Below are 72,089 nucleotides of genomic sequence, written 5' to 3'. Positions count from 1 at the left end.
TGGAAAAGACAAAAAGACTCCTTATCTAAGCCTAAACCTTCTCATTAGTAAAATGAGGACTATCATTTTTCCTTTGCTTATGAGACAAGTTATGAAGAAATAATACAAAATAAATTTCAAAAATAATATTTTATAGCAAACTATAAAGTGGCTGTTAATGACAAATGTTGTAATTGATTGCTTGATGTTAAACTTATGAAATTTAGAAACAGAAATTTCAGTCTCTAGAAACAAGATCATTAAATTCTGATCTAGACATATCTGTGTTCAAATATAAAGTGCATCACTTTTTAGCTGTGTCACCTTAGACAACTTACTTTACCTTTCTGAACTTTTATTTTCTTATCTGGTTGTGATATCCTAATGTTCAGGGAATTTTAAATACTAAGTTTGATAATAAAAGTGAAACACTTAGCATAGAACTCACTATATGGTTATTCACTTCTTCCTCTATTGTTCTAGTTTATTACAGTCTAATTTCAGTATTTCTCTATTATTATTATTTTTTGCAGTGAAATTTTGAGACAATTAATTTCCTTCTGTTGTCTCGTGGCCAGAGTTGTCTTCACTTAACAGCCTGTTACTTCCTGTTTCACTGGATGGCTCTCATGTTCCATGTTCATCATTTGGAATACATGAATATTCCCTGATGGTAATTCAGCTTGTACTTCTTCCAAATGGAAAACAGAAATCTGAACATGGTGAATATTATACTACCCTGGGAGGACAGAATAAGTACCACAGATCCTTGAATACTATTGTTTATTTCGACACCATTTTTATAATGTAGATGAGATGCCTTAGGAACTTTATTTGTTAACCTATGGTAAAATCGGTCTTGTGGTATGTCATTTCACTAAAGTCGCAGAACCTATCAATGACATTAAGTGAGGACTTGTTATATTCCTCGTCACATGATAAATCAGACAAATATATATTCCAGTCATCTCTTTGTTCATTAGTTTATCCACGGCTACCTCACACATTTAAAGCTTATCCTCTAGGCAGTGCAGAGGATTTTGTAGTACATTGCTGAGAATCACCTTAAGGACTGAGGCATGATTCTCCTAGTAGCTGGAATTTGGGGCTGCTAAGTGCTAATAGTTGACTGCTTTCCTGTAATTGTCCTCAAGACAAGGCCGTGCCTCAACCCAGGGCTTACCCTCTTCCTTGGGACAATTCACATTCCCTTTGGGGAGCTCATTTGCACTGATTTCAAGAATATCAAGGCCCATCTCCCTTCCTCAACTTGGGATATTTCCAAAAGGCCAGCAAAGCAGTGAGAGCGAATTGCCCTCAATAGAATTTTCTATGCTTTGTTTTTATTTCTATAAAATAACATTAGTAACTTCCTCTTGGCATTATTAGGGATATTACATGAATTACTACATCTAAAGTGCTGAAAATAGTTTCCTGGAACATAGAAAGTACTCAAGAAATGCTAGCTAACGATCAATTAAATCATATTATTTGATAAATAGCTGAAGAGGCCACTTTAGAAAGCTTAACATGTTTATGATCCCCTCAAGTGTCATTAAAGTGATCTGGGTTGCCATTATTTTTCCTGTTATTTAGTAAGAAAATAAATGGCAGAGTTGGAGAAGGGTGTTACTCATCAGAAACCTCTCTTCTTTACTGATAGAATGCCTTGTAACCATCAGTTTTTGGTTCATTTTAAATCAGTTTATGACTCTGTGTATTCTCCTGTCACGTTCTTCAAAATTATCTCAATTATTCTCAGTAGGAATATGTCACTTGTAGATGGCACTTGTAAAGGCAACTGGCAGTGGTCTCTTCAGTACCATCTAGGAGAAATAGCACATAGTGGCTTAGGGAGACATATGAGGAAGTGCATGGGTTGTCTGTGCTGTGAGCAAGACATTCAGATTGAACTCTGGCCTTCTGGGCAGGCCCCAGGAACCTCAGTGGGCATGAGACAAGATGTCATTAAGGAAAGCATCTGAGCCTCTCTAAGTGTTTACCTGCTTTTGTATCCCCACCTTTCTTTGGAAATAATGCCCAAACCTTTTTTCTTTCTTTGATGTGCTGGAGTTTTCAAATCCTCGACTAAATACATGTAATTTCTGTAGGATTCTCATGTGTTATATCTGTTTCCCTCAATCTTGCCTTATAAGAAAGATACAAAATCTCAGGCATGAGGAAGAAAATGCTTTCCAAATAATTAGGAAGACATGCTTAATTTGATGTGTGGCTAGATGGGAGACAAGTTACAATAACTGGGGACATCAGGCTTTAGGCGTTATACAAATGTAAATGGAATAAGAAATGCCTAGGAATGTGTGGCATGTATGTAGGGACAACTAGCCCTGGGTATACAGTTTTCTCCATCTTGAAAAGGCCATTGCTTATTCATTTGAGTGGTCATGGGTGATTACTAATCAATCAGACCCTTTTCATACTTATTAACTAAAGTGATCACCTATAAAAGGGATCATTTTAAAACCTTACAGAGATATTCCATTAATTAGGAAATAGGAAATTTTTCTTCTTTCCTGACCTTTATTAAGATATAATTGACATATAGCATTGTGCGAGTTTAAGGTGTATACGGTGTTGATTTAATACATTTATATATTGATTGCAAAATTGTTACTGCCATAGAAATCGGGAGATCTACGGAATGTCTGAAACTGAATACACCATATGAATAGACATGATCAATTAAGCATCTAAGATGTTATGGGTAATTATTTGGTCCTTTACTGTTGAAATACTCAAAACCTTGGTTCACTGTTTACTTAATGAATCAATGAATAGTCTTTAAATATAGGAGGTATCTTGATGAATAGGTATATTCTGTTATTGTTTAGTTTTATATCATCATCCTCGGTATACATTAACAGAATACACCGATGTTGTTTCAAATACTAAGTTAGATTAACTTTGAGGAAAATAATAGGACTCAGAGATTCTGAAATCATCATTAAGTACAACCAGTTTCTGTAGACTGTGATCTGTTTTGGAAAATTGCGCAGTGTGTTAGTAAATGGTTGACATCATTGTCTGTCAGACAAGTAGCAGGAACATCTAACTTAGATTTAACTTTGGTAGGATAAGCGAAACACATCCATTAATTGGTCTGTTAGGAATCGGGGGTTCCCAGGGTGCATGGCTCGGCCAACTTCCCTCCAAAGGCTGGGCACTAGAGCAAGAACGGAAGTGGAAATAAACAGTCTCGGTGAATGATGTTTAGATTTGGGGGATGACTCTTAGGCTCGATAATTTCTGCACCATAGCCTTACTTTTTCTAAGATTTGGGGTGATGGAAGAATCACAGGACCTTCTGGAGGCAGAGTGAAAGCACCCATAGTTTTCGGTGGCACATTCTGGATGCCATCTAGTTTGCAGGACGATATCAATTGCGCACTTGATCTTCCCTGTTCTTATGGACCCCAGGTTTTGAGTTGGGAACTGATTTGATTCATGCTTTGATTCTAGATATGGCCACCCCTGGCTGAGTCACCCTCCCTCTGCCTCTTGCAGAGCAATAGAGAGGCCCTCTGTGTCCCTATCACTTCCGCGATCAGTTACACTAGTTCCAGGAGTCCTCCTTTGGCTCCTCTGGGCTGTACTGGCTCCAAATGCAACATCCAACCCAAAAGAGAATCGAGGGAGACACAGATTTTGTAAACTCCACTTCTCTGAACTTCAGCTCACTCATCTACAAACAGTTATGTTTTTCCTCACATAGGAGAGGTGAATATTAAATAGAAACAGATAATAACATCTAAAACCCCTTGCTCTGTACTGTTATATAGGCAAAAGTCATTAAAGGTATTTATAAATATAAAAATGATATGACAAGGAGGATGAAGAGAAGGAGATACTATTGTTTACACCTAATATTGTACAAAGAGACAAAAGAGAATGGTCATTGGAAGATCTGAGTTCATCTTATCTCCTTCACTCAGTGTATGTGCCTTCAACCATTTGTTTCCTCTCCTGATAGGTCAAAGCTTCCTTTAACTGACTCCAGTAAATTAGCGCTGAAGGCCTGATATCTATTTTAGTTGAACAAAGGTCAAGATGGGGAAATTTTTCTCCCGTGCAATATTAAAACATCTTGATTGCTAAAAAGAACAAAACAAAACAAAACAGAACAATAATAAAAACTCCCTCATTAAGGAAGAACTTGTACATGGTTCAAAATGTTGGACTGTTCCATCTTAAGTGTCCTCCAGTTCATTTTCATGTTGCTGTCTGACCTGACACTTCTCTATCTGTCATAGCACTTTATTTAAACTTCTTGCTCCTCATAACGATGACATTCTAAAGACCAGAAGCCAAAACTGTACCCATAAATATTTCTGAGACACAGAACCAAGTGCCATAGCTTTGTCACTAACATGTTGTTAACATTTAGGTTACTCATTTCTTCTCTTGTGTCCTGATCTTCACATCTATGTTGGACTAGATTCAAGTAATTTTTAAGGTTACATTATGTTTCGAAATAGTAACTATTTTAGAAGCCTCTATTCCTGCATTAAAGAAAAAAAAAAAGAACTACTCAGCTATATGAATTTTGGTACCTTATATATCCTAATAAATGTTTGATGATAGCTATATTATGGACTCCAATTCAAATATACCATGAAAGCAGAATTTTCTACTCTGGGAACTAATAGGCTGTGATGTAAAATAATGGATTTAATATTGAATTCTGGCTAATTAGAATTGATAGCTGACTGAATAGGTATCAATTGTTGTTGTATCTTCTATTGGCTAAAATTTGCACTGAGACATTATATCTCTGTGAATAAATAAATCTGTTAGTTTCCTGCTAACTAGGACATGCTCAGTGCTGTGCTGGGCTTGATGAGAATAAACAGTTTATACAATAGATTGGGTACCTCTAGGAACATTCAATAAAGCTTACTGATTAAGAATAGGACATCTGGATCTCAGTTCTCCTTCTTACTTGTTCTATGACCTTGAGCCAGGTATTTAACTTCTGAATCTTAGTTTTTCCATTTGTGAAATAGGGAAGGATCCTAGTAGATTTAGTAAACTATTGCATTGCATGTTCTTTTAGTGTGGCACATTGAATCACACACAGTAAATCATAATGCATGCTAGTTATTACTGTTATTATTTTCATGATAATTTTCTGAATTGAATACAATATATTTGTTTAGAACTTGAGATGCCCTCACTCACACCACTGATTTTATTTGATTTTCAAGCAGCCTCTGAAGGGAGATTTTTCTTATCCCAATGAAAATGTCATGAATCCCCTGTCAACTGGCCAAAATAACTCTCCAGACAATCCACCAAAAGAGTTGTTTATTCAGAAAGGAAAAAGAAACAAGAGCACCACAGAACTGTGAAAAAGCACTCCTCTGGCCAGGCTCCAACCGACCACCCACTTGCAAAAAAAAAAAAAAAAAAAAAAAAGGAGAACCACCTACTCCCATGGCCTCTATGTAAATGGATCCCTCCCTTCACCCCGGAAGTTACCACAAAATTTCAACAGGAAGTCAGGACTTGAGAGTTAACAAGGGGCCCATCTCCTCCCATCGTCCTCCTAACTCTATGGCTCATCCTCTTAAGATGCCAGTTCACTTTTATCACGCCCCAAATTGAGAACCACCATAATCATTTACTTAGAAATTGGCCAGATAAACACTGAAATCCATGTCGAAGCCTCCTTTTGTCTATACCAAGTTATTTCTCAACGATTGATTGAGAGGATATGCTTCTGCATCACATACGTTTTTTGAGATCATCAAAAGTAGTTCTTTTTTTTTTTTTTTTTTCCTAGAGATGTCTTACAAAAGCCTTTGTGGCCTTCCTACACCAACCTGTTCTGTTTAGTCTTTTTTGTGAGCACTTGCAAAGAGTCAGCCGTCCATTTATGAGGCATCAAATGAAGGACAGAAGCATGAGGTTCTAGAAAGTGCAGAGGTCACTGTGCACTGAGATGCTGGAGACGCACACAGGGGAGATTAAAGGCTGAGTTGGGACATAAAAACCAGACTCGGGGAGTCATAACGGGAAGCTCTACGCGCCCAGATTTTGAAATCTCAGGGAGAATGAGGTTATGAAGGAAGGATTAGAACAGACTATGCAAGTCCTTGAATGCCATGCTAACAGAATTATAAATTATTATATTTTCTTGGTCAGTGTTTCTAAAAACGGATTCCCTTGCTGTCACTAGCAGTGTGTGTGTTCGAGTGTATGTTTGTGGGTGTGTATAAAAAATATAGAAAAGTAAGAAAGATTCTGTTGTCAAATAAGTTTGGAACAAAGCCTGTGTGAAACACAGTAAACAAAGCATGATTATTGAGAATTTAATATATTACCCTGGATTTTGAATTTCTCAGAAGAGGATATTTGTTGCAGGACATGTTTCCAAAATACATTTGACTCAGGACCCCAATGTAGGGATGCTAGTATTGCTCAGTATATCATTTGGGAAAATGCACATGGTGTACAAGGAATGATTATAGGATTTTGAATGAAATGCTCATGTGCATTCAGTGAGGATGGAGATAGTAGACAGAAATGGAAGATGATGTAAGCCAATTTTCTATACTCATTCTTTGCTTTATGGTCTGATTGGGACAGAAATTCCTATTAGACCTATGAGTTGTAATCACAAAATACGATGAATGTTTAATAAAATATACATATATATTACAGTAAAAAACACGTTGCCATTCTCCTTTTCAAAATACTCCCCCTCACTTCGAACACAGTTATCCCATTATTCTATTCTTCCCCTTTCTAAAGCAGTTCTGTAAGTTCTCTTTCATGGGTGTCTTTAGTTGCACTGTCATGGCTACCTCGATGTCCTGAATTGATTCAAAACGTTTACTTTTCATGGTCATTTTGACTTTGGGGAAGAGCCAGAAGTTGCATGGTGCCAGATCTGGTGAATAAGGTGGATGAGGATACATCTTGATCTTCTTATTTGACAGAAATCTCCATACCAGAAGTGATGTGTGACTTGGAGTGTTGTCATTATGGGGTATGAAGCCGTTTGCCCATTTTATGTTAATGTATTATTCATGATCCATGAATTACAGCAGACTTTAAAACACACCTTCTCTCAACCATAGATCACAACCATAGAGCACTGAGCAAGTTGAAACTTATCACACACCGGTACTATGGTTCGACATGCCACTTCCCATATTGAAGATCCCTGCCTTTCTGTTGGATGGCACTCGGCAGCAGTCTTCGCCATATTTGTTGATCATACCTCGTGTAACAAACTCAAAGACTTCAGAGTTCAAACTAGAAGTAAACATATGTAAAATATTACTCTTACAATTCTGCAAAGGCTTGGTCTGCTTTGGGGAACTTGTCACAGGTTTTTGTGCAAACTGGTTACTTCAGGACCAGTAGCTCTTGCCGATTTATTGAAAAAAGCCTATTATTGAGATCTGACATTGAAATGCTTGATCAGTAATGAATGCTTGTGCTACTGTGTGTGTGTGTGTGTGTGTGTTACACCAGTTGTATTTCAAAGAAATGTATGTACACATGATAATTATGTGTGTATGTGCACACGCACATGTATGCAAAGAAAGAGAGGTAAAGATAAAGATAGAAAATACCATCATTGGAGTCTCTACAAATCTTCTACTTCTTAAGTATATGTTTTAAATTCTTATTTAATTGTTAATTTTTAATTATGTATATAAATCATCCTTCACTCTCAGAATTATTGAAGGGTATTATACATACACACACACATACACATAGCACACAGTTTCTGCTGCTCATGGGAACATATGAACAAACATATTCTCCAGAAAGGGATTTTTTAAGGATGGCACCACAGTGTAATGGGGACAGTATATTCTTTTCACTCGACTCTTCCACTTACCATGCATTGCCTCAAGGAGATACATTCTGTTACATATAAAGGGTGGTTGTCAACTTTGGAAATCCTCTCCCCATTCCTTCCTGCACTACTGGAATTTTTGATGAGATAAAATGGGTCAAACTTTATTTCTTTCTCAAAATGCAATCTCTTTTCTGTTTTTAAAACGTCATAGTGAAATTGTGAATAGTAGTAGGAAAGACCTTGAGAAAAAAAAATGTCTGTTTTCATGCGATTCCAATTTTAGCTTTAAACTAAAAAGCAAATATGAGGAAATACAAGGCAGTAAAGAACTATAAGTCCTCAGGTTCATTTAAAAAACAAAAGCATAGCTCATATAGATTACAAACCTGCTTGAATGAGTGCTCAAAAATGCAAAATTAATCATGCCAATTCTTGTTTCAATTACTCAGAATAAAATTCCAAACTCCTAGTAATGGCACATGAAACTTTTCCTGAACTTTCCTATACCTGCTTGTACACTCTTCTCTTGCCTTTCCCAAAATGATCTTATGGGAGGGTGTAAAGCTAATTCTCATTATCCTCCACTTTCATCTGCTTCCTATTCACTGACCAGTCTTATCTCCCTGTATTTTCAGTCAGCCTAAACTATTTGTAATTATACTTTTTGATATACTGTCTAATGCCCTCTTGTTATTCCTGCTTGCACAACTCCTATTCATGTGCCAAGAGCCAGCATCACAGGGTGGAAATGGTTTCTATGGCCATGTCTCGAGTCCTTCCATGATTTACTCGGATGTAATGCAATGTTAGGAGCACATTTGGAGAGTAGACCTATTGTTTTAGAATATCTTGTATCTCATCTATGTCCACAAATACAGGCGCTGGGGGAATATTTATGGAACGAATGAATCATTATCTGTTTATAAATAAGGCGGCAAGTTTTTGCCAAATAGTATCTTGTAATGTATCTAAAATATTTTACATTTCTCCATTTATAAAAATATATTATTTTCCTGAGAAAATTAGGATATCTGATTTTTTTTCATGAGAAACATTTTCTATTATAAATGTGAGTTAGAAGAAGCAATTCTGTAGACTTTCATTTAACCCAGTAATGTTAAAATGTGCACCAGGGAAATAAATATTTCTGAAATCTAATGAATAAATATTTTTAGTACAGACTAGTTCGTTTCTAATTTCCTGATTTTTAACTCAAATGAAGTAGATTTTGATAATAGAGCTGTGAAATTAATTTTAATCGAGTATATGAACTAAAATAAAGACATGAATCAGAAAATGCATAAAGCTTAGGATATGAAACAGAAATCAGGGTGCATGCATACACTTTACACAGATTACATTCTCTCTTTTGTATCATCTTCAGCTAGTCTATATCTATCTCTGTAAATGTTGACAATAACGCTGTTTCTGACCAGATAAAATAATAGTCATTAAATAACTGTGTCACTCAAAAATGTGTTCTAACATGTATTTTTTTGTTGTAATTATGAATAGGTCCCAAACCATCAAATTAAGCAGTCAGTTAATCCCTAAGAATGCTAGATGGAAAATTAGATTTACAATTATAGCCCCAACAGTGAACAATAATTTTCAAAGTTACGTAAAAATTGCTTGAGGTTGAGAAATGCTGTCTTAGAAGGTAAAATTAGTTTGGGAATATAAATGAAATCTGTTATATATAATATATACATATACATATATAGAGATACATATATATGTATACACATATATATACACATATAATATATACATGTATCTACACACACACACACACACACACACATAGAGAGAGAGAGTTGTCTATAAGGCAGAGAGATTTTACATAAAAAGTGTATGTAGATTTATAATATTGCTGAAAAGGAGATAGGGTTTCCTTTGTAAACAAATAACAGGTATATAATTTATTTTTTAATAAATATGCTATTCATTTATTAGTAATAACAATCTTTATCCTTTCTGATTAAGGGGATAATTGAGAAAGCATATCATGTGCCAAACCCTATTTTTGATGATTTTAGGTATGTTAAACTCCTAGAATTCTTTTGGAAACCAGAAATATGTATCTAACATTAATTATTTCAGATAAGGGATTTGGAATTTGTCAAAATTCAAATAAGTGGGAATCTGAGTTGTCCTGGATTTACTGACCTATTTTGCCTGCCCACCCCAGTATTTTTTTCATGTAATCATGACTTATGCTTCATCTTCTATTCAAACAAACATGTTTTAATTAATATAAAGCTAAATGTTTTGGAGAACATTAATGGAGAGAGATTAATACTTCTGACTTATTATGATATTATTTCACATTATAATATTCCCATGGTTAATGAAATTAGATAATATATGTGCAATTACTCTTTGAACTCATAAAGTGCTATGTATACATGTAATACTTACCACATATGAATAGCCAGTATTTGTTGAGTAACTACTATCTTCCAGACACTATTTAAGACTCTAAGGTTAGAGCAACAAAAAAAATATACCAGATATTTCTTATCATGGATCTCCTATTTTAGATTGAAGAATCAGAAAATAACCTGGTGATCGAATAAGTGAGAGTGACAATTCATAGCTTGATGAGTGCTGTGAAAAAATTAGATTTTGTCATTATAAAAAAAGTGAGCTGCAGGGACAAGGCTGGTGGGAAACATGGTGTCTCTGGATTGAATGGTCACCAACAACTGAAATGGCCATAGGGTAGACTCAGGGAAGAGCAGTGCGTACAGAAACACATATGCATGCATGTAGGAATTAAATGGGAAGAATAAGCTTGAGAGGTTCAAGGCTCAGAAAGGAAGAGAATCCAGTGTGACTACGTTCTAGTAGACAAGAATGGGAACAGAGTAAGAAGTCAGTGAGTTGGAGGTGGGTTGGATCTTTTATAGTAAAAGCTGTGGAGAACAGTCAAGGTCATGCTTCTCAAAGTCTCTGTGGAGAAGGACAAATTATTTCTGTTTTGTGTTGTAATTTCCAGTTCAATGTTAGGCTGGTAATCTTGTAAAATCCAATACAAATTAAAATGAGACTAGTGTATTAATTAAAAGTATTATAAAATTTGCTAAATATGTACTCACATTTATCTTATTGTTGACGAGCAATAAAGTATTCACAAACCAGAGGTGGTTTAGTAACAGCAACTCATTTAGCTCTGATTGAGAGAGTTTGAAGTAGAATGATAAGATAACCTGATTTAAATAGAAGTGTGTGTGTATGTGTGTTTGTGTGTGTGTGTGTGTGTGTTTATAAAATCGCCACTGCACTTTATGACCTAGAGTTCACTGTTATTTCATTGGTAGGATTCATCACTTTTCCCCCAGTGGTCTCAGAAGGTGGTGGTTCACGCTAAAGTTTTCTCGAGTTTTGTACTTGAGTAATATTAAAATGAAGCAAAACATAATGGTAAGATCTGAGAAAACAGTGTCTCCACAATATTTGTGAGCTAAATTTTTATGTTTAATAATGGATCTAAACACAAGCTCCCATTTGTAAATTAGTTTGTTAAAATCTGCTCACAATCATAACTTTAACAGTGCAGTTTCTGAAACAAAGACAGAAAGAAGTAAAGAAGGAAAACAACCCAGAATTGGAAGAATGAGAATAAAACACATTCATTTTGTGTAAAATCAGAAATGAAATGACCAATGACATTGCAATATATATGTATAATACAATTTTATACAAAAGGAATGTATTTTGTTCTTAGTCTTCCAATTCTGGATTGTTTCTTTCTTTCTTTTTTTTCTTCCTTCCTTCTCTCCTTTTTTCCTTCCTTCCTTCCTTCCTTCCTTCCTTCCTTCCTTCCTTCCTTCCTTCCTTCCTTCCTTCCTTCCTTCCTTCCTTCCTTCCTTTCTTTTTTTTCATTTATTTTTCCTAGTGGTATATTTGGTTTTATATAAAAATTGGCCCAATCTCATTTTATTGCTCAAAGAAGAACATGCTATTAAGGATTCATCTCACTGCGAGAGGAGCTTGTATTGAATGCCATGACATGACATCAATTGTTTCCATCATGGTGGCTATAAGGGAAAATAAAAATAGTACACAATATTTACTGAGTTCTTTATGTACCCTAAAATTATTTTTCATATATCATTTTTCATGCCAAAATCAAACTTAGTAGATAAGCGTATGCCCTCTATTTATAACACACTTACTTTTTTCCACTTTTTAATATTTGTACACATAATACTTTAATTTGAAAATACTAAATACTAATTCATGTAGTCATCACCTCTTGGTGTTTATCATTCTTACTATATTTATAGGAGGTTCTTACCACTGTTTAATCTTGAAAGCCTATAAATGCCTACTTTTTAAAAACATGTTAAATATAATAATAATAATTATTATTATAATTATTATTATTATTATTATTATAATGAAAAACACAAAAATCCCCGAAGCCTGAAGAGTTTAAGTATGTCTAAGTTCTTCTACCTAGAAAGAGGCAGCGTGAAAATAGAGGGGTTTTTGTTCTTTTGTTTTGGTCTTACTAGTAATTTTTAATTCACATCTCTTATATTTATTTGATATTAGGTTAAAAAGTAAAAGTTAACTTCTCCACCTTTTTAGTTTACTTTCTATTGTCTGTATTTGCACATTTTTTAAAATTCTGCCCACATGTTGTAACTAATAGTATACCAAGCATAGTTAAGTCAGATTTTGCAAAACATCAAGTCATTTTCTATGTGATATTAAATACTGCTTAACTTTAATAGTGAAAGTGGAAAAAAGACACTTACAATTATAGATTCTATTTGAGATTCTCAGATCTGACAGACTCAATTTTGCTTTTTACATCCAATTCTAGAAGTATCGACATCTTAATGAAAGCTGATTTTTAAAATGAAATGCTTCAAAGGTATTAGGAAATATGCATCGGTTAACAAATGTGTGCCATGTTTTGCTTGCATTGGGCTTCCCCCTTGGAACAGTGGCATAGATTACAAGGAAATCCCGGCAAATTATGATGACACTGTCGATGTTGCTAATAGAATCGTTAAAATGAATAGCAAGGAAGACAAATGGCACATAGCATGTAGCAGTCACATCCCAGTGCTCTAAACGAAGGGCCTAAACCATTAAAATCTCTTATTTTAAAATAATGCTAAAGCATACTTTATAATAAAACTAAATAATAGAAGTGGATTTTTAAAACTATAAAATTATAAATGCATTGTTCTTATCAAATAGTGGCTGTGTATTTTCTAAATATTTTCTTTTATATTGGGTATGTTCAGCCGATCCCATGATGCATTTCAATCAAAGGTTCTTCTCCATTTCCCAGGAATTCCCAATGTCTGTCAAAGATTGTTTCTGCTTTCTGCTTTAGGAGAAGTCTAGTCTCTAACATATATTTTTAATTCTTTTGTTTTGTTTTTGTTCTTTCTTTTTGTTTGTCATTTAATTTTCTTTAAATTTAAGGAATGCAACACCCATTTTTATTTGGATGGTTTGGAAATTTTGTTATACTTTGGGAATATATTTCCTATTTTCAAGGAAATCCTCATTTAGCATCTGACAGGTAGATTTCATATATATATGAATTCTACCTATCATATCTACCAGTGGGGTAGATATATAGATATATCTATATATATCTATATATCTATATGTACACACACACACACATACACACATATATAAATATCACTATAAAGCAGATGCTGTGATTCTAAGCCTATTCTAAAACAAAATGTGTATCTAATAAAATAAAAGCAGATACTGAAACATATAGTATCAGAATGGTTAAGAATGAGGGTTTTGTTTAAATCCCACCTCAGCCACTCAATAGCATTAAGTAAAACTAAGACATGGGAAGCCATGAGATGTATGGCTGTAGAGATAACTAGAAATTCAATGAAAAAAGAGAAATAAGACAGACAGAAAAAGATTAGAACCATATGATTTCACTGTTACATGGTATATAAAACTGAAAACAACAAAGGAACCAGACAAACAAACGAAGAAACAAAAACTCATAGACACAGACAATAGTTTAGTGGTTACCAGAGGGTAAGTGGGGAGGGTGGTGGTAGATATGGGTCAAATATATGATGATGGGAGAATGAGAATAAAACACATTCATTTTGTGTAAAATAAGAAATGAAATAACCAATGATATTGCAATATACTCTGGGTGGTGAACACACAATGTGATGAATAGATGATGTATTACAGAATCGTACACCTGAAATCTATGTAACTTTAGTAACAATTGTCACCCCAATAAACTTTAATTAAAAAAAAGACATTTTGAAGACATAAGATTTCAGATTGTGACCTTATTGATGTGTGTGTGCATTATATATATATGTGTGTGTGTGTGTGTGTGTGTGTGTGTGTGTGTGTGTGTGTGTGTGTATATATATATATATATATATATATCCCCACACACATATCTGTGTGTATGTGTGTGTGTGTGTATGTGTGTATAGACTCTCTGAGAGTTGTGTGAGTGTGTGTATTGACCTGCCAGCAAATTAGCAGTTAGATGTACAGAAGCTCAGTAATGGATTTCTCATGACAGACTTTACATTCACTTGCAATCATCTCCACCTCTCCATTGTAGTAAATCTTCAATTGAGTCTGAAAACAGTTTTGGAGAAGCTGTCTTCCACAATAGTGTATTAAAATATCTCATGCATTTTTCACATTTAATCTTGAGAGAAACTGGCAAAATGGGAATCAAGTGAAGACTATAATTGCTCATGAACTTTTGATAATATTGTCTGTTCACATTCATGTATGAGCACAAGCCTGCCGGAATATGGAGACATGTTTTTTCTTCCATTTCAAAACTTGACTATTCAGTGTCTATTTCTAAGGTCTAAGATGAACAATGACAGCATTTTGGAGGGCATGCTTTTCTAATGTGATTGCAATTCCATGCCTTTGATAGCTCTTTGTTTCAATGACAATTTTGATGGAAAAATGCTTTCTTAGACTCAGATTGCATGAAGGGTGTGTTTGCTGGGAAGACAGAAAGATTACTCTGAATTAATGAATTCAGTTTGTATTTCTCTGTGCAAAGCAGATGGACGAAACATCTTCCCCCTAGAGGGTTTAGAAGATGGTCTGAGAATGGCATTAATGAATGGTGAGAAAGAAAATACAAAAGAAGAAGCTGGATGCATGGATTTTTACCAAAACCTCTGATAAGAGATGTTTTTTTGCTTCAAATAAGGGGATTCTATAAATTACAAAGAATAAGAACAGAAATTTGTGATCAATACGGAGAATACAGGAAATGTCAACTAAAAGGAAAACTAAGCTGGTTAAATGAAAAACTAAAAGGAATTATCTGAAATTTTATAAGTAAGCTTAACTGAATGGGCGATTTTAGAACATCTTTCAAAAAAAATGTATTTTGACTTATTCAGTCTCCCAAGTAAGGACCAGGGGCTCTCTTAAGACTTTCTGTATTTCCCATTCTTATACCTGTGCTGCTCAGAGAACCATGTGATAGAACCATCAAAGCCTTCATTATTCTACATTTATGTGAATCTGGATTAAACGTTCATTGTCATTTATTAATATGTAAATAAGCCATTCTTTTCTATATTGGAGTCTTAACTCTGTCACACTCTCTACTTGGCCTTTCTTTTTTCTCTGGTAACAGGATTTCTTTTGATTTCTGAACATATACATGTCAAAAACAGGCTCTGCTCACTATTTTATCTGTGCCATGAGGGACTTTTCCAAGGCTATCGACAATATTAATTAATCAAATGTGTGAGGCTGGAGACTGCTGTTGAATCTTCCTTTACTCAAAAAAGACAAAGCATGTAGTCAGAATTTTATAGCTTTTAAATAAATTTGGGAGATGAAGAACTTGAGAGCATAGGAACCCAAGTCATAGTGTCCTATTGTTTCATTAGTTTTAAAGAAGTATTTCAACTTATTCAATGGGTGTCTGAGTAGTATTTCCCATTCATATAACTGTGCTGAGCACAGTCTTGGTAAGTAATACATCTATCAAACACATTTACTGACATAGGGGATTTTAAAAACAGAACTAAAACTCAGCTCTAAGATTTCTTATAGTACAAGAATTATAAATGCAAAATAATACAAATGGAAATTTTTTTTAAAGTTTCCATGATTTTTATTGCAGTGAGTTGATTTTTTAATAAAAAGGAAAATTATTGCATGAGAGGATCCAGGTCTATTAGCATACATTTAAACGTTTTCCAATATTAGCACTGCATTCCACTGTGACCTACCCGCTGAGTCTGATCCCAGCCGGAACGCTGAGACTTCTACCTTTGCTCAGCTAAGCCCTCTGAACACACACACACACTCTCCCTTTGAGTCTGTCTCTCTGCTTTTCTCTTCTTCGCTCCCCACCTTCCCTCCCTCAACCTCTCTGCTTAAGTCCTAGACCCTGTGCTATAATTTACCCAAATGCAGCAGCCTTTCTCATTCCCTTCCCAATGATTATCCCAAGGACAGAAAATGCCCCTAAATTAATCCATCACACTGGCACAGAGTCTAATGAGTGGGAAATGCCAAAAAATGATCCATTATCGCTGCAATTGGAAAATCATAATATCACAGTTCAGCCTGAGCAGCCAGTAAAGGAAATCTCTGAAGCTTACATTGAAGGCCGGATGTGGAAAGCAATTTCTGGTCCTGGAGCTGTCTCGGTGGGGCACTAACTGATTTATATGTCCACACTGCTATGCCCATCCACATGTACAGACGTTACCCCAGAGTGTCTGTATGTGCTCATCCTGGGTTTGAAAAAACTAGATTCTTCTCCCTGAGTTGAGTTTTAAAAGGTGACTTGACTAAAATGCAATGCCGCAGTGCCCTCAAGTGGTCTGATATATTTAGAATAATTATTTCTTGGAAGGCAGGATTCTTGCTTTGAAAACCATAAGATGTTTTTATTTTTGATTCTAAAAGAAGGTAAAAGATAGGAACAACATCAGCCACGTAACAATAGAATCTTTCTTCACCTACTTGCATTCATCTTTTTTTCTTAAATTGGTCTCCTTTCTGCATTGTCACACCTCACTTTTCTCCCCATCCCTCCTTTCTTTCTAATAGTTCCATGTTTCTTCATGCTCACCTTGCAGAGGTGGCAGACCAGTGATTCCACCCAAGGTCTGTGTTGTTAGTGCTGTAGTCAAATCAGTCAGGGATACTTCTTTCTCCACTTCCACCGCCAGATGGGGGAAGTGATATGAGAGAAGTGCCAGGAAAACCATGAACCAACGCCTTAGGTGTATAGAAAGAAAGGTGAAGACAATCAAGGGCTTTATCTCAGCTTCCGATGTATGTATACTTTGTGTTTAAGTAAATTCAGGATTTCTCATATCAGTTCTGAGTTCTACTTTGAGCTGTATGGAGAAAAATGAAAGTAACTTTAATCATTACTTTATCTGATTACTAACTTTATAACTGTATTAATCATTTAAAAATTTTTATTGTATCATATTTTATATATTTCCCCCAATAATTGGGCCTCACCAATTTCATTATGAGGAATGTGGTGGCAATTTCATGCAGGTCATTTTTTGAGAAGTGAGAATTATATATGCCCATTTCTCTTTATTTGAAATTTAAACCATTGTGCAATTCCAGTTAAGTGTGGAAGAATCAGTTATTGGGAAATTATTATCAAAGGAAAGTCTAGTTACTGTTGAATGGTAACTAACAGTGAAATAAACTAAGTCAGGTTAGTAAATTTTATAGACGTATTCCTATAATATATATTTACGTATGATAAGATATAATTAATATGTGATTAATACAATAAGGTTCTCATGTAACCTTTTTTGTGAAACAAAATAAAAACAATAAAACTGCAGAATACATTGTGGTGACCACAAAAGTGAAGTTCATGAGAAACTATATTTGACCAAGTAGAACAAGAGGGTCCACGTGGAGATGAAAGATGCTTACAGTGTCCCCATACTCAGTCGTGAAGCTTCTGGTTTATGAGATTGATAATGAGGGAAAAAAATACCATGCAATAATTTAAATATCACTCTTAGACCTTATTTTCTTGGATTTTTTTTTTCCGCAATAAGGGACTATTTTTTATTCATAAGGGATAGAAGAGGATGCTATTATCCAACATGATTACCTTTGAGCTGGGCTGTGAAGATAACCGTATTATGTAGTAATTCAGAAGGAAAGCTTCAGCCATTGGACAACCTAGCTGCAGAACTCAAGCTCTGAGACATATTGCCCATGAAATCCTGTGTGACCGTGAATGTTTTTTACATCTCTCTCAGACTCTACCTACATAAATGAGAACACCTAGAGCACTTCCATCACAAGGTCATTGAAAGAATTTGAAGATCCAATATCTGTAATTCTATAAACATAAATAAAGACAAGTATGTCTAAGCCACAATACCCAGCATAGGTAAATAGCCAACCAGTTTAATTTCCATTTTTAATTTTTATATTGTTTTATTTTTGTTAATCACAGAACGTTTCAGACTAAAAAAAGTACTTGAACAACACATATGCATTGTGGGCCCAGATTAGTAGTTTCCATGATGCTCTCATCACAGGAAATTGGCAGAGGTTCAGTTCGGTTGAATCTGGGTCAGAGAAAATTGGAATAGTGGAAGAATCAGTATTTGTAAATGACCTTGATTTCCACACTTTATTAATGATTTCATTGTTTTATTGAGTCTCAGTACTGTCACCTTTAAAATGAGAAAAATAAACTGTTTAGGACACCCCTGCGGTCATTTCAGTTACTAAACTATTCAATATATTAATATGTTTAATACATACTAAAACATTTTAATATGTATTAATATTATAAAATAGCAGAAATCTGTCACATTTCAATGAAAGAATTAGCTCAAACTACTACGTGTGATATTATTCTAAGTAAGCAGAGGTAAGATCTTGAAAATCTCACATTTTCTTGATGAAAATAATAATTATAATTATAACAAGGTACAAAAAGGTATATATTATATTTGACAGATTTTCTTAATCTGATCAATAAACAGTCAGTCACCGATGGTTGCAGGGAACTTTCCTGGGTTTAAAATGGTTGTTTGGTCACATATTTTATTTAATCATATTCTCCAAGTATGACAATGTGTCACCAATAAACAGCCTCCACTTCTAATCCCTGCAGAGGACCAGAGCAGATCTGAGTGAAGCGTGTTCACATGTCCTGCCAGGCATTGTGGCAGTGGCTTCCCTTAGACCAATTCAAATGCCTCCCCCACCACTTCTGTCCATGTCCGTCCCTCTGACCCACATGTCACTCTTCATCTCTGTCTGATCTTGATGGGCCATTTAATGTCTTGAGTCTTCGCTCTTACTGCCCTGTCATCTATACTGACCTGCTCCTCTTTTTTTATATCAAGCAGCCTCTTGCAATTTGCAGCACTCATTCTAACCCTTTTACTGTTGCCTTCCCAAATCTCCCTCAGAACGGATGGCTCCTCCCCTTGCCTGCTTAAAGCACCGGGTGCTTTTTGCTAACTTTTGTTTTGTTTAGATTTACCATCCATCCCATTCACCTGTACTTCTATGCAGCCATTCTCATCTGGTGTGAGAGAAAACATTTTCTTGGCCGGAGGTCACAATCTCAGGGTTAGGGATTCCGTCTTTGGTTCCAGAGAGATGTGTAATGAGCTTTTTCTCTTTCACTCACCACTCCGGACAATTTAACTGCTTTAAAGTTCAGTTTACTCATCTGTAAGATTTGGGCCAAAGTCGATATACTGACTTTACAGGGCTTCAGAGAGGATTGATTAAAATGGGTTTAAAACCTGTATTCTGGCACCCAGTAAACACTCAATACATGCTAGTAGCTATCATGACTACTGTTATTACCATTATATCTTTCTATGCCACCTTCCAATTTTATACCTGTCATCCAGGCCTCACTCCTGAACTTGAAACGTATATATCCAGCTGTCTTTTAAACAATCCCATTCAGTATGTAACTGATATGGAAAATGAACCTCTCAAAGGTTAGACTCCTGGTAAGCGTCTCTAATAAACCTGCTTTCATTCCATCTTCTCCATTTCCATTTACCTCTACTATATTTTTTAAGTGCTCACGCAAATACTGTAGGGTTATCTTGGACGCCATTCTTCCTTTCACACTCCACATCCAATACGTCAGAAAATCATACCAGATCTTCTAATAAATATATCTAGAATTTATTGTGCCCTACACCCAGTGGTCTGAACCACTGTAATTCCTTACCTGGGCTCTGAATTGACATTTCTGGCTGGAATCCTTGCTTTGGCCCTTGAGTCCCTTAATACATTAGCTACATTAGCCAAATATATATTTCCTTTGTTTCATTTTGTTTTCAACAAACTTTACTGAACCATCATTGATGTATAATAAACTGCACACATGTAAAGTGCTAAATTAGGTGTTTTAACTCATACATTTGTGAAACCATCACAAAAATCAAGATTAATAAATATATCCACCACCAAGGAGAACTGATTCTGGGTGGTGAGCACACAATGTGATACACAGATGATGTGCTCTAGAAATGTACACTTGAAACCTATCTAATTATACTAACCATTCTTACCCCAATACATTTAATAAAAAAATAAATATATCCATCACCCTTGGAAGTTTTCTTTTGCCATTTAGTAATCTCCTCCATCACTTCCTCCTTCCCCAGCCAACCACTGAATTGATTTCTGTCCTCAGAGATTAGTTTGCAGTTTTTAGCATTTTATGCAAGTTGAATCATATAATGTATGATCTTTGCATTCAAGTCTTTGTATGAAAATACGCTAGCATTTCGCTGGGTAAATAATGGAATCAGTGGAGAGGCAAAATCATATGGTAATATATGTATAACTTTTTAAGAACTGCTAAACTATTTTCTAAATTGGTTGTATCATTTTTCATACCCACCAGTAGCATTTGAGAGGTCCAGTTGCTAATATCCTAGATAATACTGGTATGGTCAATTTTTTCACGTTTAGTCATTCTACTCTGTGTGGAGTTGTATTTCATTGTGATTTAAATTTGCATTCCCATAATGACTAATGGATTGAGGATATTTTTGCATGCTTATTTCACATCTGTATTCCTCCATGGAGAATTATTTTTTCAAATATTTACCTTTTTTTATTAGGTTGTTTTCTCCTTGTTAAGATTTGACAGTTCATATACATTTGGGGTTCAAGACCTTTATCAGGTATGGGCTTTCCATAGAAATTCTCCCTGTCTATGGTTTGTCTTTTTATTCTCCTAATAGTATCTTTGTATCCTAATAGTATTAATAGTATCCTAATAAATAGAAGTGATATTTATTTTTATCTTTGTTAACCAGATGCACAATTTATGAATTTATTTTAAGACTTATACTCTTGGCATTCCATGTTAAAACCAAAGTCATACAGATATTTTCCTATTATTTTGTATACTATTACCTTTCTAAAGTCACTTATTTTTTTCTACCCACATGTTTTCAATTTCATTACTTTGGAACGTAGACAATCATGTTGTGAGTTAGTGAATGCAGGCAGTTTTAATTCTTTCCAATTTCAATCTGTTTTATTTCTTTTTCTTGCCTTATTGTACTGGTTGCTCATTATGCAAGTATTCTCAGAGTTCCTAACATGTGTTGGGATCCATAACTGAGATGAAAAAGACACACTGAGTATGCCCAACAAATTCCCAAGTCTCGTGCTCAGCATCTTTGGAGTAGCTAGCACTGAAGATACATAATGTCTGCTTCAGAGTTGCATGAGTAAACTTTCCTACATGGTTAAACCACCCTCACCTCTTGCCTCCCCTTGGCTGATCTTTATAAAGGAAGAACCTATTTCTATGTTCTTTTCTTTCACCAAGACCTATGCCATTGGCTTAGAGGTGAAAATATTATTTGCATAGCACATTCAGATTGAAAAGTCAGTCAACTTGATCTGGTTTTGTGCTTTTGCTTTCCCCTACAAGATATCCTTTCTTTGATTCAAGCATAAAAAAGGAAGCAGTCTGTGTAACTTATTCTAAATACCTGTATTTCAATGCCACGGCCTTTCGTGTTTCTCACAATAATGAGGAACATGTATGATGAGAAAAGTAACTTAAAAATAAAAACAAATAAAAAAACCTAAATTTAGTTTAAAAAAATAAAACATATAGAGGAACAAAAAATAGACCAGCTATTATTCTAGGTCTGGGAATATAGAAGAAAAGGTATCTTTTGTAGAACCCTTACTATGGACCTTCAAGGCATGATTCTAAGTGCCTTTTATTTATTAAATCTTTTTGTCCTCTCAACAGCTCTATGAAGTGATATTTATTTTTATCCCCATTGCCCAGATGAGAAAAGGCAAGGCATAATATACCCACGGTTAATATAGGTCAAATAATATACCCACGGTTAATATAGGTCAAATAATATACCCACGGTTTCACAGGAATAGAAAGAAGAGCCTGGGGATTGGACCTCTACAGTCTGACTGCAGACTGTGCTACGCTGATAGGAATTTCAGAGTGCTCGCTCTGTAGTTGCCAGCGCTTGCAGCTCACGGAAAGGAGATGGATAAATCAGTACTTCACTTCCAATGGTTATGAATGGAATGAATGATGGCACTTGTGAACATAAGTGCGTGTTTGAGCTGCCATTCAACTGTGTCTATGCCTCCTCTCTGTTTTTAAATGACATCTTTACTTTGGAGTGAGTTTTAAAACATCATCTGTTTTATAATCACTACTTTAGCCTTAAAATACTTGCATGCCACTTTGCAGTTGGGCAGGAGATTCTGTGTTGGAGAGTTGGATAGGATAGAATATTGAGTGAATGAGCTGGACATTGGCATTCTGTTAGGAATAATTTTGTGTTCGTGGGTAGCTCTGGTCCTTTCCTACATGGTTAAACTACTGTATTTTTTTTCTAGCATGAGAAGTAAGATGAAGGTAGAATATAGGCACACACCTACTATGTTTCTGAATATGTTTTAAATAAAATTTTGCATTTATATTATTATTATTATCATCATCATCAAAAAACATTTATAAACAGGAGTCTTATTCTGTAGTATGAAGTATCAAGAAGGGATAAAGAAGGTCTAAGTTCAAGGTTCAGCTTTTCAAAAAAAAAATACTGAATAGGTCACTCCCCTCTTAATTAACTTGTCTTTAAATAGGGCAGCGTGGATTAGATACGGAAAATATAACAAGAATCTAGCAACCTACATAATAACTCGATTGTAGGTGAGATGAATATCCACTTTTTTGTTAGTTATTGACAGGGACAGGTGATAAAGGAAATAGAAACTACCTTACCTTTGTGTTCTGGGCAGATTTCAATTTCACATGGTGATACTGAATAATTTTTAATAATAATGTCTTTTACATAGGATCCTTTCTAGTTTCTGGAGTTACTATAAGTGCTTGTTCTGGGATATTAGTGCTTGTTTTTCAAATTTATATGCCTTATTTGTATTAATATTTATGTTTTATTCTTCTACGAGAATTTGGGAGGTACTGCATTGTAGGTGCAAAATCAGGTGCAGTGTTGAACCAGAAGCTTACTATTTTATGTCGATATTATCTGATTCTGTGATTTTCATCATTATACTGTTGTGACATTTATTCCACACCTATCTCTTACTTTTCATTTTTCCTTAATAGATGTCTTTTTGTTTATTAAACCTATTAGTTACTTCTTAGGACAGAAGCTTCAGCCTTAATTCTTCTATACTCGATTGCTTGTTTTGTTTTTTTTCATTTCATCACTGAGTACTGACCTTTGAATAAATAGAAACAATAATTATATCCACAGTGACTGTATGTATTCAGCACCTGTTGGGTTGGTAAAGCCTATGTGAATGTTACTGTATTGCATCATTTGATTCTTAAAGCAGTCCTCTTAAATAAGAAGTAATGTCCTCAAATGTTCACACACACACACAGGCGCGCACACACGCACACACATATTCTCTGAGAATATATGTATATCGTATATATAACATACATGATACATATATTCACAGAAATTAGTGATATACTTTATTTAAAAAGTCATAATCTGCTTTGTCTGCTTGGAGCTAACATTTATATCCCTTCTTTTACCAGTGTTGTGAAAGATATGACTAAGAGTTTGGAAAGACAAAAATGCCGTCTAATATTGCAATTTTGATGTCCTTTGTAAAGTGATAAGGCCTTGTATACTTCAAAACATTGACAGTTCTATATCTGTTTATTTTTAGAGTAACCTTTTACTCTGGGCAACACTTACTTATGCTATTGTGTTTACTATACAGCTGAGAGAACAGACTCAGAGATTTCAAAACCATTCCCTAGGTTGCTGAAAACGAGACCAGACTAACTAGGCCCCAACCCAGTCCAGTGTGCCACTTGGCTGTTATTGAATAGTTTCAAATTTGTGGAAAACAAGAAATTTAGTGTTCAACTTGCATTTTCAGATACCTCTGCTATGGAAGGCAGATGGATGGATATGATACTGACAAAAAATAAAGCCAGGATTTGCAAACTTACAGTTTAACATGAAATAGCTCTCACAATCTAATAGAAATAAGAACTCTTTTAGTAATTCCATATTATGGAAGAAAAATAAAATAATAAAATAAAATCAGAATGAGATTCATACTTTCAATGATTCATCAGCAACATAAGTTAGGCATACTAATATGTTTTGGTTAAGAGTGAAGATTTTATTTGCTAGTTTTTGACAGTGTTCCCCCAAAAGTTTACGTCTACTCACAACCAAGGAAATTTGAAAAACTCTGAAAATATAAAGTGAAAAAATTTGAAGCTCTGTTTTAAGGGCAAAATTATATACTTTATATTTTTTTAAAAATAGAATTTAATGAATTTACTTGAATTGTTTCTTATCAATACAACCCCTTTTAATAAGTATGCTAAAGATTTATACAGTATGAAGTGCAGAGTTTAATTTGTCACCTCAATGCTGAAAATAGCATTTTATACTTTTTGTTGACAATTTTATTAAATCAGTTAAAAGTAACAATTTTCTTCTTCCTATGTCATTTTATGCCAAGATTCCATACAGCAATTTTCTCTTGATGATTTTTTTGGATGTGTGCTTCCTCACTAACAGTAATCTAACCATTTCAAAAGCCTTCTTAAATTTCATATAAAATAAATGTTTTCAAGGACATAATACTATAAAAATATTAGACTTTGTGGCACTAAAAAAGTGTAATCAACATTGAGCACTGGGTAAAATTATTAAAAAAACTAAGTGTGAAGGATGTAGAGTATCCTAATTAAAGAAAGACAAATGTTGATTTATATGGAAACATGAATGTGAAATAAGAAATATCTAGCACAATTATACAGAGTACAAAGAGTTCAAGGAACCATAGGAAAAAAACAATTAACCTTTGCATTTTATTTGAGGTGTTTTGGGATCTTGTAATATATTTATATGTTTGCAATTAATAAATGATCCTGTGGCAATGTCTATTTCATAGGTATATGACTATCCTCCAATATTGTTTTATATGCATCAAAATTTTAATATTATTTTGGAGCTTAATTATTAGGTAATTTTATTAATAGCTGCTTATCCATTTTAATTGTAAAGGAAAAGCGAATGACTAAATCATTTGTTGAGGTGGTACCTTAACATTTTTTAAATTTCTTTCTTTCTTTCTTTCTTTCTTTCTTTCTTTCTTTCTTTCTTTCTTTCTTTCTTTCTTTCTTTCTTTCTTTCTTTCTTTCTTTTTTTATTTATTGGGGTGACAATTGTTAATGAAATTACATAATTTCAGGTGTACAATTCTGTATTACATCATCTATAAATCCCATTGTGTGTTCACCACCCAGAGTCAGTTCTCCTTCCATCACCATAGATTTGATCCCCCTGACCCTCATCTCCCACCCCCAACCCCCTTTCCCTCTGGTAACCACTAAACTATTGTCTGTGTCTATGAGTTTTTGTTTCTCATTTGTTTGTCTTGTTCTTTTGTTGTTTTTGGTTTATATACCACATGTCAGTGAAATCATGGGAATTGAAAAATTTACAAAAAGAAATGAAAAAAAAACACATTTTTAAAATTTCTTTTTGTAAATTTTTCAATTCCCATTGTCATACAATATTATATTAGTTTCAGGCTTACTATACAGTGATTAGACATTTATGTAACTTATGAAGTGATCACCCTAGTAAATTCAGTAGCCATCTGATATCTATATAGTTATTACAATATTGTTGACTGTAATCCCCATGCCATACTCTACATCCCCTTATTACATCCTCCAATTTGCACCTCTTAATTCCCTCACCTCTTCGTCCATCCCCTCAACCCCACCTCAATCCAACAACCATCAAAATGCTGTCTGTATCTATGAGCTTATTCCTGTTTTGCTTGTTTGTTTGTCCTGTTTTCTATATTCCACATATAAGTGAAATCATATGGCAATGCCGTTCGTTATCTGACTTATTCCACACAGCACAGTACCCTCTAGGTCCATCTATGTTGTTGCAGATGACAAAATTTCATTCTTTTTTATGGCTATATAGTAATCCATTTTTTATATGTACCGCCTCTTCTTTATGACTTCTTTAGACTATGCACAATTCATCCATTGATGAGCACTCAGGCTGCTTCCACATCGTGGCCATTGTAAACAACGCTGCAGTGAACATCTGGATCCACATGTCCCTTCAAAGTTGTGTTCTGGGTTTCTTCAGATAAATACCCAGAAGAGGGATTACTGGGTCCTTCTTTGTCTCTTGTTATAGCCTTTGTTTTTAAGTCTATTTCGTCTAGTATAAGAATTGTTATCCCAGTTTTTTTTATTGTTTTTGTTTTCATGAAATACATTTCTCCATCCCTTTACTTTCAATCTGTATGTGTCACTCAATCTGAAGTGAGTCTCTTGTAGGCAGCATATATAAGGGTTCTGTTTTTGTTATCCCTTCAACCAACCTCTGTCTTTTGATTGGAGAATTTAATCGATTTATATTTAAAGTAATTATTGATAGATTTGTAGTTATTGCCATTTTATTATTCATTCTTATTTATTTATTTACTTATTTATTTACTTATTTATTTATTTTATCTTAAAGAAGTCCCTATAAGATTCCTTGTATATTGGTTTGGAGGTGATGAACTCTTTAGCTTTTTCTTGTCTGGGAAGCTCTTTATCTGTCCTTTGATTCTAAATGATAGTTTGCCTGGGTAGAGTAATCTTGGTTGTAGGTCTGACTTTTCATACTTTGAATGTTTCATGCCAGTCCCTTCTGGCCTGCAAAGTTTCTGTTAAGAAATTAGCTAATAGTCTTATGGGAGCTCCCTTGTAGGTAACTAACTGCTTTTCTCTTGCTGTGTTTAAGATTCTCTCTTTGTCTTTAACCTTTGGAATTTTAATTATGTTGTGTATTGGTGTGAACCTCTTTGAATTCATCTTATTTTGTAGTCTGTGTGCTTCCTAGACATGTATGTCTATTTCCTCCACCAGGTTAGGGAAGTTTTCCATCACTATTTTTTGAAGTTTTCAATGCCTTGCTCTCTCTTTTCTCTTTCTTTTACTTCTATGATGTGAATGTTTGTATGCTTCATATTGTCCCAGAGGACCCTTAAACTATCTTCATTTTTTTTTTTTTTTCTGTTCATTCTTTGTTTGCTGTTCTGTTTGGGTGTTTTCTGCTATATTCCAAATTGTTGATTCAAACCTTTGCTTTATCTACTTTTATCTACTATACTGTTGATTTCCTCTAATGCATTTTTTTAAAAATTTCAGTTATTGTATTCTTCATTTCTGTCTGGTTCTTTTTTATGTCTTCTATCTTCATTTTTTATGTTTCTTATCCTTCTGTTCAAGTTCTCACCGATATCATTGAGCATCCTTATAACCAGTGTTTTGAACTTTGTGTCTGATAGATTGCTTGTGTGCATTTTGTTTAGTTATTTTTCTAGAGCCTTGTTCTGATCTTTCTTTTGGGAAATGTTTCTTTATCTCCCTATATGGCTGCCTCCCTCTGTTTGTTTCTATATATTAGGTAGAATTGCTATGCCTCCTGGTCTTAGTAGAATGGTCTTATGTAGTAGGTGTCCTAGGGGGTCCAGTGGTGCAATCTCCCAGGTACTCCAGGTGTGTTCCTTTTGTGGGTTGTATACACTCTCCTGTTATAGTTGAGCTTTGGTTGTTGTTTGCACATGAGTGGGAGGGATTGACCCTCAGGCTGATTGATTGGGAGGACTGGGCATGACTATAATGGAAGAGCTGTCAGAGGTTGACCCTACAGAGCAGGATTCACTTTAGCTGGGTTCTGGTGCCTGCTAAATCGGCCCTTTGAATGTGTCTTTTGTGGAGATGGTTAGGTAGTGCTCTTTGGTGGTCTGAAACTGGCCATTAGGTGTGTTTTGAGTCCTTTTGGGAGAGGCTCTGTTGCAGACTATGCATAGCTGCTGCCTGTTTCCTGTCCAGGGCCACTTAGTATGAGCTACAAAGTGATCTGCAGATGATTGCCACTTGTGATGGGATTGGAGGTGCCTGGGAGAGGTGAAGGTATGAACAGAGGCTTGCTGCCATTAATGGTGTACCACTGCTCAGCAAGTGGTACAGTGTACACTGAGGCCAGCTGCTGCTTGTTTGGGGTTTATGAAACTTTGAGATATTTTAAGAAGGTCTGCAGCATAAGTCATGACAGGTTGTTTGTATGGAAAAGTCATTGAAAATGATATGGGTGGGCCCACAAGTTGTGTGGGTCAGAGTCTCAGGGAATCATGAGAATAAAACTAATAGTGTTAGCTAGGTTGATGGTGGCCACCTGCATATGCAAGCCGGGAGGGCTCAAACAAAGGCACACTGATGCCTGATGCCAACACTTCTGTCTGGTAGAAAGCTACCCCTCCAGCTTTCATCCTGAAGGTAGACAACTCATTTCCTCTCTGTATGTCCCTGGAGACTTTCTAGCTTCTGGCCCAGCACTGGAGCTCAGAGTGAGTGACTTTGTTAATGTGTAAGTCCATGCACAGGCCCATTAAGAGGAACACTTGGGACTCCAGCAGCTCTCCATCTCACTCAGCCACAATCCTCACTGGTTTTCATAGCCAGAAGTTATGGGGACCTCTCTTCCCAGCACTAGGCTGGGAAATCTGATGTGGGGCTGGGACCTCTTGCTCCTTAAGGGGGACCTCCACAGTTGAGATATCCCTCCTGATTTTTGACCGTCACATGTGGGTGTGGGAACAGCCAATTCTAGATCTCCATCCCTCCTATCACTCTCATGTGGCTTCTTCTGTTTATCCTGAGTTATAGGAATTCTGTTCAGCCAGATTTCAGGCAATTCTCAAAGATGGTTGTTCCATAGTTTAGTTATAGTTTTGATGTGGTCATGAGAGGAGGTAAGCACAGTGTTTACCTAGCCCACCATCTTGACTAGAACTCTCTGGGATTTTCTTTTTTGTGTGTGTGTTTTTTTTTGTTGTTGTTTCTCTTTTTTTTTAATCTCACAAAGAATACGTTCTAAATGCACTGAGCAAAGTCTTTAGGTCATATGTATATGTGTGTTCATCAAAGCACATTAAACATCTAATATATGGTGAGCCCTAGTCCAAGTCCTGGGGAAAAATAAATTCATCAACCACAGCCTCTTCTGACTGTACCATCATCAGATAGCTTCAAAGCTATGTCACCAAATCAGAGCACAGAGGATGGTCTTTTTAGAAAGACTCTGATGTGTACTAAATGTTTGTTAAGGGAGATCATCCTTTAAAAATAAGGAAGATTATTCTTGGGGAAAAAAGAGATTATTCTTTAAAAATAAGAAAGGGAGCCAATGGGGAAGGGCATTTCTGGCAAAGAGAATGTCATGCATAAAAGTATGGTGGTATATTAGAGTTTATTGATGTGTTTAATAGTAATGATTAAGATGGCATGCTTAGAGTGTAGGGGTGTGTGACAAACTTCCTGATGACAACTAATTAATGTTAAGACCTATCAGTGTATAAATTGAGAAGGAACATGAAAAGACTGTCAAATATATTGAAAAGATGGTAAGGAATCACATAAGCATTTTATGCAACAAAGTTATATGGTCATGTTTGTAGTGGGTAGAACAGTTAAAGGAGCACAAATGTTGGTGAGTATGTAAGTCACCAAGGATACTTTTCTGTTGCAATTGTCAGAAAAAATCCAATTTATGCTAAGTTAAGGAGAAAAAGGATTTTATTCATTAAGGAAACTAAAACAGTCAACGGGCAGCTGGAGTCAGGATTAAATAACAGCAAGAGTTTCTCTCTCTACTGCTACATCGATTAAGTTACCAGCTTTCAATACATAACGAATTACCCCCAAAACGGAGTGGCTGAGAGAATAAACACATAGCTTGGAATTGTGTAGGTCAATACTTGGTCTGGCTAGGTGGGCATTTCTCATCTCAGCTGACCTCAACTTTTGATCATGGTTCCATTGTGACTCAACTAGGTGGTTTCACTTCTTGAAGTTTGCTGGCTGTCCGCTGAAGCTACAGCAATGATGGAGCCACATATCCAGCATCCAGCAAACTGATCTCAGCCTTGGTAACATGACCCTGCAGGGTACCAAGAGCAAGAGCAGAATAATAGAAAGCATCAGACTCATGATTAGGCTTGGAACTGGTCCACTGATATTTATGACAAATTCTATGTGAAAAAAAGTCACAAGTCTAGCCTAGATTGATGGGGTTGAGGAAATTGAGTCATGTTGATTGTGGGAGCTGTGAAGTAACACTATATAGAGGCATAGACATAGAGAGGGGCAAAAATTTGACCATTTATGTAAATAAAAGTACCACAGACTGTTTCTTCATATCTAAATGGTATGCCTGGCACTTTCTATGGCTTTCTCTGACAATGAGAAAATGGATATTGAAGTTCTGGCTGCAAATCTTTTCATCTCTGACTAGCATATTGTTTTGTTTTATTTTGTTTTGTAATGCCTTAGTCAGCTTGGACTGCCATGAAAAATAGCCTTGATTGTATTCCTTAAATAGACATTTATTTCTCACAGTTCTTGAGACTGGAAAGTCTGAGATAAGCATGTTGGGATGGTCAGGTTCTGATGAGAGTCTTCTTTCTGGTTTGCAGATGGATGTATTCGTTCTGTGTTCTCACAGTGAGAGAGAGAACAGGCTCTCATGTCTCTTTTTATAAGGGTACCACCCTCATAACCTAATTACTTCCCAAAGACTCCATCTCCAAATGCCATCATATTGGCAATAAGGACTTCAAAGTATGAATATGGGGGGAGGGGACAAAAACATTTAGCCTGCACTGGACTATTTCAGCACATAAATCTATGTGTGAATTAGACTTTGATTTCTCATGTCTGGGTCATGTACTTCTCATAAATGGGGGTGGGGGTAGCGTGGGAAGGAAGCATCTCTCGGACTCCACAGACTGAGAGTATGTGAGTATGTGAGTGGTTAGAAGAGTCACTAGAGTTTAGGTTCTTTGTAAATATAAAGGATGGAAATCAGGAAAACAAAAAGCTATGCACTAAGTGATCTAGTGGGGAAATTCTTAATTGCTGTGTTTTTGATGCCAGGTAATTTCTATTGCTATATTCAATTGTTGAGAACAATGGAAACATTCTTTATAATCTAACACCTGCAATTAGCAAATTTGTTCTAAGATTCTGTGCTGGGATTTTGCTAATGTTAACAATATTTTATTTGACCTATAGTGTTCTCTTTGCTTTATATTCATAAATGACAAATCTTTGAGCCTTAATCAGTTAATAACAAGTGGAAACACATTTGCAAGGATAAGGCTCTAGTGCTTCATAGAGAGCCTGTTCTTACTTGAAACCCAACAAATGTTTCATGTTTTCCTTTGTCTGCCTTTCTTTCCAGCCCATGCTAACTGCATGTTTCAAATGGTCTCTGACTTTTGAATGCCGTTTTATTCAAAAGGTATTTATTTAGCTTACTATCAAACTTTTGATTTTAGATTTATGCTGATTTGTACTTTGTGGGACATCTTCCCCTCTGCATCACCTAAGATTGGTGCATAGATATCTATTCCTTATTGATGACATTTCTAAGGGATAGAACCTATCAGACTTTTGCAGTATACCAGCATTTTTAGTCTCACATTTCGAATTTTTCAGGCCTCTCTTTCCTGAGATGGCAAAGAAGTTCAACCACCATTTCTCCATTCCTTTAATCAGACTAAATATCTAGTACTTACAACAGTGCATTCTGCATAGCAAATGCTCTACAAATGTCTAGATAATTGTCTTGAACAAAAGGTCATAAGCTATTAATAATGACTCTGCTCCATAAACTTAATAATAAACCTCTACTGCTGAAGAGAGCACACTCTCTTTTGTCTTAATGCATATAGTGACAGAATGTGATGATAAAATCCACTTCATTATAACATGAACTCAGCTATTAACATGATGTGACCTCAATATTTTTTCTCCATGTATTAAAAATGTTATAGTACTTTTTAAGGTAATATGTTTTAGCCCTGTGATACATATTTCTATCTAAAGTGTGTGTGTGTGTGTGTGTGTGTGTGTGTGTATTTTGATTTTTTTAAATTCACTGGAATACTACATTTGCTGTTAACTAAATATTATTGAGCTTTCATATGCTATGTTTGGGCAGTTCTCTTTTGAAAATGGAGCTCTTAACACATTTTTCTCTATAGCTTTCTAATTGATGTGCTGTTTTTACTTTGTAAAGAAATTATGTTTTGATATCTGTTCTTCACCAATGATCCATCAGTTCCATGAAGCAGGGACTGTTTTTGCTATGTGTTATTTTTTACTTATATATATATAATGCACAAACTAATTCACATCAAACATTCATTGATTTTTAAAATCAGATGTTGGGATCTATGTTAGATGATAGGAAGATAGCCAAAAGCAAGGTAGTCATGACCTTGGATCTTTATAAAATAACAGGACTACAATGTTACAGGTGCTCCCTAAATGAAGAATTGTATGACAAGGCCTATGTCCTTGAATGAGTTTAACATGTGAATGGACAATTATCATCCCACACACTATGATTTTGTAGAGCTATGTGCAAATGTTCTTATATCACATGAAAACATATACTTTATTGTGAGTCTGGGGAGCTCAAAGAGGAATGCAAACAATTCTATTTTGAAAATATGTGTAGATGTGGTCAAATAAGACAAGATAGAGAATAACACCACAATAAAATGGATATATATATATATATATATATATATATATATATATATATATATATATAAAGTCAGAGAGTTAAGTTGGAGAACTCATCCTAGAAAAAGTGCTACATACCTCACTGCTAAAGATCACGGCAGTCACCTTTGAAGTGCTCCCCTTGGGAAGCTATGCACCAATGCCAGCACCTAGTACACCCTTCAAAGCAATTTTGGAACTCTTTCTGGAATCTCCATCCGAGCTGTCGTCGTATTACCCTTGATGTCCTGAATATCATCAAAATGTCTTCCTTGCAATATTTCCTTTATCTTCAGGTAAAGAAAGAAGTCATTGGGGGCCGGATCAGGGAAGTAGGGAGGGTGTTACAATACAGTGATTTGTTCACTGGCTAAAATCTCCCTTATAGACAGTGTTGTTTGAGCTGGTGCATTGTCATGATGCAAGAGCCATGAATTTTTGGCGAAGAGTTTAGGTTGTCTAGTTATTTTCAGACAGCCTTTTCAGCACTTCCAAATAGTAAACTTGGTTAACTGTTTGTCCAGTTGGTACAAATTCATAATGAAAAATCACTCTGATATAAGAAAAGTTTAGCAACATCATTGCAATAAGTTGGCGAACTTAAGTGTCTGACCACACACCACACACACACACACACACACACACACACACACACACACAGGGTGCCAAAAAAATGTATACACTTTTTAAGAAAGGAGAAAACTGTGTTACACTATATTAAAATTACGCTGATAGTAATCACTTTGAGCACCTCTCATAATTACAGAAGTCAAACGTTACTTGTATTCATCTTTTGTTATTGGTATATGTTGAGTATTACAATTTTCCTTATAAACAGGGTGCCAAAAAATGTATATACATTCTAAGAAAGGAAAAACCTGTATTAAAATTTTAATACTCAATATGTACATCAGTAACAAAAGATGAATACAAGTCCTGCGTATACATTTTTTTGGCATCCTCTGTGTGTGTGTTTATAATTTATTTTATATTTATTTATTGCATATTTATTTATTTATTTATTTACTCTACAGTGTGTAGTGCGTGGGGGAGTGAATGTGCTTTTGAGAGCTTAGTGTAATGTTAGTTATGTTAGTAAGTTTGTCAGCAGCTTGATACTGCAGGGCCTCACAAAATAAGCAGAACTTTACCCTGAAGTTCATGTGAGACTTTTGAAGGAAACATTTATTTTTCATAGCAAACACAGATTAGATATTGTAATATATTGTACTATATACCCCCTTCGTTGAGTACTGGAGAGCTAACAGCACCTTCTTCTTTTAATGATGCCTTTTAAAATAGCACAGTATATATTCTGCATAAGAAGTTTCTATCAAGTAGAACAAAAGCAATAATAAACAATTCAAAATATTTGGTGTAAAGTGTCAATTACAAGTGGAGAATATATAATGGACAACAAATGCCCTTCTATCTATGCTTTCAGATATTACAAATATATTTAAGACTTTACAAGAATAAATATCTGCAGCAGGGTAAGTTAAGATGAAGTTAGAAGAAAATAGAGCAGCAAGTCATGAATTAGTGATTTGTATAGCTGGAAAAGATTGAAAGGAATAATTGTGGTTAGTAAATGATAAAATGTGTAATACTTATGTGATATTGAATCAATGCCCCTTGAATCATTAGCCCATACATTCCCAGCCTTCTCAATCCATTTAAATCAATGTTTTTACTGCTCCAGGGCATCAAGCTCAGACAAACGGTCCATTGCTGATGTCTGAATTTTAACTTTTATAGACAGATTTGTATACAGTAAATCAATTATTTTGAAAATAGGCTCTGTGGATAAAAACCAAGTTTTCAATACTAGTTTTCTACATTCTCAAAATTTTCTTAACAATCAAGAAACAAGAGCCATAGAGAAGAGATAAAGTTTATAAAACATAAGGGTTTTATTATCCAATGGAAGGAAGAAAGTCCGTTTAGTTCTGGATGTTGAAATAGCAGCAAAGGATAAAATTAAAGGATATTTTTGCATCCACCATCCATTTCTGTGGAAAAGTCTATGGACAAGCAATTTGGCCATGCTCTGTCAGATAGTATTTCTACTGGTTTTGCTGGATTTACTCATGCACTTGCCTTCAGCCTCATTTTTATATCTGTTAGTTGACTGGCAAGTGGCTGACTGTTGGCCAGGGGACAGGGGAACTAGGCCATATAACTCTTACCATATAGCATACTAGCCTGGACTCTTGCACATAGTGAGGGTTGCAGGGTTTCTCTGAGAATCAAGAGTGGAAATTACAATATCATTTGAGGCCTAAGGCCAATATATATATTTTTTTCTTTCTATTGACTAAAGCAATAGCAAGGCTAGACCAAATTGAAGTTTAAAGAAAACAAACTCCACCTCCTACTGGAAAAAAGCGAGAAAGTTTTATCACCATGTAATCACTTTCCTTTCCATGTTTTCTTTCAAATGACAATCCTGGTTGAGCTAGCAATTTGCTGTGATCCAGACTAAAACAGGTTTTTTTTTCCTACTCCCAATGCAATAAAAACATACAACCTAGCCTAATCTTTGAGTAGATTGATTTAAATACATACACCAAAGCCAAGCAAAAGGAAAGATGTGCTCATATATAAAGATTTTCACAAATACATTTATTTTTTATTTACTGACCTATACCATGTGTTTAAAAAAAGAAGATTGTGGGCATATGGAAATATGAGAAACCTAACAAGATGCACCTATGACTAGCATCATATTCAAAGGTGACAGACTGGATGTTTTTTTTTTTCTCAATTTGGTTATAAGGGAAGCAGTTCTCTTACATCTCCTGTTAGATATCACAGTGGAAATTTCAGCCCATGCAATAAGGCAAGAAAAAAGAAAAAGAACACGTACAGATTGGAGAAAGAGAAAACAAACAAACAACAACAACAAAAAAACCCAAATAATAAAGTATACTGGCCCAATTTGTAAATATCATATTGCATTGTACAAAAAAAAATTGGTCCCCCTTCAAATCTATGTAAAATTCTCCTACCTAAAATCAAATTCAACCAGTTTGTTGGGGGGTCCTCATGGTGTAATGCAGATTGAGAAAAAAAACTGTCTAATCGTTTTATAAATAAATGGCATATTTAAAGAAGTGGGGAAGATAGATGGTAACCTAAATAACTTTAAAAAAGAGTGTTTTATCAAAATATGTAAGGCTAAAGAAAAAAGAAAGAATAAAAATGACCATAAACATTCGGATAGTCTTACAAATGTGTTTATCACAGAGGTACTATTTAGCAATTCTGAAATGACTTTTGGTTTATCCTGATGTTAAAATAAATAAGTGAATATAATGTAGCTACTGAGTGCTAGATTTCTTTCTGTCAGAGAAAGACATTAAAATAAGGGGAATATTAGAATGCATCATGTGTTTATGAATTAGAATAACATGTATCAGTATGCACCTATATTTATTTTAATATATAGATAAAAAGATAAATGAAACAAATTTTTATATATGTGCATATAGACATACGTGTGTATATACATTTTTTTTCCTAACTCCAATCTTTTGGTGGGTCTAGAAGCAATGGCACCCCAGAAGCAATGAGCACTCCCAGTGTCCTGATCATGGCTTCTAAATACTGTTCTTTATTAAAAGAAACCAATACTCCTTTCAGAAAATAATTAATCTAGATTTGAGGCAAGGGCAATACAAAGCTGAGTTTAACCCTCTATCCTCTTCTATCACCGGGAAATAAAATGCTTAAAAAAAAAAAGTAAAAGAAAGAAAAAATGAAGGCACTTGTATGTTAATAAGACATAGGGACCAACCTGAAAGACTTCCCAGTAAGTAGATCTGGGAGAAAAATGAGCAATAAAATAATGAGTGTGTTTTATTATGAACAGAGAATTATCAAAAGCATGAACTATGGGCTGGCGTACATGTACAGAGTTGCATAAAGCAAATGCCTGTTTGGGAATAGCATACTTGTATTCTATTAGTCGACAAGTATTCTATTGCCAAACAGGCATTTGAGTGATATAAGTAAATGATCAAATAAATAACTGAATAAATATTGATTAAATAAATACATGGGTTGAGAAGGAATAAAAAAGAAAATAAACCAGAAAAGTCAGAATAATCTGTAATTTTTAGTATGTCTGCACCTTCTCTGTCATCTATGACTGAAAATCAACTGCGGGATATAGTGCAAGCTAAGAGCAATTATCTTCCCCCCCACACATTTGATTTGTGAAAAAAAGAAACTCAGAGGATAGTTGGAGGATAGTTTTAGCTCCGTTCCCCTGTTGTAACACAAAAGATTTTCCAAAGATACCTAACACTAACTAATTTTGCCTTTGGGAGAACTAGCTTTTCTGTTTCTTTTCCTCCCTCCCTCCCTCCCTCCCTCCCTCTGTGCCTCTTTCCCTTCCTCTCTCCCTCCCTCCTTCCCTCTCTCTCTTTATTTCTTTTTACTTTTTCTTTTTTCTTGATATAAGATGATTTTATTGATAGCACTGAAAATCAGCCAAATAATGGACTCCTTGATATTTCTCAGAAAGCCCGCTAGTTCATAAAATTCTGTAGGGCATATCTCTAGTTAAAAAGAAAAGAGAAAAGAGAAAAGAAAAGAAAAGAAAAGAAAAGAAAAGAAAAGAAAAGAAAAGAAAAGAAAAGAAAAGAAAAGAAAAGAAAAGAAAAGAAAAGAAAAGAAAAGAAAAGGAAAGAAAAGGAAAGAAAAGAGCATTTATCATTAAGTGTGTGTTCTCTGAGTAAGTCCTGGAAAGAGAGAACTGTTAAGACCAGTCACTATGGGGTTTTTATTTCCTCAAATGTGTCATCTGACTATATATGCAAGTTTATTTGAAATGTGCCACATGACCTGTGTCATTATGGTATCTGCAATTCTATGAAGGGCACTAAAATTTTATATTTATTTGAAAATCTGTGTGGCTGCCTTTGAGGATATAGCATTTGAAAGTGTTGAAAAATGTTATATATATATATATATATATATATATATATATATATATATATATATATATATATATATATATATATATCTTGAGTTACTGTTTTATACCATTCTTTTCTACTGGCGCACACAAAATACATTATGGTGTTGCATGATGCCGGACTAATTTTAATAATTGGACTAACACAAAACAACTGGTTTTAAATTATTTGTGTAACATAATAAAAACAAAATATAATGCAGTTATAGTGACACAACTGGTACCAAAGAGTTCATTGGAAATGACAAAAAGGATTTGGTATTAGAGTGGGATTTCTTTGAAAAAACAAGTTGACAGTTTTTTTTAAAGAAAGCATGATAATATAATTTTCTCTGATTTAATCAAAGGATCATATAGGGAAACATCTGTTTCTAATGTTATTTTGCCTGGTTTTTATTTGGTCTAACATCATTAGAGTGCTGAATACCTCGGGCAGCCTTTAAAAAATGGTATGTATGATAGATACAGTATATTTGAAAATCATTTATCCATGCAAAATAGCAGGTGATGGAAAATCTCTTTCAGAATTCAGATGAAAGGACAAACAATCTTCTCATCATGAATTTAATTGTTGATATCTGAGTGGCTCAATGTCACTTGATTTTTTAACTTTCATCACACCACTGTCTCAAAATGTGTAAATCTTAATAATAAAGAGTTGAATAAATAGCAATATAAATTGGCTGCACTATGCTTTTCTACTGGGAAACCCCTGGATACTTGGTGCAAATATCTCAGATATTAAAATAAACCATGGAAGACTGAAGTTGACAGAGTACGAAGGGTCATGGGGATATATAGGAACCACAAAAGCATATCTTTAGGAAGACTGCTTGTGCATGTTATGTGTATGCTGCTTTTATCTATACTGTCCAAGATATTGCAAGGACAATATATTATTTAGCCAGATTTTGAACCTTGCTGGATTTTGGGGTCCAGAAGTACCAGATTTAACAAAGATAAAACATTATCAAAAACATGAATAATAGGCTGGCTTACATGTACAGACTTGCATAAAGCAAATACCTGTTTGGGAATAGATGCTTATATGCATATATTTTTTTTCAAATGACTACATGGAGAGGTATAGAAAAGGTAACAATCATCTCATCTTCATTCGTAACACTAGGCAGACTATCTGAGATCCATGCAGAATTCTTTGATGTATCAATTCTTAAGAACACTGTTAAGTTTGGAATACTGCTTGGGTAGCATAGCAGGGACCTTTGACCTTCACTAATTGGCTAACACCTGTTGTTGCCTCTTTGGATCTTAAACAGCTACTATTACAGCACCTCAGTGATACAGAGTATTACTTAAGTCACATGTCACTTTGATTATATTCTTAAATTCTCAGACCTTACTCTACAGGCAGAACTGCCAAGAAACACCAGGAAGTGCTTGTAGAATACGTTTTAAGCTCTAACCTCATTCTTAGATCTGTAATTAGCTGGATTCCGACGAATGGGTATTTGCAGGTCATATTAATCCCAGAAAAAGAGAAAAAAGAGAATGCCAACGACAAAATGTCTAGAAGATAAAAAGTTTCAGCAAGTTATGTTGTAATTGTACTAGACAGAATGAAATGCATTAATTTATGTTCATTTTAATATACTTTATTTTAGAATAGATCTGTATTTGCAGAAAATGTGTGACGTTCCCATATACCACACAGCTAATTTCCCCTATTATTAGCATCTTACATTAGCATGGTACATTAGTCACAATTCAATTCAGATCGATGAATCATTATTTATTACACCCTGTCTTTATTCAGGTTTCCTAAATGTTTTTATTTGTTTTGTTTTTAACGAGTGCCATTTCTCTGTTCCAGAATTCCATCTAGGATACTACATTGCATTTAGTCACAATGTCTTATCAGGTTCTTTTTGGCTGTGATATTGTCTTAGACTTTCCTTGTTTTGATTGGTCAGGTATTGTTTAGAGTATCTCTCAACTGGTATTTGTCTGACATTTTCTTAGTGGTTAGACTGGGGTAAGGGGTTGTGGAAGGACAATAACCGAGGTAACCTACCATTTTCATTGCATCATGTCAAAAACACATACTATTATCATGATTAATTACTATTTATGTTGGTATTAACCACCTGCCTGATATGTATTTGTGAGACCCCTTTACAGTTATCTATATCTATTTATATCAATTTAAACTCATGGAAATTTACACTTTGGGTTACAAATTGATTCTATATTTATGTTGTTGCTTAAATCATTCCGGCTTTGGTGATTGGGAACTCTTTGAGTTGGCTCCTGTGCCCTTTGGACATGCTCATCATTATTGTTGTTCTTGTTGTTTTGGGGTTTGTGTATTTGTTTGTTTGTTTTTGAGCATCGCCTGACTTTCTGATATAAGACACCCAAGCTCAGATTATATATTTCCTGTTCTAGTCCTAGAATCATCCATTTCTCCAAAGGAGTATTGGTTCCACATATTGGCGAGTGGTATTAAAAATCAAAATCTGTGTGCTAGATATGCTCCTTGCTATTGAAATGTTATTTCTTCAAGGCTCTCTCTTCCGAGATTAAAGAAATAAGTTTGGTATACTAACACACATATGTACACATATTTATACATATTTCTATGTGTAACCATCTGTATCTATATTAACCTAAACATAATTCCATATGGATGTCTCTGATTTAATCCATTACCATATGGATTCAGACATTCTCCCTGGCTTCTCTATAACCTGTCACTCCAAAAATGAGAAACCCATCTTATGTAGTCTACTATTCACTTACTTAATTGTTCAATTCCATTATAAATGTATAATTATTTCATAATTTTAACCTGTACATTAATGATAAATAATTTTAACAAGACTACAGTGCTATGTACATTCCATTTTGCCTTTAATCTTATAGATTCTGAAACTTATTTAGGTCATTGTTTATTTGTAATAAAGTTAGGTACTTTTGTGACAGTTTGCCTTATGTTCTGAGATCTCCTAAATAAATATATATTTTTAAAATTTTGCATACATTAAGATTCACACTTTCTTCTGTAAATGTCTGTGGGTTTTGACATCTGCATAGTGTCATGTATGCAATATTACAGTAACATGTACCATATATTCACTGCTTTAAAAAAATCCCCTGTGCTTCATGTATTCACTCCTCTCCAAGTGAACCCTTGCAACCATTGATCTATTTACTCTGTCTATAATTTTACCTTTTCTAGAATGTCATGTAATGGGAATAATTCAGTATAACATAAGACTGGTTTCTTTCTACTAGCAATATAAATGTAAGATTCAATCATCTCTGCAAGGATTGATAGCTCAATTTTTTTTGGCTGCGTAGTATTCTATTGTACTTGTATACCAGTTTTTAGTTTTAATCTATTTGCTTATTGAAGGATTGGTTGTTTCCAGTTTGGGGCAATTATTAATAGAACTGATATAAATATTTGCATGCAATTTTTTATGTGGACATAATTTTTCAAATCACTTGGGTAAATAGATATATGATTGATGGGTTGTATGGTAAAACTGTTTACCTTTAAAAGAAACTATTGAATTATTTTCTAAAATTACTCTTCCATTTTGCATTTATAGTAGGAACAAGTGAGAGTTTATGTTGCATCTTCCCCAGCTATGGGTGTTGTCACTTTTTATGGTATAGATTTCAGCCATTCTAATAGGTTCATAGTGTTAACTCACTGTTTCAGTTTGCATTTTTTTCTACTAATAAATAATGTTAAATGTCTCTTTATATGTTATTTGCTATCTATAGATCTTCTTTGGTTAGGTGACCATTCAGATACTTGTCCATTTTTAAATTGAGTTTGTTTTCTTATTGTTGAATTTTAAGTGTTCTTTTTTTAAAAATTTTATTTTGCATGAGAGGCCTATTTTGCATGAGAGGCCTACATTTTTCTAATATTTTCTTCCAATATGTGATTTATCTTTCTATTCTCTTAATAATGTCTTTAAGAAATTTTTGATTTTAATAAAGTCCAACTTATGAATTTTCCCCCTGTATTTTGTTTTTGATCATGTTTTAAAAAGTTCATCACCAGACAGAAAAAGTCAAGAACCATATGATTTCACTGATATGTGGTATATAAAACTGAAAACAACAAAGGAACAAGACAAACAAATGAAGATACAAAAACTCATAGACCCTGACAATAGTTTAGTGGTTACCAGAGGGAGGGAGGCGGGGAGGATAGATGAGGGTAAAAGGGATCAAATCTATGGTGATGGAAGGAGAACTGACTCTGGGTGGTGAACACACAATGGGATTTATAGATGATGTGTTGCAAAATTGTACACCTGAAACCTATGTAACTTTACTAACAATTGTCACCCCAAAAAACATTAATTAAAACAAACAAACATCACCAAATACAAGGGCACATTAAATTTATTTTTTCTTCTAGAAATTTATATTCATGTATTTGTATCTTAAATTTAAGTCTGGGATGTATTTTGAATAAATTTTTGCACATATCATAAGTGCTATGTTTAAAACATCATTTATTGAAAAAATTGCTTTTCCTCCATCAAATTGTCTTAGTGCCTTTGTCAAAAATCAATCAGTTGATTATGTTTCTATCAGTCTGTTAGTCGCTTCTTATTCTTTTCTGTTAATGTCTGAATTTATTTTTTCACCAATACGCACTATCTTCATTACTGTGTCTTTATAATATCTTACAGTTCTATAATATGAATCTTCCAAGTTAGATTTTCTTCTTCAGTATTTTGTTGTGTATTGTAGGTTTTGCATTCATATAAATTTAAAATCAGTTAATCAATTTCTACAAAATAGCTTGTTGGCATTTTTATTGGGATTGTGTTGAATCTATAAATGAACCTGGGAAGGATTGACATCATAACAGTATTGAATCTTTTAATGCATGAGTGTGGGATGTCTCCCCACTTATCTCCATCTCCATAGTGCGAATTTTGGTAGATTGGTCTATTACATCTAAATTATATTTTTTTAACAGGAGTTGTTATTATTATTATTATTATTATTATCATTTTAAATCTTGTAATATCTAGGTTATCAATAGTCATAACCCTTTTAAAACTTTATTTGTTCTTTGGATTCATAGTGTTGCACCTTATACTATTCATTTGAGATCTTTATTGTTTTCTAATATAGAAGTTTAATGCTTTAACTTTCCCTCTACATACCACTGTTCTGTATCTTACATATTTTTAAAACTTGTATTTTCACTTTTACTTAAAATAGTTTTAAATTTACTATGGAACTTTTTATTTGACCAAGTGGTTGTTAAGAAACATGCTATGTAATTTCCAAACGTTTTAGGGATTTTCTACCTGTAGTGTCCTGAGAATATAATTGGAATGACTTCTGTTCTCTTGAAAAGTTCCCATATGTTTTCCTCTATACTCAGAGAGCGAGTTAAATCTACTTTTAGGGACATATAGATCTAGTTTATTTCAGAACATTGGTAGATACTGGGAAGAATACACTCACTGATCTTCTTCTCAGCTCAGAGGAAGACTGTATACTCTATTCTTCACCAAAATTAGTTTGGGGGCATGTAACTGGGTTCTGGCCAAAAGAATGATAGCATAAATGTTGTATAACACCTGCCAAGCATATCAGTAGGGTATCCCAGGACAATTCTCTCTCTCTCTCTCTCTCTCTCTCTCTCTCTCTCTCTCTCTCTCTCTCCCCGCCTCTTTCTCTCCCCTTCTCCCCCTCTCTCTCCACACACACACACACACACACACACACACACACATACACACGTGCGCGAGTGAACATATAGATGACATTCAGAATTGGTAATTCTAAAATTGAAATTCAATAATTATAATTAACAATTTCATCCCATTCAATAGTAATTTAAAACAAGTTTGTTTGAGCTTACTTTTCCTAAAAGTGTAGACGTAGGATCATCTTTATCAAATTCACTGTAAGAGATTTTTGTTTTGTTTATTTTGTTTTGTTCATTTTTTTTTGTTTGTTTGTTTATTAAAGAATACCATTTCTTAACTTGCTAAGTCAGAATCTGTGTGAATTTTACTCCCAATTTTTCATTTTAAATAAATAATCCATCTACTGGCTAAATTTAGACAGAGAATACTTAAATACTTAAATACTTAAAAACTTTTTAAAGTTTGCAGGGTATTTCATGTGAACAATTTTATGTATATCTAAACCTACTTGATTTATCAGGAGTTTTCAAAATGTGTCAGTTTATTTACATTTATTATGACCTTCCTTGTTCTAATATAAAGAGGGGGGGAAAGGAAATTTTCAAAATTTATTTAACAAAATGAGGTTTTTTTAAAAAAGGAAAATGAGCTAAATAGGTCCAGGGAAAATATTATGATGAAGCCAGTTAAAAGTTTAATACTTAAAACGTGTGGCAGATGGTGTGACCTTTCTGGCCCCCTAGAGTTGCAATATGATGGACTGTGAGCTTTGGTTCTGACCATCTTGCAGAATTTCAGATGCCATGTCCATGTCAGTTCAATGCCCTTGTTTTCACATTAGGGACATAGTCCCTTGTACATCCATCCAGTTTCAAAAACAGAGATTTTTATGTGAATTTCAAGAGACTCAACCTTTGCCTTAGGCTCTACCCCTTCAGTGAGAATAAACTGTGCTTCCTCTTTCCAACCAGGAATCAGTCTCTGCAATCATTCCCTGGAGGAGTGTGGTTAAAACAAAAACAAACAAACAAAAAAGCTTGTGCTTCTGTTGTCTCCTTTGTTAATAAATAGCAGCTTACGTTCTCTGGGGCCATGCCAAATTTATTAAGAACACATCATGCCACGAAAACTTGATTGCTTTTTTATAAATTCACTAAATTAGTGGATACAAGAATAGAGTAGATGGAAAATATCTTGATCATAATAAAAACAACTGGATAACAATTCACATAAAAACATAGAAAAAGATCTTGCTTAAAAATTTAATTCCAATTACCTTACCTCCAAATACTGCCACATGGTTGAAAACTGAATGAAGAATGACCATAAAGAAAAGATAATGAAAAATGCTAACAAAGATATCTATTATGGGCACTTAAATCATAATGGATATTATATGAGATGCTAAATAGCCCAGGTTCATTTTTCATGTTACCTACTCAATTGAGAAGCTTTGTGGAGAACAAAATGAATTGTTTTCCTTCTCTATTTGGAAGCATATCATATTTAGAAAATCAGCACTAGTTCATCCAGGTTAATTAGACTTTAGGTAATAATTCTCTATTCTAGAACTTCAGCCATACTTAAATTCTAAGAAAATCCTGACAAGTGCAAGGGATAGCTTTTTTTAAAAATTTATTAGTTAAAGGTGTACAAGACAAGATAATACTTAGACGTTCATCATTTATATCCCTCACACTGTGAACCCCCCCCCCCATCCACTATCCCTCCGACCTCACACCGAGCCATCACATTATATATATAAAATTATAGTTGCCATTCATTATTGTTTAGCTTCTGGTGTACAGAGCCATGACCAGGCATCCACAGTATCCATGAGGTGGTCTCCCAAATAGGACACATATCCATCGGATACCCAACAAAATCTTTACAACATTAATGATTACGTTCCCCAAATTAATTTTAAGGGATAGCTTTTTAATTCCTTATATATGGCTGCATGGTAGGGGCAGGTGAAAGTGTGTGATGTGCCTCTCTAATTGAAACCATTGTCATGGGTGTGGTATCTGATATTCTCATTTAAGACAGGACACTGCAACTGCACAATTAATTATATAACTCGCAGTATACTCAAATCACTTAGACCCAGCCTGCAAGATTAGGGTGCTATTGCTTTTGTTTATAGCTGAATTCTCTAATTCCCTGTCAAAAGGCAGCATGGCGCGTTAGTTAAGAACACAGCTTTGAATTTCTCAGTTTGCCTCTCAGAAATGGAATGAACTTGGAAATGTCCTAGCACCATTCTTAACTTCTGTTGCCTTAATGGTAACCTGATGATGTAACAGATAATTACCTACCTCAATGAGTCTAAGACATAGGAAGTATACAACATATAGGTATGCTCTGGAAAATGTGGAGAGATATTAAAAGTTAATGTATATATGTAGGTATTAAAGGGCCTGATGTAAGTAATATGTTTAGTTCTTCACCTAGCTCAAATTAAGTATTAAATTATTGATGATGGTGATCACGTTTGGGGTGATGTTACTGGAATTGAAATCAGTTTACCTGGCCAGGATCCTGTTAATCTCTTTTTTAATCTCCTGTATAATCTCTTGTAACAGAAGGTTGGGCTTTACCCCCTTTCTACCAATACTAAGGAGAACTCACTCCTATCTTCACGTGACCATGTTGTTCTTGCCTATCTTAGTTTGAATGTCAGACACCTTGTGTTCAGCCTAGTTGATTCCACACTACAGCCATTTCCTTTAGGATCCCACACATCTGCATTTTTAAATTCTCTCTATCATCCACAATTCTGACACTTTTCACTTCACCATCGAATTGTATGGGTGAACATTCATCAATCTTTGACAGGGAAATGGCTTTGCAAATAAAACAATAGACATAGATAAAAAAGCCAGCCACAGCTATGCCAATAATTGATAACAAACTAACCAACTTCCTAGTTTTCAGTGTGTGAATGTTATTTATACCATGGCTATTTGGAATAAACTGAATAAAATGTCAAGGCCTGAAGGTATTTATATTTTTTTGACAAGTCCTTCAGCTTATATAAGTAGCTATTTCTTCATCTATAAAATGGGATAGATAATCCCTGAGTTGTCTACAATGTAGAATTATGAAACTCAAATTATTATATGAGTTCTTTGAAATCCTTGAAGTGCTATAAATAATTGAGGAGGTGGTTACATGACCCACTATTTAGTAAGAAAAGAGAAACCCCCGCTCTCATTATTCACTTTATGGAACCAAAGTAAGGGTGCTTTTGGCTATGTATGGTAAGATTATTATTTGCATTGCAATTAGTTTCATTTTGGGATGCTAATGGACAGACAAGGAATAGGATAATTTTGAGGTAAATGTTGTAGTGGGCTGGATTTATTTTAGATACTAACAGTTTGGAACATTAACTTGCTATTTCAAGTCTTCCCTTTTGTTAGTTTACAGAGTTTACATGTTGTAAAAAAAATAATCAAATAAAATCACTATTGGGGATAGCTTTCCTAATAGTTGGGTTCAAATGTTGTCATAGTTGATTGAAATTAAATTTTCAAAGCTTGGAAAGAGCACAGGATTTGGGCAAGATAGACTTGGTATTGCTTCCTCACTCTGCTACCTATTAGCAATGGAGGCCTTCAATAATTCACGTAACTTCTCCCAGGCTTGTAATACCTTATATATCAATTGGGATTTTTAATATTTTTAAGAGATGACAGACTGTATGCTGATACATATTAGTAATCTTGCTCAGTGCTGAGCCTAAAGTCAGCATCTAATAACGGATGCCCTTTTATGCACTGAAACACATCTCCAGAAGCTGTTGGGAACAATATGAAATACTCCCACCAATATGAGAAACCATGGGATGATTGCACATGCTTGCATTTTACTGGGGGGCTTCAGTGAGATAATCAATCTGCTTTTTAAAATCAATGCTTACTATGAATATACTTTTAATTTTTTTTATTTTATTTTTGAAGAGGTAAACTTCCCCGCTTAGGAGAAATCTATTAGATGTGTATACGATCTACTTTCATCTAAAACAATTTGGTTTTGGAGAAAAATACTGAGTCTAAAGTAAAAAAGATCAATCACTTTATAACTGTGATATTTAAGAAATATTACCCTTTTTAAATTTCAGTTACTAATTTTGATAAGTAGGAATGATAATCTTACCCTATAATAATGTGGAAGTTGATTAACTAATGTATAAAAATTTCAAAAAGAATATGAGGACATGCTTGGTTCCTACTGCATGTTAATCTCTCTCTCTCTCTCTCTCTCTCTCTCTCTCTCTCTCTCTCTCTCTCTCTCTCTCTCTCTCTGTCTCTCTCTCTTTGCCATAGACTGGACTATCCCTTAGAAAGAACCCGAGTCAGGCTTGTATGAACATTGGGAAAACTCTGCTAGTGAAGGAGAGTGGATATCTGGAAAGTGTGAGGCAGGGAGGACAGAAGAGCCAATATAAAGGGATGTGATGGAGTTGTTTGTGCTGTTGGAAATTGGGGATCACATTACCCTTGAAATCCTTTAGGAGCAAAGAGAAGGAACAGTACAAGCTTCAAAACCATCCTCCTGTTGGAAGGAAGTTATACCTGTTTATTGAAAACCTGTTATCTCTCTTTGGTTCAGAATTGTCATATCGGTTTCCATGTTAGTGAGTACTCAAGTGCTGAGTGGGAGCTTGCGTGTGTCTAAAACTCCAGTACCAAAGAAACCGAGGAACAGAAAGCCCCTGTGCTGCTCACGTACAGTCAGGTTACAGTGTAGCTCACGTACAGTCAGGGCAGAGCAAATCTGCTGCCCTAGTCACTCCAAGAGTAATTTGTGGTCCAAGAGGGTGTCCAGCAGGAACATAATTGGACATCACTCAAGTAGTATTAAATCAACTGTGTTCATATATACCAGGGGTGCCAGAAAAAAATGTGTGCAAGTGGACACTTTGGTCAACGTTGCTCAAGCAGTAGTTTGCCATAATCAGAAGTGTCTGGACGCTGATGGTAATTACTTTGAGCATGTCTTGTAATTGCAGGAGTCAAATGTGACTTACATTCATCTTTTGTTATTGGTATATGTTGAGTATTACAATTTTAATACAGTTTTCCTTTCTTAAAATGTGTATACATTTTTGACACGCTCTGTGTGTACACAAACACACACACAGACACACACACACACACACACACACAGAGCCACTCACCCTCTGCTCTCCTATTTCCTCTTTAAAAATTTTAAAGATAGCTTAATGAAGTATAGTTTACATGTGGTAAAAGTCACCCTTTTCAGTAAAATTCTGTTACCACCAATGTTACCAATGTTCTCTTTGTCCTTCAATGGAGTGCTTCACTATTAAATCAGCCTGATTCATCCAGGATAAAATCCCTGCCATTTTTTGTCTTTTTTTTAAGTTATAATATAACAAATCTCAAAGGGCAGGAAATAAGAAAGTGTATTCTTTCTGGAAGAAAGAAGAAGGAAAATATATATTGAGTTGGCTAAATATTCGCAGCTACTAAGCTGCTGTGTATAATATGTATGAGTACACATATAATCTTAGGCCCCGCTTATGGAAGGCCCCCTGCAAATTAGCTAAAATGTTTAATGGAACTCTGAGAAATGAGAATGTCCATATCTACAAATCAGAGAGCCTAGGACTACAGAAAACCATATAATATGTGGGAGGGATAAAAAAATCACTGACAAAAAAAAAATAGCTTACATGCAACCCAGGTAGAATTTTTTTCTTGTCCTATTTATATGAAGAGCTTATATCTGAAAATGTTTTTTCAAACTTTGACGTTAGTACCATCTGCAGACCAATTTATTCAGACCAATTCATATTTGAAGGCAATTGGTGGTCCAGGTATCACAGTGAATACGTGTGGTTCTTCCCACAACCAGATTTTAGGGTGCTCATTTTCTGAAGGAAAATGGAAAAAAAAAGAAGAAAGAAAAAAAGAAAGAAAGAAAAAAAAGAAATGAAGATAAAAAAAGGCAAATGGTCATATATTTTATAAGGCTCCAAAAACATCTAGTAGCCACATTCACAAGAACTGTTGATTAGTTTTTATACCAATCAAGTGGAGAAAAAAACATAAATTTTCACTTGCATGACAATAACATGCAAGTGTCCCTTGTACACACTGGAAGGAACTGAAATGATTTGAATTACTATTACGGAAAAAAAAAAGTATAGTTTTTGACTTGCAAAATTCCGTGTTTGCAAAGATGGATTTTTTTTTTTCTTTTGAGGCTTAATCTTATATAATTCTTAAAACAGCCCTGAGATTCACTCAGAAAGTGAAACAGAAATGCTCAAAACCCAAGTACCCATTATCTCCCGATACAGAAAAACTGAGGATCAAAAGTTTTTAAGTGACTTGACCAAATTCAGGCAGTTACTATGGAGCCATCATAACACTCAGGCCTCATAATTGCAGTCTCAAACTCTTTCAGTTACTCTTGGAGTAAATATAAACATATAGCCATATTAAACAACTTTTAAACTTTTTAATATAATATTTCAATAAAGGGAGGGTTCAATTTACAGACGAACCACACAAGTTTGAAATGTACAATTCCACTTATATGCAGATTTTTGTCAATGGATACTGTAAATGTGTTTTCTCTTTCTAATGAATTTCTTAGTAACATTTCCTTGTCTCTAGCTTACTTTATGGTAAGAATATAGTATAAAGTACATATACAAAGTATGTGTTAATCGACTGTTTATGTTATTGGTAAGGCTTCTGGTCAACAATGGTGTGTTGGTAGTTAAGTTTTGGGGGACTCAGAGGTTACACGTGGATTTTCAACTGCATGGGAGGTTGGTGCCCCATAACCTCTGCATTGTTCAGGGGTCTGCTGTACTTTTTAAACAAGTCTATTCAGAAACAACTTACATTTACTGTGTTCTGTCACATATACCCATTTGATGGTACGTATGAGCCCTCTAGGCTCCTTTCTTCTTTTCCATATAACATTGTTGACACTTACAGTTTTGCTTTGAATGGAAAATGAAAAGACTCATATTTGCACTTGACGGCTATAGAGAAGAATCGTAATTTATAAAATCTTTCTCTTCATTTAGAAGAGAAATAAATGATCTCAGGTTACCACAAGCAAGAGTCATATTAAAAATGCCATTGGTAAAAATAAACAAATGAGTATGCACAGCAAAACTAGATACATTCCCAAGAGTTGACTACTTTTGAAACAGATGACCTACTAATTAGAGATTGAAAGAACAAGAAACGCCCATGCTCCATAGGGAAATAAGATGCATGATCTCTGGACGGAAAATAAGTTTCAATGTTAGAGAAATGATAACTGTTATTCTAATGACTTTTATAGTCACTTTATAAGAAATCTGGTTAAATTGAAACTGGAAATGAAAGTTCCCATTAATAGTCAATTTTTTTTTAGTAAACCACAGAGAAGCTTGAATAAAATGTGATCTCTGTTGCCAGCCAGAAAAGTCTGGTGGCCAGACAAAATAAGTATTTTCTTTTTAAAAGAATTTGAATGAAACTTAGCAAAAGTGAGTGGGGGTAGAGTCTTGGAGTGCTTAGAATGATCATGTTACTCAAAGTCTTATGAAATATCCATGTTTTCTTCATATTATCATAAGGCTTAGAACTAGCAACAAAGAGAAAAAAACAAAGTTGCTGATACCGTCCATATTTCCCTGAAAATAAGACCGGGTCTTATATTAATTTTTGCTCCCAAAGATGCAGTAGGGCTTATTTTCAGGGGATGTCTTATTTTTTTCATGTACAACAATCTACATTTATTCATGTACAGCAATCTATATTTATTCAAATACAGTCATGTCATCTTCTGGAACATCATCATAACTCTCCAAACCCTGAATTCCTGCTTGAATTTCTTGTGACTCCATTTCCTGTAGAACCACTGGCCCCAATCTCTCATGTCCAGCAATAGAGCTCTCCTTAAATGAGCACGTCTTGTCCATGTAGCCTGCTCGTAGTGCATTGGCAACGCAGCTGGCAGTGATTTTTATCCCATGAATTCTTCACCCAAGTCACGACCTCTTGCAGGCTAGGCATCACAAAGTTTCCATGCTGATGTCTCTCCATTCTGTTTTCAAAGTAGTCACTGATTTCCATGTGCAAGTGGTCCTTGAATGGCTTGTTTATTGCAATATCAAGAGTCTGGAAATAGGCAGTGATTCCTGCAGGAATCATTATTTGATCTACTTCTCTCTCTGCAAGGAAGTTCTTCATGTCTTTAGTACGGTGAGTGCTGGTTGAATCCCAGACTAGCAGACTTCTTTGGCCACCTTGCAAAACAAGTGGCAGCATTTAATCAACCCACTTCTTTATAACTGCTTGTGTGCACCAGGCTTTTTCAGTTTCAAGAACATAAATGCCTGAAACACATTCAACCTTATCTTTCTTGCCTTTAGTGATGATTAGAGATGGGGCTTTCTTTCCATGCAGACAAATTGCCAAAATATACATAACACGTGCACTTGTGTAACTAATGGGGAGGACTGTAGATCTACGAGGCACCCCTCTGATCAATTGTCGTTTGAGATCTTTGGCCCATAAACACTGCAGTTTCATCCATAGCAATCATGTTGGAGAGTTGGTATTTAGAAAAGTCGATACCATCAACAAAGGACTTGAATGCAAGTGCACGTTTAATAACTTCAGTATCTTCCAGCTTGGATAGTGTTGTCGATCTTAGAGACAGTTTATATCGCTGAAGGAAGCCGTCCAGGCAGTGTTGTGATGCTTAGAATTCTTCTGTGGATATTTCTAACTGTGGTGCTATTGCAAGGGCAAATGCTTAACTATCAGCCCTGCACACAACCAAAGACTTTGCTCTCCTCTCCTGTAAGCAATCCATTTACAGATGATGTCTTCCAGCTCAGGAAATAATGGTTGCCAACCTGATCCACACTTGTGCTTCTTAGTATTTCCCTCGTCTGCCTGTTGACTCAGATTATCGTACTCTCCTTGCCATTTTTATGCCATTTGGAGAACCAACTTCTCTGCAAAAAGCCATAAGATTCTTGCCCCAGGAGTCCTCCATGATTCCTTTTTTGTACTTGACGAAATAGCTCTTTCTTTTTCACTCATCTTGTCTGGGGGTCAAAATATCATTCCCTTAAAATCTACCATTAAATCAAGTGTTAATTGAAGACTTAGGAAACAGGAGTGCCAACAAAAATGGTGACAGTTAAGAATGATGGTCCATACAAAAGTGATGAAAAATTGCAGGCACCACAATTTAGAAAATATTTCTTTATTTCACATGAGTGCATTAATTACATCCATTACAACACACGATATACTGAATTATGAAGATTCATATTAGACACAACCACGTCCATTCGTTAGCAAGTGCACACGTTTTTCATGTGTTTTTTCTGTACTCCAACTGGTCATTCAACAATATGTCTTGAGTTCATCTGTTTACATAGGCGTTTACCTCTAGTCCAAAGGCACCCACTTGGGTATTTAGAAATATTTAATTATAATTTATATTATCATTTATTTTAAGTATTAATGTCAATAATATTTACTTATATTTAATTACATATTAATATTATTTTATAATTCAATATGTCCGTCGTTTGTTGCAACGGACATACTAAATGCATCCGTCTAGCTGATGATCTTAACTGGGGCTTATTTTTGGGGTAGGGCTTATATTATGTGCATCTGAAAAATCATGCTATGGCTTATTTTCCGGTTAGGTCTTATTTTCGGGGAAATACGGTAGAAGTTGACACAGACTGGAACAGGCGGAATCACTGTCCGTGATTGACTGGCATTGGGGTAGTTAAACATGTATGTGATGGGATTTAAATGTCAGAGAGGAATTGGAGGTTTGACTCCTGTCCTTCTAATGGGTGGACATTATGGTTGGATTAATATATTGAACCCTCTTTTCCAAAGGAAGGGAAAAACACAAAATTTATAAAAGCACATCGTTTTGTCCATATTCTATAAATGGTGTGCATAAAACATTTACTTTGCCTAAGTTAATACATCTATGATTTACCTCATAAGAAAAAACCATATATTTCTTCCTGGGATACTCACCAAGAAGTTTGACAGTTTTCATGGAAATGTCAGTCTACCTGTTCTAGTTGTTACCACCCGACAGATGGTAACTTGGAAGACACATATATATTTCCATAACTTGATATAAATAAATAATAAGGAATTTAAGTGATGGCAATGTAAAGGCTTGACAAGTCTTGGTATCTTTTTATTTGATTGTTCTAAATATACACTTTTGACATCTAGCGGAGTGTTCCTGCATAATTCAAGATGTCTTGATGAATTAATAAATGAATTAATAAATGTGTGTGTAATCCTTGGTGTATGCATATTCATTCGTTTGTTCTTCGTGATTACTGGGACCCCACCTTGTTCCAGACCCTGTGATGGGGTTCGGGAGGGCATGGGATGATTGAAAAATGTATATAAAAAGAAAGATAGCAAGATCTGCCCTGAAACAAATACTTGTCTAGAAGGCATGAGGTGAGAAGTGAGAAATAAGAGGATATGGAAATGAACAGTTAGAATACAAAGTGGAAATAGTAAGTTCCTTTAGAGGAGTTTATATAAAAGTTGTGAGAAGTCAAGAAATACATGCTAATTCCATCTTTGAAACAAATTTTGCTATAGTGAATATTCTGAGGACAATGTTGATTTTTTTTCTATTTTCTTGTGTTTTGCTCCCCTCCCCTTTAGTATTTATTTGGAAATGGGGTCATATGTATGTTTTGTTTCCCCTTAACTTCCCAGAAATAATACATGATTGCTTAGAACATAGAAATTTGATAGTAGACCAGTGTTTTTAAAACTGTGTTAAAGTGTGTTAACTATTCAACTCACATCTGTTTAACATCTGGCAACCATCAGTTGAATCAAATCCTATCTCCTGACTGAATTACATGGATTAAATACAGAGACAAGAAGGTCTGTTTTGTGTGTGTGTGTGTGTGTATTTTCTTTCTTTCTTTCTTTCTTTCTTTCTTTCTTTCTTTCTTTCTTTCTTTCTTTCTTTCTTTCTTTCTTTCTTTCTTTCTTTCTTTCTCTCTCTCTCTCTCTCTCTCTCTCTCTCTCTCTCTCTCTCTCTCTCTCTCTCTCTCCCCTCCCTCTCTCCCTCCCTCCCTCCCTCCCTCCCTCCCTCGCTCCCTCCCTCCCTCCCTTCCTTCCTTCTTTCCTTCCTTTCTTTTTTCTTGTTATCACTACATACCATCCCTAAAATAGCCTCTCTGTCAGGTCAAAATGGTCACAATAGAAGTTTCAGATGCTTTCCAGACACATATTACAGTTACAGAAGATATTCACAGAATCAAAGCTGGATATTTCTAGAGAGATCAAAGGAGAAGGCGAAGTGGAAAGCAGGTGTGCCAGCCTTCTTAGAGGATCTGAGGATGTGATTAACCAGTAAATGAGCCCTTGTGAAGCTAAGCTTCCTAAATAGATGAACAAAACAAAAGACACTGAGAAATGAGGTGGCTAAGGACCACTCCTGGGTGGAGTGTGCACATGGACATCTGCCCCAGCTCTTGAACTTTAGGAAGAGAGAGATTGAATAGAGACAGCAGTCAAAACAATTATGCAAATATAGGATACTCCCAAGAGGAGATACAAGATTAGACTGCTTTCACAAAGGCTCTTACAACAGTAGAGAGTTTCCTTTTCTCTCTCCTAATAGCACCAACTAGGATTGAAAAAGATGGATGGCAACAAATACAATTCATGTAAAATTAAAGACTATCATGGCTTAACCACTTGACATTTATATGGCAAATCCGAAGGCTTCTTCCATAGGGGACAAAGTTACAGTCACAAAATGTATCTTAGCTTCGTCAATTATTAGCATTGTGAGAACTAGTTACTTAAAAGTCTCTGAGTAGTCACTCGCCTCCCTTAAAAAATGCCAATAATAATCATGGTGTCATAGTAGTAGCAGTAATAGTAGTAAAAATAATTTAAAGCATACTTCCCTTGCAGAGCTATTATGAGGAGTAGAGATGAGCATGTCAACCACCTGAGTCATGCCAAGGATTTATTATATAACACCTACCATCATAACTCTAAGGTAATAGTTAGCCCCTACTTGTTATGCACACAATTTAAAGTGGAGTCATAACCTCCGCTCTCAAGGAATTGGTATCTTATAGTGGAGCTCAGGAAAGTTAACAGGTACATGCCACAGGTAACCCAGTTTTATGGCCACTTGAGATGACTATTAGAGGTAGCATTTTAACTGATGGAAGGAAGGGAAGGTGAAGCGGAGATAGAGGAAGAGATTAACCAGAAGACATAAATAGCATGGGATAGTCCCAAAAGATAAGATGGTATGGTAAACCATAGGATATAGCCCAGCATAGCAGAGCAAGGCCGCCTAAGTCTGGTTTCCAGAACTTGATAAATATTTGCCAGGTGCATATCCTTGGGAAAGTAATTCTTGTGCATTGTTTTCTCATCGGTAAAATGTAATCTTTAATTAAAGAGTTGTTGAGGTATTAAAAGCGATATTTCATAGTGTGCCTCGTAAAATGCTAGCTATTACTATTAGTAGGTCGACTTTAGCATCGTTGCTATCAGCATGTCATCATCATCATTCCGGAAAGGATAACATTTTAGCTTCCAAGGAAAGTACGTAATACAAAATCTCCATGCAGACCTGATATTTCGCATTTTGTTCATTATGGAAATGCATTCATAAATACCCTTGGCAGAAAAGATTATCAAATTGACTTCTGACTCTAAGGTCTTTCCAACCCTCAACATTGTGTAAATATATATAATAGAAATATGCAGCGTAAACATGCATTTTATATATACCAGGGGTGCCATAAAAATGTATACAAGTGGACACTTTGGTCACCATGGCTCAAGCAGTAGTTTGCCATCATCAGAAGTGTCTGGACGCTGATGGGAAGCACTTTGAGCACCTCTTGTAATGGCAGAAGTCAAACGTGACGTGTTCATCTTTTGTTATTGAGATATATTGAGTAATACCATTTTAATAGCTCTTTCCTTTCTGAAAATGTGTATACATTTTTGGGCCCCCTCTGTATAAATACATACAAATATATAATATGTTTAATCCACTCTGCAAGTGTTGTGATCATGTGAGAAATCTGATGATATTGCCCAGGAGTCCTGGCACCTCTCGTATGCACCGCAGTGACTTCTGCACCTACAGCTGTCAATCACAGTAGGTGTCTACTGTCAAAAGCAGACAGGCACTGAACCCAGACATCAGGTTAAGATGGGGAATTTTCTACTCACTCTCCAGAGATTAGCAAATATTACTGTCATACAGGATGGCACATACCAACTCACCAGAAGTCCTTCTCTTCCTTAAAAAAAAAAGAAAGGAAGAAAGAAAACAGAAATAAATGATCATTTTGAGACCAAGACAAGGGAGGGCATAAGCATTTCAATTTTATAAGTTGGCATATTTTTTGTTTTCTTTTTTTAGGTATTATTTTTTTTTTTATCTCGTTTGGATTTCTCGCCCATACAGAAATATGACAAAATGAAAATGTCATCCCTGGCAACTTGTTGCCCCTTGTTTTGGTTTTAAGTAAGATAAACATATTTGGAACTTGACTAATTTACCTTCCTTATCAATTTATGTTTCCAAATTGATATTCTGTAGCTACATTGTCTATGGCTAAATCACCGCTCTGTCATTTGCTACCTGAATAATAGTGGTCAAGGCACTTACCTTCTCTATGCCTTGATTTCTTTATCAGAGATAATAATGGTTCTTGCCTTAAAGTAAACAATACATATTAAGTAAGTTAGCCCATGTAAAATACGAGTATTTATATCATTACCTCGCACATGGTGAGCTAAGGTTGAGGGTTATTCTATTTCTCTAGAAAGATTTTTTTCAATTTTATAACCTTATTCGACAATCATCAGTTAGTTCTTATTTACGTTAACTGTTTGTAGATATTTGAAAGTGGTGACAGGTACATACTGTGTTTCCCCAAAAATAAGACCTAGCTGGACCATTAGCTCTAATGTATCTTTGGAGATTATAGTTAGGTTGGTGACTGGCAGTTATAAGCGGTGTGATATTCTGGAAGTGAATTAATCTTTCCAAGCCTCCGTTTAGGTATCAAAAAAAGGACAAGACATAAATCCATATGTTTTGAGGTAGGACTCTCTGTTTGGCCCTATAACCAACCAGGCTCTAGCATTATATTAATAGAAGTAAGCTGGACTAATACGTGTCTTTAAAGAGCTCATGACTGTTTGCTTGCATAATCTATTGCAGAGTTAAAACCACCCAGAATTCGGTGATTTAAAATAACCACTTATTTCCCATGGTTCAGTTGGTTAACGGGGTGATTCTTCTGTTTTCAACTGAGTCTTCTGGAATTAGACTTTCTCACACATCCTGTTTCTCTGCAGGAACTTCTGGGATGATTGAGGTAGCTGGGCCCCTCTTCACCTCATTTATCATCCTGCAACAAGTCAGTCGAGGGATTTTCCCATGGTACTAGGGGGATGCAAAGCAAGAGAAGTTCCAATGTGCAAACATTTTAGAAGTTTTTGCTTGCATTTCATTTTTAAATATTCCATTGGCCAGTGAGAGGTACATGCAAAGAACAGATTCAAGCGCTAAAGAAATATATTACAAGTCTTGATGACAGGAACAGCAATGTCACGAGGGTCATAAATATAGGGATGGAAATGAATATTTGACCATTTGAAAACAAAACAAAACAAAACACAACTTTCCTCATTGCACTAGTAGGTCAATTCCCTTCTCATTTTGGATCTCAGTTTGAAAATCCTTACTCCCAAAGGAAGTCATAGTCTCAAACAAAAACAGGGACTTTGATAGAGGATTCATAATGCACCAAGTTTTTACCAAATCCAATGAGCGCTTGCAGAATTAACTAATAGCTTCTTTCAATTCTCTAATAATCTTCATTTGCTTCCCCAAATTTCTACTGTGGCAGAAGGGGCAAGTTGCTCCTATTATGTACATGATAATGTCATAGTTGCTTATCTAGGAATAGTAAATTATTCATCACAACCTTCATTAAGATAAGGCAGTATTTTTCGAAATATATTTGGAAAAATGATCATTTAAGTTCTTGTGGTAGAATAGGTTTGTGGATTACTGGTTTAAAATTATGTAGGCTTCATTATTGCAGGAATTTTGAAAAGACTTTAATATGCTGATGAGCTCTGCATTCTTCCAATAAGGGAATATAATATGTACTGTTTTCTGAACTTGATTTCAATTTTGCAGATAAAGAAAATAAGCGCTTAATGACTACCACTTAGGAAGGGCTTCTTCTGATGTAGGCATTTGCACATTCAAAATCTCATCCAATATTTACATTTGAGACTGGTTTCATAGTCATTAGAAGGCTAATAAAATAAAAGATAAGAGAATCCAGCTACCTTGCCAGATTTCACGTATCTTGGAAGTAACAGGTTTGGGTACCAAATCCAATTTGACTCGGGACACCTAACTGCATCACATCGTACCAATTGTATGGATGCTTCTTCCAGCTCCTACCTGTAGTAGTTGCGGGGGTCTTAGTTTGCCCCCCCCCGTGTCCATAATTCTGTTCTGGCCCCAAAGGGGGCACTCATACTCTGTACAGGCACGTGATACTTTTCTGCCAGGATCACTCAGAAGCATGCCATTAAGCACACATTCTGCCCTCCAAATCCATTTCTCACATTGCTCTCCAAGAACACTCTGCACAGCTAGGCAGTGAAGCTTCATATTAATCATTCTTCCTAATTATTTATTTATTAGAATAAGGGAGCTGAACACCTGGCCACATTTACATTTTCAATTAGGGAAGCGGTCTCACTCTAGCAGAAATCTGATTTTATTTGCCTTGGCCTTGTAAAATCAAGTTGGCTCAGGAGTGGGGAAAGTTATATTACATAAACGATGACGAAGTGCTAGAAACAATCTCTTTCCCCACCTTCAGTATTGGTGTATATTGGGCAAACTGGTACACTTGAAACTTAATTCATGATGTAAATTGCTAGGGGGGAGTAAACACTATATTGATACATTAATCTCATTATTTCATTAGTTCGAGAAAGAATAGTTGAGCATTTAATATATCCATGCGCTGCATCTAGTACTGTTGCACCATGTGAAGGACATGAGTGCAAACAAACCTGTGATCGATTTCTATGTTGCAGTAACACTCAGAGCCTCTGTCCTTACAAGAAATTGGAGATGCCTATGTGAGAGGTGTTTTGAGGCTTAAAATGCATATAAATAAGCACAGCACCTAACCCTTAGGTGAGTCAGACCCAATATCGGTTGGCTGCTTACTCTTCCCATCCCACTTCGGCATGGTGATCATAAAGATGAAAAGACAGCCCATGGTCACAGGGTTTCCATCGAGTATGGAAGATAAACTAGAATTTTTGGGAAAAAAAAAATGAAGTATACACTGATCAGTGTCAAAACATATCATATATATGAGTAAAGGATAATTTTTAATATGGATGTAGAAGACCACATAGTCAAGTTTTCTAACTATGTAGTATTTAGAAAAAGGAAGAAGGAAACTAGGATCACAAGATGTTTGCATAATAAATAGCTTAGAAAGAGCCTTAGGTAGCGGAAATGTATCCTGTAGCCAAATTATTCCATTGACAACAAAGAGCCATGCTTCATGGATTTAATTTAGCCCATGTGTACCTTGTGGAAGGGCAACTGAGAATGCAGATAAGAAAGCCAATTTGAATACTATGTAATTGCAGCTTCTTGGTTGATGCCAAGTTTTCCGACTTTCTGGATTCACCCTCTAAAATACAAACTCCCCAAAAGAACAATTCTCTGTTTTTGGAAGAAAATTTCAGACCTCCTAGAATCAGCAGTCCAATTGCATCAAATGTTAAAACGAGACCATCTCTGTCCTGATCCAGGGACTTCAGGCTAGGGATAATGGCAATCCAAACAAGGGTAGTGAAAATAGAATTAAGAAAACACACAGAAGTCTCCCTCTCCTGTTGGGTGACAAACTCTTAGGGCCCTGTGCAAATAAAGGATTATATATCTGAATAATTTTCAAACATGTGGTAAACTGCTTCCAAAGGAATGAATAACATGGAGAAACATTTTTGAAACTGCTGGTAAATATATTGACTGGGGCTCAAGTTGAAATAAAAGAGCATACTGAGAAATCAGCAATGTTACATTGGACACGTTACTTTCCCTCTCCTTTCTATGAGGAATAATGTTAACTTATGAACACTATATATCATTAAACACATGGTATGAGCGTAGCACTAGGCATATAATACATTTTCAATATAATTATGCATTTATGACATAATATGTTATCTATAATTGGATTAAAGATATTTGTGAATTACTGTTCACCAGAAAAATTTCAATAAAGAACAGTTTTTCCTCTTTATAAAGAAAGAATCAGTGGGAAAGTGATTTGGGGAAAAAGATACTATATGCTTATTAATAAATGCTAGACTCCAAAATAGAGAAAGAGAGAGAGAGAGAGAGAGAGAGAGAGAGAGAGAGAGAGAGAGAGAGAGAGAAATAAATCTTACTTGAGGGAATGGAAAGTAAGCAAATTTATTTCTACGTATCACCAAGATTTGCATAAAGATGCACTTCCAAAGAGATACCAGGCAGCTGAATTGTTCACCTGGTGGGGATCCGATTGCCCTACCTGGGAAGTGCTAGCTACCTGCATGGAAAACAGATGTTACCACTTTTACTTAATGTGGTAGGAGGAAGTTAGGGAGGATAAAATGTCTGTGTTTTCTTTAATGTTGTGACTTTTACTGTTTAGTAACTTTTCAAATCTATATATACCTAGAGGAGACAAGAGCATTTATTCATGTTTGCTTTTTTTTTTGTTTGTTTTTTTCTTCTGTCTTTGCTATATCCACGTACTGCATGCCATACTTTACTCTGGATATTCATTTGTACCAAGATACGAATACCAGCAAAATGAAATGTTGGTCTCCTTCAAAATACTGACTGGGTCTCTAAGCCAAAAGGATTTCTGAGACTTAGACATGGTCTCCTTTTTTAGGTGACCCCATCCAAAGCCAACACACATAGAAATCTATTCCTATAGTATGTGATCTCTATATGTATATGTTCTGTGACTGCCTGCAACTTTGTCTACCATGAACACAGAGATTCTTGAAGTTTAACTTCTATTGTGTTATCATTGTGAAGAGGGCTTATCAGTACTGAAGTCACTCCCAGTGAAATCAGACTTTGCTCACCATATCTTATCTTTGACAAACTATCTTATCACAAAATAAAAGTAATAATAGTCATAGCTATCATTTATCAAACATTGTATTTGGGAAATAGGCTAAGTATTTTACCTATGTTATCTGCTTTAATACTGAGTACTATTGCCTCAGTTTAAAGATGAGGAAATTATGGAAATAGTGATTAGATAAGTCAGTGACATATCTAGGAAGAGACTGAATAGTATTTAAGAGACAAATGATGGGAAGTTGCTCTAGGAAAATGCATAGCCTGTTGCCCTCTGGAAGTATCCAGCACAGATCCTGAAACCAGATTACTCACGTTCTTTGCGTTCCAGAGTTTCTGGCTCTGAAAACATACCCTTTGGGTTGGCCCAGTGGCTCAGGCAGTTAGAGCTCCCTGGTTCTAACTACAAAGGCTGCCGGTTCGATTCCCACATGGGACAGTGGGCTCTCAACCACAAGGTTGCCGGTTCGACTCCTTCAAGGGATAGTGGACTGCACCCCCTTCAACTAGCAACATCAACTGGACCTGGAGCTGAGCTGTGCCCTCCACAACTAAGACTAAAGGACAACAACTTGACTTGGAAAAAAAAAAAGTCCTGGAAGTACACACTGTTCCCCAATAAAGTCCTGTTCTCCTTCCCCAATAAAATCATTAAAAAAAAAAAATACCCTCTCTATGTCTTACTTACCATATCTTTAAAAGAAAGTTGCTAATAACAGTTCCTACCTTACATAATCCTATAGGATTAAGTATTAAGTAAACAACACATGTAAAGTGGTGAGAATAAGGCTGGATGAACAGTGTTAAGTGTATTGATTATTAGTAGTAATGATATCACAATTAGGGATTATAGCTAAGATTCTTTGTTTTTCAAAACTTGATAAGCTGGAGGAGGCTGTGAGCTGTGAAGCCTTTTTGTTATTTTTAGCTTAAGTCCTACACTAGACCAAAACTAAACAATTTTATATATAATCTTTCCTTTGTTCTTTCTTAATATTCCATATTTTGCAGTCAGGATCTGTATAAAAATTAGATGAATTTCAAGAAGAACAAAGACATCAGTCACTTTCTTGAGTACTGCGACCTAATCTTTCTTGTCTTGGGGATTTTTTAAGCTTTGTTCTATGGAGAAGCATGTTTTACCCCCTGTGGGATATTGATGGTGCAACAGGTGGTCTTCAGTGTTTCCTTGATCTAAGAGTGCATTGAGGTCAGAGTGACAGTCAAGACACGTGTTGGGCTCCAGTGCAAGGCGACCTGGTGACTTGGAGACTTAGGTGTTGGGGCACCATCATCTCTCAGTGGAATAAGCAGTCCGAACTGCTTATTCACACGGCGAGTGTGAGAAGAGAAAATGATGTACTATTAGTCTCAGACCTCCTCACTGCTCACTCTTTATTTCTTTGCGTTTCCAATAAACCTGGTTTACACTGTTCTCCTCACTATTAGTAAGGAAGTTCTGATCATTTGCAACCCCATGACAGCTACTAAACTTGCAAAAGCAGTATGTACTTACTGCAATATTTGTAATAATACAGTACAAAATGCAGAATAGTATTGATAATATTTTCAGAATGTATGAGATTGTGTGTGTGTGTGTGTGTGTACGTGTGTGTATTTCTACACTGGTAATGTTGGAAGGAAACGCACTTCATTGATTCCTAGATTGTGGGCTTTCAGCGCTTCTCCTTTATATTGTATAACCGCTTTCATGCTACAATGAAATAGAATTATGGCTATAATCAGGAACAGTGTGAACAAAGTCATTATACACAATAAAACCCTCAAAGTTAATAGTAGATATCTAAATGATCTATAATTCTGTTTGGAGGTTAGTTTGGTATTTACAAACCAGGGAAAAACCAACAGTCTACTGTGGAGAAATATACTATTCAAAACAAATCAAAAAGAGAAATTCTTTACAAAACCAACAACAACAAAAAAACGCGATGAAGCCTTTATGTTCCTCCACAAAGAACTTTAAAATAGAAAATAGTAATAAGATAAACTTGGCTATGAAAGGAAATACATTTCTGTAAGAGGCATTTTGCGTTTGCCAGTGAAATTACCACACATGCTCTCATGTGATGGTCTCAGCAGTGTTGTAGTCTCGTTATTAGCATCCCATTTTTCAGATTAAGTGTTCTTTGCAAAGTCATTCCACCGGTATGTGTGAACTAGAGCTGAAACTCAGGTTTCCTGACTAGAAATCTCCAAGCACCCTCAAAAAAAAAAAAAAAAAATAATAATCACATTTGGGAACTCCGTATTTGCGGTGTGAACAAAGAAACAGATATACTGATCCCTAAAAGGGTTAGGGAAATCACTGTACAAAGTTCTGAGTTTTAGAATATGACCTATTCCTTTCTTATGCTGTAAAATTATCTAATGTGTTGCCCAAATCACATGGAAGTGGAAGACACACCGTAGATGAAATGAGGTATAAGGAAGACAGGGTCCCTGTCACGCTGCGCACCACCATTATACAAGACTGTATTAGGCTTTAACTTCCACTTGCTCAACGAACTCTTAAGAAAATTCTTAGGAGAGCCATCCTAGTTTTCCATTTACAAATGAGCAAAAGGGGGTCGAGATAAAGTTGAGTTCCTTAAAGAAACCTCATAAGAACAGCTTTGGGATTTGAAGCTAGACCTTTGTGGTTAACAGTTCTTCTGTTTGCTTTGTTTATTTTGGTTTGTTTTTGTGGCCTAATTGTTTGTTTTTAATTGAGATATAATTGGCATATAACATTATATTAGTTTCAGGTATGCAGTAGCATTATTCAATATTCATATACCGGGGTTGCCAGAAATGTATATAAGTGGACGCTATGGTCAATGTTGCTTTGCTCAAGCAGTATTTCGTCATAATCAGAAGTGTCTGGACAATGACGGCAACCCCTCTGAACACCTCTTATAATTGCAGAAGTAATACGTGACTAGCATTCATCTTTTGTTATTGCTACATATTGAGTATTACAATTTTAATCGTTTTTCCATTCTTAAAATGTGTATACCTTTTTTGGCACTCTCTGTATATTACAAAACGATCACCACAATAAGTCTAATTAATATTCATCACCACACATAGTTACACATTTTTTTTTATGATGAGACATTTTAAGATTGACTCTCTTACCAACTTTTAAATATAGAATACAGCATTATTAACTATAGGCACTATGATGTACCTTATATCCTGAGGACTTATTTACTTTATAACTGGAAGCTGGTATCTTTTGACAACCTTCGCCCATTTTATTTTCCACTCACCCACCATCTCTGGCAACCTGAGTTCTCTGTTCTCTGTCTCTGTGAGTTTTGTTTTTGTTTTGTTTTATATTCCACGTAAAAGTGAGATCACACAATATTTTTATATAGTATTTTTTAATAGCAAATTATAGAGCAGGCATCCAGGAAAGGTCCCGAATCTATAAATAATTGTGTGATTAGGAGAACAAAGGGGACATCGAATATTATGTGATAATATGAAAATATCTAGAAATAGGGTATTATAAATCTGGGGTCACTGTGACACTGTTTACACACACACACACACACACACACACACACGCAATTATGTACACATACATAATAAATACATGTATATACACCATCCTTCTGCCTTTGGTTAAGTCAGGATAATCTCTCATGATCATTGACTCATGGCTTTAGCAGCTTCACCTTGACACTGTTTTTAAATCAGGGAAATTAATTCTAGCTGCCACACATCTCAGTGGCTTAATACAATGTGTTTATTTCTCACTCAAAGTCAAATCATCGCCCTGTGCATTTTAAATATATACAATTTTACTTGTCAATTATACCTCAGTAAACCTGGAACAATGCATTACTTATGTATTTTTGCATAATTTTTTCTTGCCATTATTTTAGCAAAATTATTTTAGTAGGACTGTTTTATACAATATTATTCCATTTTCTTTGCATTGTACCAGTATATTTTCTTTACTCTTGTTTGTGTCCCTCTTTTAGTATTAAAAACAAAATACAAAAAATGTTTTAATTCTATGCAATTACAAAGGGTGTGGAGAAATGCAGTTTCACATGGAATTTTGGTGAGCACTGTCTCTGCCACAATTTGAAGTCATCTTTCCAACTCTTTGTTGAAACTACCTCACCCCTCATCAAACTAAACAGTAAAAGATGCTGTACTCAACAACTTTCTCGGTGGGCAATTCACAAAGGAAATAAAGCAAGTCACCAATGAGTACATGAAAGATATTCATTCCTGCACCTAACGAAATACAAGTAATGCCAAGGGAAACATTTAAAAAGTTTCATTAATGCCCGAGTTTATTACGATGTGGGAAAATAGTTCTCATCTATTGTTGGTGGGAATGCAAATTGATACATCTTTTAGGGAAAAACTGGCTCTAGAAATAAAGTACGAATATATGAACTTTGGCTTCAGCGAATGCAGTTATAGACACATCGAGATATGTCCATAAGAAGAGAAAATGTCCGTTTGCATGTCCGTAAGAAGAGAAAATGTTCACTGTGACAATGTTTACACAATTTTTTTTTAAAAAATGGAGTAATGTATTTGTTCTTTGATTAGTATTCATGATGGCAATCCATAAATGGTAGCCATAATCAGGTGATTTTATGGATGGATGGACAGATAGACAGAGAGACATATGATAGAAAGATATGTAGATATGTCTGGGATATATTATTAACAAACAGGATGATTAAAAAATGACTTGGTCCAAACATTTACATTAACACTGGTTAAGAAGAGTAGAATTGCTAATATTTATTTAATCTATTATACACCACAGACATATTTAGTCCATACAGCAACTCTATGATTTGAGTGTTAAAACTCTATAAAGATTTATGATTAGCAAAGAGTTCAACTCAGAGACTGAAGTGGCACATTTGAGATTTCAACCCAGGTCAGTCTACTTCCAAATCTGATGCTCTTTCTACTGCCCCAAGCTGCTTCCACAGCAGCTGGAACTTGTCTGCATCTGTTCTATACGTGTTTGCTTCTCTCCATTTTCAAGCAGCAGCCACCCCCATCCCTACCGTGCTCAGCAACACTGATTTCCGTTCCTGTTGCCGAGGCAGATCCACTCACCTCCCTGGCATTCATGAGGAGCTCTGCAGAGTCCTGGAGCATCTGGCATTTTACCCAGTGAGTGACTGGGAAGCACAGAAAATCCCTCTGAGAGCAGGCAACATCTGTTTGATAGGCAATGAAAAATAAACCCATAATAAACTCATTTTAGGAGCAAAAAAATGGCTCCTCAAAGTGCTGATTATTCTTTTTATGCCAGTATAGTAATGTTGGTCTACTTGACAAGGAGAAACCCAGCATGTCCCGGAGCAAATGATCACCGCCACCGGGTGAGGCCGCTCACACCAGGAGCAAGCGCAGGCACAGGCAGATGAGGAGGCATTTAGAAAGATTATGCAGAAAGCCTGCACCACCTGTGGCTGGCTCCTGGCACAGAGAAGTGACCCAGGTGGTTGGATGGGGTGCCTGTGTGTCAAGAATGAGTTTCAATTCAGTAGCAATGACTTTCAAACCACTCCAGACTGCCAAGCTGCTATCCATTCATTCAACCATCAATGCATTTTCCTTTATTCATCCATTCATTGCTTCCTTTATATAGGTATTTATTATATAGGCTATTGAAAACATCTTTTTTTTTTTAAATGAAAACTAGACTCACTGCAGTGATCATTCCTGAATGTGTGCATCTATTGAATCATGATGTATACCTGAAACTGATAGGATGGCATGTGTCAATTATATTTCAAAACAAGAATAAAAACATATTTTTATTACTATATACTTTAATGACTATTGTAGTTACAGTAAAATTGAGGGTAGTTTTCTTACAGAAGTAGAAAAGAAAGTATAACAGAATAAATCGTAGATTCGCATCATTGAATTTAAATCTGATAAGATATAAATGAATATAGCATAATGGATTGAGAGAGAAAAGAAAATAATTGAAGGATACAATTACCCTTCATAACAACTCCACTGGATACAAACTAGTCTCCTGGCTACAATTTTGATTGTGCATATAGATAAACAGAAAGAAAATTCAATTTCATTTTTTTTCTTGGAATTTGTCTAAGAATTATCTACTTAGTGTTTTTCTCAAAGTCATTGTGTACCATGTGGAGGACAGAACAGAGACCAGGCTAAAAGTTTGTCACAGTTTAGCATACCATACAAGCCAGATAAAGTTTTCTCCGTTATTGTTGTCATTATTCTATATTCTTGAATACATTTTAATGTCATTCTCTAATCTCTCAGCTCTATTCTCTTTGGATCAAAAGATGAGAGAGAGAGAGAGAGAGAGAGAGAGAGAGAGAGAGAAGAGGAGAGGGGAGGAGAGGAGAGAGAGAGAGAGAGAGAGAGAGAGAGAGAGAGAGAGAGAGAGAGAATGAATGTGACAGAACAAAATCTAGCTATCCATAGGTCCTGGTAGCAACAATCAGAAACTGATTCCAAGAAAATGGAAAATCTATAAGCCAGTGTGGGCCAGTTAGTCCTCCGCATTTTCCACTGCTGACTTTGAAGGCTTAGCTTTATGATTTATTAGGGATACAACAATTTTCCTACCCTTTATGTACATAAAAAGGGGAACTAATAAGAAGAGAGAGGCAATCTTGTTCCCCATCCTTGTTTTTCTCCAGCATCAAGCAGGTACTATGCTCTGCTAAAAGAGGTGTGACCCTTGGAGCCATGTAGCCTTGGGTTGACTATTCACCTCACTGTTTGCTAGCTCGATGTCCCTGGACAAGATACATGTTCAGCATACTCGTCCACAAAATAGATAAAATTAAGTTTAGCTGATACGATTGTGGTTAGAATTAAATGAGGTAATATTTATGAAGTACTTAGAACAGTGGATCATGCATACTAATTATTCAGTGAACAGCAGCTATTATTCCCATAATCATGACTGATTATTTTCTCTGAGTTTCCTCATTAGTTAAATCTGAATAATGAAACATAAGGTTGGATTGAACATAAATAATGTGTATTTTATGCATAATAAATGCTAACAGTATTCAATGTAGCTTCAAAAAGAAATGGAGATGAATTGCTTATCTAGATGTTTACACAGTAATATATTAAAATGTATTAGCAAAGGCCTAATTGAGCAATGGGCACTTAATTAGATTCTCGTGGCAAGAGAAGTTCTAAAGTGAAGTTCCTGCTCTAGACTGTGACAAGTGGATTACTATCCTTCAGGTTGAACTGAGGTTTTATAAATAAAGAAAATAGCAAGTTTGCAAATCATAAGTTTAGAAGTTCATCAACTTAGATATTCATTTTAGGCCTGGTAACAAAAAAAAATGAAAAATAAGCCATACTCTACCACAAAATGCATGCACTGTAGATTTTCAAAGGCTCTATATTTCATGTCATGAGTAATGTTACATCATTGTACTTATTCCATAGTAGAAACAGTGCTGTGCTATTTTCTATGCAGCTCCCACAGCCTGGAGTGCCCTCCTTTCTCATTTCTACCTACTCAACTTCTTCACCTCTTCATAACTCAGCTTCTTCATGAATCTCACCCATATTCCTCATATCCAATGACTAGTCTATGTTCTTTTCATCAGCTTTTTTATATTATCCTATAGATACTTTCCAATAACACTATATTTCATTTAGTTTAATTTTTATAAGTCAATTTCCCCTATCGGATTGTTAGATCTTTAAGGGAGAGAGAAAAACTGTCCCCCTACTTAGTTGTTTTCTTTATTGCATATAGAGTAGCACCTCAGTTTTCGAACGTCTCCGTTGATGATCATTTTGGTTGATGAACACCATAAACCTGGATGTAAATGCTTTGGTTTTCGAACATGACTCAGAAGTTGAACATGTCATGTGGCTTACACTGAGAGCAAGATTCTGAGGTCTAACTGTTGGCTGTTTTCGAACGTTTCAGAACTCGTGGATTATGTTAGAAAACCGAGGTACCACTGTATTACTACCGTGTTTCCCCGAAAATAAGACCTAGCCAGACTATCAGCTCTAATGAGTCTTTTGGAGTAAACATTAATATAAGACCCGATCTTATTTTACTATAAGACAGGGTCTTTATAATATATAATGTAATGTAATATAATATAATATATAATATTGTAATATAATATAATATAATTTAATATAATATAATATAATATAATATAATATAATATAATATAATATAATATAATATAATATAATATTGGGTCTCATATTAATGTTTGTTCCAAAAGACAAATTAGAGCTGATTGTACAGCTAGGTCTTATTTTGGGGGAAACATGGTATCTACTATTACAGTTTATATTGGCTTATATGCTGTTACTCTTTCCTGTGAGAAGGTTTGCTTCATCATGGTCTTCACTGCTGTGTTCTCACCATATCTTCAGAATCTAGAAAATATGTTGGCCTATGGTAGGCACTCAGTACATTTGCAGAACAAATGAATGAAGGAGTCATACTTATAGAAATTAGTATAGTGTCTGGTTATTCAAGTAAACAGGGTAGAATGATATTAGCTATCATTTAGAGCTATATAGTTTGCAATGACATGCAATATTAGTTATCAGGCAGAGAGATCATCCTGAAGCAACCCTAGAGATGGTCAAGGTGGTAAGCAACCTTGACATAGAAAGAATAACCTGCTGTAAAGGCACAGGGGTGTGGAAGAGCGTGGTGTGACTGGGGACCTATAGCAAATGATGCAAAACGAAGATAGAGTTACTAGAAAATACCAGAAAATTTAGAGGCAGTGAGGAAGGGAAGGGCTTCTGTGCTATGTTAACAAGTCTGCACCTAAGGCTGCAAAAAATTATGGAGCCATAGCAGATTTTGATCAGTCAATTAGGATAATTCGTTTATGCTCTGAGCAGAGAGAGGCTGGCTGTGATCCATGCTTCTCCTTTTGTATAAGCAAAAGCAACCTCTCGAAACCCTGAGCATGGACAGAGTACAGAACACATGGACATTCTCACTGTCCACGGCAAAGCTGCAGAGAGCCCCTCGGGAATACTGTGTGGCAGATGATAGCAAGCAGGGCTGTAGAGTGACCTTGAAAGGAGACGTATGTGTGGCTGCTTTCTGCATGCTTGAGATCATCTAACTGTTGTCTGAAATGCTATTTATTTCCAACAAGGAGGAGTTTTTCATATATATATATATATATATATATATATATATATATATATATATATATATATATATATTTGTGCAGCTCCTGTGCCTCAGAGACAAAATTCTACAAATAGAGTTCTCCTCTGCAATTCTAAAGACTGATGAAAGATTATCAGAATCTTCTGTGTCGTGAAGATCTCAAAAAGTAGGATATAATAAATAGGATTTTCTAGGGCAAAGGTATCTAAAATACTTTTATATCACTCTGTCATAATTGATTAAAAGAGATTAATGTTTTCAGTTCAACTCAGTTTAATATACTCTTCTGGCAGGCTCTCGTTTATGTATTATTGTAAAGGTACAGGAAGAGGAGTGATGGAGTAATGAGATAATGTGCATCGTTTTCTATATATTAAATGTATTAATATAGAGACACAGAAAACATGTATAATTAATTACATATCATGATTTAATATATAGATTAATTAGAATATGCCAGATATAAAAACACTAAAATAACAAGCTTCATAATTTGTAGTTCTATAAAAACAGCATTCAGTTCCTTATCGAAAGAATTCTGATGCCAATCACAAACACTGGATGAAATATACAAATACAATTGCTAAAGATTCTCAGGAAAAGACAAAAGCAGGCAGATCGTGGTGTGTGTGTGTGTGTGTACACACGTGTTAGGGAAGGTGGCTGGAAAAGTGACTAGCATGGAGATGAGAAATTAAAAATACATTGTGCTTGGACAAACCATACTAAAATTGCTGAAAAACAAAGGTGAAGAGAAGAAATGTCTTAAAAGCATCCAGAGAAAAACAGCACATTTTATATAGTATAAGGGAAAATACCACGGATATCTCTTCCTGTTATGGAGACTAGAAGAACAAATGGCAGTGAAATATCATTTTTTGTGTGTTATTAAGCTTTTTTATTTTGAGATAATTTTATCACTTACAGTTGCAAACTCCAATACTGAAGACCCCATGTACATTTTACATGTTTTCCTCAGTGGTAACATATGACAAAAATATGGCACAGTGTCACCACTAGTATGTTGACATTGATAGTCA

Source organism: Rhinolophus hipposideros (genome assembly GCF_964194185.1).
Source record: "Rhinolophus hipposideros genome assembly, chromosome: 21".
Lineage (NCBI taxonomy): Eukaryota > Metazoa > Chordata > Mammalia > Chiroptera > Rhinolophidae > Rhinolophus > Rhinolophus hipposideros.
Note: the sequence above shows the minus strand (reverse complement) of the source record.